This window comes from Zosterops lateralis, assembly GCF_965231275.1.
Source record: "Zosterops lateralis genome assembly, chromosome: 3".
Taxonomy (NCBI): domain Eukaryota; kingdom Metazoa; phylum Chordata; class Aves; order Passeriformes; family Zosteropidae; genus Zosterops; species Zosterops lateralis.
Window position 1 is genome coordinate 110614261 of NC_139764.1, and position 70255 is coordinate 110684515.

Here is a 70255-nt window from a genome sequence, read left to right on the forward strand (position 1 = left end):
AAAGCTACACCACCTGATGTGATTGTTTCCTTTCTTCCTACAGTATCTGGGGTTGAGACCCTGAAATTGGCAAGCAGCTCATGGCCCTCGCTTCTGGCTCCTGGACCCATGTCCTGATGTCCCCATGTCCTGATGTCCCCTCTCCTGGCTGCCTGTGCCGTGCCCAGCTGGGCTGACAGCAGCAGTGGCAGCTGCTCCTGCTGGGTGCTGCTGGGCTGGAGGCCTGTGGTGCCAGCCCTGGTGTCTTTGGGCCAGGGGCTGCTTTTCCCAGCTTAAATAAAGACAAAAACCCCTTTGGCATTTCAGGGCTGGGCTGTGTGTGTGTGTCCTGCTGCTGGAGGGGTGCTGTGGCTGCTGCCTCTGGGGCTGCCACTGCCTTGGTGGCAGCAGAAGGAAGGCCCTGGGGATGGTGCTGGGGCTGAGCAGGGGCTGTGTCCCTGGGGCTGCTCCTGCCTGGCCCTGCTTTGGGGACCCTGAGCCTGGCAGTGCCTGCTGGGCTGGGCTGTGTGGGGTGTCTGTGCTGGAGCTGCCCTACAAATGATCCCTCCTGTGAAGCAGAAAACAAGTCCTGCTTTTTATAGGCCCAGACTTCTTTCTTTTCTTGGGGCATTCCTTCCCTGTCACTCACTTTGAGGTGGGTGATGGTCCTTTCTTGTGGGGGGTGCTCAGCACAAGTGAGGATGAGCTCAAGGCAGGCAACATCCTGCTGCTGGGTGGGAAAGGAGCTCTCTGGGGTCTCTGCAGGGATGGGCTTTGGAGCAGGACATGGCTCTGACTGGGAACCTCAAGCTACACGTCTGTGTTTGTGTGTTCATTGTGCACACCCTGGGGGTCCCCTCTCAGTCCTGTTGTTGTCTGGGCACGCTGGGGGCCCAGGGCCTTGCCCTCTGTGCTGAGGCCACCTGGGCTCTGCAGGGCTCTGGGAGCTGTTGGAGTGTCCCTGTAGCTCCAGCAGCAGCTCTGGGCTGTGCAGGGCAGCAGACCCAGCCCAGGGTTGTTCCCATGTCCCTGAGCTACCAATTGTCCCATGTCCAACATCCATGGGAAGTTTTCTGCTGGAAGTTGGGTGATGTTTATGGCACTTGATTGGGACACACTCAGGACCTCTCCTTCAGCAGCCTTCAGCAGAGACTCTCCACCATGTCTGATGCCTCCATCTCTGCACAAGGCAGGGCTCTGAGGGTGAAGCAGGATTTCCCTTCCTCCCTTCTCCTCCTCCTCTCTACCAGGGCGGCTGTGCACAGTGCTGTGGACTCACAAAGACATGGGATAGGAACCATGGTGATAGTGGCAAAACCTCATCTCTAAAACAGCCAGAGCTTTGTTACAAGGTCCCAGCTCCAGTCCCAGCTGTGAAACCTGCAGCAGGAGCCATTCCTTAAAGGTAGAGAGCACTGAGGAACCTCTCAGCCACCAGGAGGACTCACATGTGACTCAGGATCTCAGTAGAGGCAAAAAAAATACCTGTACCGAAAGGTTTGGTTTCTGTCTTCTTTTGCCTTCATTCTGTTTATAGGAAAATTCAATATCCACAGAACAGTTTCACTGTAGCATCACTTAAACCCTCTATTTTTCTTTGTACATTTAATTAATTAATGTTGTACCTGCTGCTCCCTGGAACAAGAGGAGAGCACATAGGACAGCCTGCAGTCACTTGAGCACTCAAAATGTCCAGCACAAAAGTTCCTTGTGCTGTTTCTCCCCCTGCACCAGAGAAAAGGAGATTTCAGTTTCCTCTTCTGACACCTCTGAGAAGGATTCCCAACCCAGGGCCTTGTGTCATCCTGCCTTGTGTAATGACCTTGTGGGGCTGTGGTTTGTTGGACACATCCAGGGACACACAGAGACCCTGCTCACTGGAAACCAGCACCAACCTGCTGCTGTGGCACAGAGGGGAACCTTTTCCACTTCTCTTCAGAAAACCTTCCCAGTAAGCCATCAGTAATCTGGGGAGTTGAGCCCTCTGTTTCTGCTGAGGATGCAGAATGCTTTTCCCATATTTTACTTAATGGTCACCTTGTTGCTGTGACTTCAAATCTCAGGGTTGTGCAGGGAAAAATACTGAGATACCAGGTTACACTGCCAAATCCCCAGAAACTCAGGCTCTGCAGTTTTGAGGGCAACCAGATTGCTCTGCCAAACACCTGGAGAGGAAGCTGCCAAATTGGGGACATGGGACAGACCTCTCCTACCCAGCAAGGAATGTCACCAGAACTGGACTGGTGTTGGTGCCTGCACTCACCAGTTCCTGAGCCCATCCCAAAGATTTCCCAGCTGCCTTCAAAGCCCATTGCTGCTGTGCCATGGGTGTCACAAGAGGTGTTGCATGGGGACAACGGTGACATTGATTGCAACAGCCCCACCAGGCCCCTCAGCCTCTGCCTCTGCAGCAGGGAGGGACCAGGGCCAGCCCCAGCACATATGAATTGACTCTGCAGGGCTGGGTCTGCACTCACAGGAATGCTGAGAAGGCTGGTGGTTGGAAGTGAAGAATGTGGTAACACCAAATAGTCTGAGCTGGCAGAGAGGAGAACACACCTGGCTTTTGCCCTGCTGGGAGATATTCATGGACATTTTCAGGTTCTAGCCCAAGAAACTCTTTAGAGAAGTCACCTCCTAGAGGAGCTGTACAGACAGCCTTGGAGACCTGCTTCATTTGAAGGCATGCTAAGGCTTCCTGGGGGCTGTCTGCAGGACCAGGCTCCTCCAGAGGGGATTTAGGAAGGAAGGAGGCTTTGGGCTGATAGAGGATTTGGTGCTGTGGGCCTGGAAGAAGGAGGGAATTGAGTAGGGATTGCACTGCAGACCTCAGCCCCAGGGAAGATGAGGCAGATGGAGATCACAGTCCACAGTGTGGGTGGAACTCCATATCTGGGATATCTGGGATGGGTTGGGTGGGCACCATGGCCATGCCCAGCAGAGATAGCCCCGAGCACCACCATGCACATAAAGCCATGGCTGTTGGAGACAAAGGACACCCGCAACCAGCAGGATGAGCACAAGGATCCTAATTTGTCAGAGGCAGCATGTGGAGGGCAGCTCCAGCACAGACACCCCACACAGTCCGGCCCAGCAGGCACTGCCAGGCTCAGGGTCCCCAAAGCAGGGCCAGGCAGGAGCATCCCCAGGGACACAGCCCCTGCTCAGCCCCAGCACCATCCCCAGGGCCTTCCTTCTGCTGCCACCAAGGCAGTGGCAGCCCCAGAGGCAGCAGCCACAGCACCCCTCCAGCAGCAGGGCACGCACACACGGCCCAGCCCTGCAATGCCAAAGTGCTCTTGGTCTTTATTCAAGGCAGGAAAAGCAGCCCCTGGCCCAAAGACACTGGGGCTGGCAGCACAGGCCTCCAGCCCAGCAGCACCCAGCAGGAGCAGCTGCCACTGCTGCTGTCAGCCCAGCTGGGCATGGCACAGGCAGCCAGGGCAGGGGACATCAGGACATGGGGACATCAGGACATAGGTGCAGGAGCCAGAAGCGAGGGCCATGAGCTGCTTGACAATTTCAGGGTCTCAACCTCTGATTCTGCAGGAAAAAATGAGACAATCACATCAGGTGGTGTAAGTTTCCCTGCCACTGTGTCCCCGTGCCCTGCAATGCCCAGGCTGTGGTGCAGCAGAGTCAGGCTCAGGGGAGGTGAGGTGCAGTCCTTAGTGCAGACAGGCTGGACCTGGGCTATCTCAGTGCTGGCAGCCCTGGCTCCAGGGCTGTGCATGTGCACAAGACCTGGATCATGTCGTGGGTGCTGCCCAAGGCCAGGGAATGTTTCCCTCTTTGGTTGCTTTGATGAGTCCTCTGCAGAGCCTGAATGAGGCCCTGGGGACTGGAGGAGAGTGGGGAGGCCCTGGCTGACCTGGAGCTGCTGCAGCCCCACTGAGGAGAAATCAAACCCACAAAGACTATTCCCTCCCTTTCGAAATCTCTGCCACCAATCAAAAATACAGGAGAGTATTTAGCAGGTGTTTGCAAGAAAGAAACTTGTAAGAGTTCTTTCTGAAGAAAAAGGAGAAAAATCTTTCTTCAGCCAAGGATCTTGCCCTTACTTTTTGCAGCACACAAGGTTTGTTGAACATCTTCCAATAACTTTGCTACCACTGGGGCAAACAAGGCTAGAGCAGAATCCGTTGTGTATCCAGCAGTATGAATTTGAACTTCCTGTTTCCGTGGGGAAAGACACACACAGAACAATTAAAGCAATAATCTGAGAGAGCAGAGTGTGATTATAGACAGGCCGATGCTCCCCATGCATTTCAGGCCAAGAAAAGGGCTCAGCTCCAATCCCCCACAGCCACATCTCCAAGTGCAAGGTGTCTCCCCTGGAAGGTCTCTGTGCCCCTGAGTTGGGGACACACTGGAGCAGAGAGTAGAAAAGAGCGGTGTGAGGTTGAGGAAGAGCTGTGCTGGCTCCCAGCTGCATTTCCCACCTCTGCCTGGACCACCACATCTGGCAGACAGAGACTCCTCACATTCCAAGTCCCTGACCCACAGAACAAGCCAGGATTCTTATTCCATGGGCTATCTCCACCCCAAATCGGTGCCCATCAGGAACCCCCTTTGACCTCAATCCCTTGTTACCTTCTCATCACTGCCACAAACACAGTCACTTCCAGGGACACTGAATTGCCCCTGGTGCAGGTTCACATCTTCCCCCATTTCCCCTCTTCCCCTCTCACCTGCAGCACCCTGGACCAACAGAAGGAGCAGGGGGAAAAGCAGGAACAGGATCTTCATGGCTGGTGGCTCTCCTGGGTCTTCACAGGGCTGCAGAGGGGACACCAAGGCAATGGGGACATGCAGAACCCAGAGTGGGCAGGATTGCAGAGAGAGACCTCACACTCACCTCCCTGGAGAAGGTCTGCGTGTTCAGGCAGCAGCAAAGGCAGCAGGAATGGCTGTGTCCAGATGCCCTTGGGGCCAGGCAATGCTGCCTTGCCCCAGCCAGGCTGGATTTATAGCAGTGCTGGGGGGTGGGACAGGCCCCAATTGCTGCTGCTGCTGGCACAAGTGGCCTGGGCCAAGGCCAGAGTGGCCCATGAGTGTGGGGGTGCTGGGGCTGGCCCTGGTCCCTCCCTGCTGCAGGGGCAGAGGCTGAGGGGCCTGGTGGGGCTGTTGCAATCAATGTCACCGTTGTCCCCGTGCAACACCTCTTGTGACACCCATGGCACAACGGGCTGGGCGGGCGAGGGATGGAATGGACAAGGGAGGGTGGCTCAGGCTGGGAAAAGTAGAAATTAAATGAGGAAAATATTTCCTTCTTTGTGTCCTCTCATTTTATTGATGTTTTTAAGTACTCAGGGTGGGATGTGGAAGATCTGACTGAATATTGCAAATGTGCTCAGCTTTGTCTGGTGAGGGGAATGATTTATCTCTCATTTCACCTCAAAAGCCTTCTCTGGGGAGTTTGTCAGAAGATGGATAAGATAAAATAAAATTTCAGGGTTAGCAGAGAGGAAGCAAAGGCCATGGAATACCATACCACATTGCCCTTCAAACTGTCCAGATCTGGAAAGAAATGGTGGGGGAAGGTTTTTTTGGGGGGGTTAGTCTCTTCTCCCTGGTATCAATTGACATGACCAGAGGAAATGGTCTTGACTGTACCTAGGAAGGGTTAGACTGGAAATTGGAATCAATCTCATCATTGAAAAGACATTCAGGCACTGGCACAGGCTGCCCAGGACTATGATGGAGTCACTATCCCAGGAGGGATTTAAAATCCATGTAAATGTGGCACATGAGGACATGGGTAAATGTTGGACTTGGCAGTGCTGGGGGAATGGTTGGACTTAATGGTCTTAGAGGGCTTTGTCAACATTAATAATTCTGTGATGCTCTGATTCTTTGAAGAGAAAACCTTCAGTGAAACAGGCAGAGGCCCCTGCTGGTCCCACACATCCAAGTATATGGACACACACAGGTACTGAACCACTCAGGGAATCAAATCCCTGAGATGCGCTTTGCAGAAAAGCAGAGGCCCCTGCCTCTGATGGAGCAGAACATTGTCACCCCAGACTGCCAGAGATGGGCAGAGGGGAGAAGCCAAACTTTATATAACCAGTGGGTTATATAAATTCAGACATGTGCAGGCCATGGCCAACTGAAGTAATTTCACAGGTCACCCAGACCGAGAGCTGCACAGTCTACTCCTCCTGCTCTTGGCTCATGGGATGGAGTTTGGAGCAGCACAGTCACAGCAGGGAGGGCTGTGGTGCTGGAACAGGACAAGGAGGAGCAGCAGGGACAGCACCTGTGGGTCACCATGGCCATGCCCACTCAAGGGACATGTGCTGTCCCCAGCACAGCTCTGCACATGAGACTGTGGCTGTCAGGGACAAGGGACATCGGGGACATCTGGCAGGACAAAGAGAGGAATCTCAATTCCCCAAATGGAGCATGTGCAGGGCAGCTCCAGCACAGACACCCCACACAGCCCGGCCCAGCAGGCACTGCCAGGTTCAGGGTCCCCAAAGCAGGGCCAGGCAGGAGCATCCCCAGGGACACAGCCCCTGCTCAGCCCCAGCACCATCTCCAGGGCCTTCCTTCTGCTGCCACCAAGGCAGTGGCAGCCCCAGAGGCAGCAGCCACTGCACCCCTCCAGCAGCAGGATACACACACATGGCCCAGCCCTGCAATGCCAAAGGGGTTTTTATTTAAGCTGGGAAAAGCAGCCCCTGGCCCAAAGACACCGGGGCTGGCACCACAGGCCTCCAGCCCAGCAGCACCCAGCAGGAGCAGCTGCCACTGCTGCTGTCAGCCCAGCTGGGCACGGCACAGGCAGCCAGGGGAGGGGACATCAGGACATGGGGACATCAGGACATGGGTCCAGGAGGCAGAAGCGAGGGCCATGAGCTGCTTGCCAATTTCAGGGTCTCAACCCCTATACCTGCAGTAAAAAATAAAACGATCACATCATCTGGTGTAAGTTTCCCTGCCACTGTGTCCCCGTGCCCTGCAATGCCCAGGCTGTGGTGCAGCAGAGTCAGGCTCAGGGGAGGTGAGGTGCAGTCCTTAGTGCAGACAGGCTGGACCTGGGCTATCTCAGTGCTGGCAGCCCTGGCTCCAGGGCTGTGCAGATCATCAAGACCTGGATCATATCCTGGGTGCTGCCCAAGGCCAGGGAATGTTTCCCTCTCTGGTGGCTTTGGTGAGTGGGCAGACCCTGGCTGTCCTGGGGCTGCTGCAGTCTCATTAAGGAAATCTCCATGTGGGAACTGACAGTTATCACAACACGGATTCTTAGGTTCCAGGCAGTGCCCCGAAGCTTGTGGGACAGCCAAGGACAGAACTCTCTCAGTTCCAGTCTAGCTGGGAAATCATAATGAGGAACCCAAAACAATATTGTAGATATCCTCCACCTGTCCTCTGGTGTTTTTCCAACTTGTTTACTGCTATAGATGTTCACAAAAGGTGGTGCCCTAAATGACCAATCCTATTCATTTTACCGAAACACTGTATAAAAAGACTCTGTCTTTCTATAAACTTTGATATAATGCCCTCTGAAGAAATTTGAATTCTACGTGTCACTACATGAGCCGTCCTGAATCGTAGTTATCGTTCCAAAACCCACAAGGAATTTTCCTTTCTCTTTTGGACCTGTCATACTTGTTATAAAAGTATGAGAGATTATGTCAGCTGTTGGCTAGAAAGAAATTTTTCACTGATCCCTCTGAAGAAAAAAAGAGGAAACTTTTTTCAGTCGGGGATCTGGGCCTTACCTTTTGCAGCACCATTGGGATCTTGAACATTTTTCAATAGGTATAGTGGGGTAGCGGCAGTACCCAATCTGGCAGAATCCCCCCTTGCGTCTGCATGCAAATAAACCTCCTGTTTCCATGGACAAAAGGACACACAAAACAATGAGAGTAATAATCATAATACATTCAGCTGATGGAAAATAAAGGGACATCTTCTCATCACTTCTACAAACGGCCATTTCTAGGGACACTGAATTCCCCTTGGTGCAGGTTCACACTTTCCCCCATTTCCCCAGTTCCTTTCTCACCTGCAGCACCCTGGATCAAGAGCAGGAGCAGGGGGAAGAGCAGGACCAGGATCTTCATGGCTGGTGGCTCTCCTGGGTCTTCACAGGGCTGCAGAGGGAACACCAAGGCAATGGGGACATGCAGGAGCCAGAGTGGGCAGGATTGCAGAGGGAGACCCTGTAGCAGAGTTTCTTAGAGAACGAGGGCATGATCTATATTTGGAATGAGGTTTGAACTATCCCACCCTGGGCCTCACTCTGAGGCCTGTGAAGCTTGTGACATAGTTAGAAATTAGTCAGTGAAGCTTGTGGCGTGGTTAAAATTAGATGTTAACGAGGGACAGTGGGTTTCTAGAGGTTAATAAGTACAGTTATTAGTGTGAACACTTAGGCCCCCTTAAGGGAAAAGTAAAACAAAGTTTGTTTGCATTTTTCCTGTGCTGTATGCCAATGAAAATGTAATTACAATTGTAAACTATATAGAAGTGTATATAACCCGCCATTTTAGACGAAATAAATGGAGAACGTTGCATTAGTCATAGTGATTGGCTCTGCATTTGCTCTCGTCTAACTTCCCATTCTTTTAAGGGTTTTCCCTTGCTTTTAATAACCCACACTCACCTCCCTGGAGAAGGTCTGCGTGTTCAGGCAGCAGCAAAGGCAGCAGGAATGGCTGTGTCCAGATGCCCTTGGGGCCAGGCAATGCTGCCTTGCCCCAAGCAGGCTGGATTTATAGCAGTGCTGGGGGGTGGGACAGGCCCCAATTGCTGCTGCTGGCACAAGTGGCCTGGGCCAAGGCCAGAGTGGCCCATGTGTGTGGGGGTGCTGGGGCTGGCCCTGGTCCCTCCCTGCTGCAGGGGCAGAGGCTGAGGGGCCTGGTGGGGCTGTTGCAATCAATGTCACCGTTGTCCCCATGCAACACCTCTTGTGACACCCGTGGCACAACGGGCTGGGCAGGAGAGGGATGGGATGGACAAAGGAGGTGGGAAATGAGGAAATGGTTTCTGTCCTTGTGGTCTCTCATTTTACCAGTTCTATGTTCAGAGTGGGATGTGGAAGGTCTGACTGAATATTGCAAACGTGCTCAGCTTTGTATGGTGAGAGAAAAGGTTTGTCATTCATTTCACTCCAGCATCTCTATTGGGGAGTTTGGAAATACAACAGATGAAATAAAATTTCCTGCACTCTTGAGAAAAAGGGCTTCTTCTTTTCTCCCTCTTGCCCTTTACCTCCCCACTGTGTGCCCTTGGTAACCCCTGAGCTCATTTTCCACCCCTCCATCAGTTTGGTTCCAGAAGTTGTGGGCCAAGGAGCCCCTGGGGTGGGGGGACAGCAGGTCACTGCAGAGGTAAAGGGAGCTGGAGGAAATAAGACAAATTTACAGCCTGCCTTTTTATGGCAGAATGAGAGTTTTGTTTGTCTCCACTGGTCCTGCAAACAACATCAAGTCACAGGTACATAAAAGAAAGAGAATAGCAGAAAACACACAAGATAAAGACCATGCAAAAAACTCTAAGAGACAGCTAACCCATGTCTCCAAAAAAGACTTCTACACTTCGACACAACCTAGCAGTAAAAAATTAGAACGATTTCAAAGTAAAAACTGAGTTTTTGTAAAGTTTGAACTAGTTAAAGAATATTCTTTGTACTAAAAAAAATTATAAGTTATTACTATCATAATAATGTTAATGTTATTATCTTGTTCTTAAACTGTATGTTAAAAAGATGTTTACAAGTTTCATTAGCCTCAATCCAGTGCAGATAAAAGAATATTTTTCACTGGAAAAAATCTCCCAAACAATAAAATTAAATTCATAATAAATTAGAAAGTAAATATTAATCTTTAAAATTAATAATTGAAGTAATTGACTAAAATAAAGGGAAACTACCAAATTCAAAAGTATTTAATCCATAATACCACAATTGAGTTGTAAAACCAAAATATTAAACAATAAATTATTAGCATAATTATAATTATCAACAAGAGTGAGAATTTTTTCAAAGTAACTATTTTTCTTCCTTTTTTTATCTCTTTTTTTGTAATAAAGAAAGGTTGAGATGCACGAATGCATTTCCCACACCCAGCAAGTATTTTCCATATAGAGAAAAGTTTAAGACTCCCCCCCTTGCATTTCTTATAAGAAAATAATCCAGAAACAACTTCGCAGTCCCGGTAGTGATTGGCTCAGTGCTAAGAGAGAAGCATCTTTTGGACCTTGTCACTGTTCTTAAATCCTGTATCTCTCTCTATTGGCTGCAAACCAAATTGTCCCTTCTTAAACATTCAGTTTTTAGGAAAGAGCATAAAGGAAGTAAAGGGTTTTTGCAGTGTTTTTTAGTGTTATAAATACATATTATAATGTTGGCTTTTTGGGAATATTAAAATGAATACTATATGCATAATTGTACTGTATTATGTTTTATTAATAGAGTTTAGAAAAGTAATAAATGTATATTTTCTGATTGTACCATAGGGTTAACAGTAAAAAGACTAGGTAGGGTTAACAGTAAAAAGACTAGGTTTAGTTCTCTTTGTAACATCTAAACTGACCAAACCAGAAGGTATGTGGAGGTCACCTGGCATAAAGGCTGCTAACTTTCTGTTTCTTATCCAAATGAAAATAACAAGAAACCTCAGGAGAAAGATTTATGAGACCCATGTTACCAGACAGGGTGGAGCCACCTACAAATGAATCTACCAGATAAAATGATTGGGGATACTCGGAACAGATGAAACTCAAACAGAATGTTTGAATCATGCATTAGGATCTATTGAATTTGTAACACAAAGATCCTTAAAAGTAGAAACCTGAAAGGCTAAAGGCGTGCTGCTGGCTGGCTTGTGCCAAGCAACCTTGGCTGAGATACTTTTGCTTTTCTGTCTCCAAATTGTCTATTTTTATTTTTTAATAAACTTATACATCTTTCTAAGAGAGTGGAACTCGTTTTTCACATTTAGCAAGGTGTCAGAGGTTTCTCGGACACCGGTGTGTGGCTTACCATTTGTTTTCTGTAACACTTGTTATTTTTTTATTTTATTTTTATTAAACGTTTTGCTTTACAAAACATCTCTGAAAAGCAGTCTCGCTAATTGATTTTAGCCACTTCTCTGCAAAGGCTGGATCCTCAAAGATTGATATATTAGCATGTGGTTAATAAGACTCACACCACGTATTAATCTATATCATGAGGTAACAACCCCAGAGTCAGGACCAGGACAAGTGAACACAGATGAAGGAAAAGCCATGGTAGGAAGGGATGATCTGAACATCCCTCATCAAATTCTCCAGTTCAGGAAAGCAATAGCTGGGTAAACATTATTGGGCTCAGTCTCTCCTTGCTGGTAACAATTGACAGGAGCAGATGAAATGGTGTTCAATAGCAGCAGGGAAGGATTAGACTGGGGCCCAGGAATAATTTCTTTGCAGAAATGGTAGTGATGGTTTGGGACATGCTGCCCATGGCAGTGGTGGAGTCATCATTCCTGCATGGAATTTCAAAGCTGTGTGTGGATGTGGCACTTGTGCACATGGTTTAGTGTTGGGGTTTACAGTCCTGGGATGATGGTTGCACTCGATATTCTTAGAGGTCTTTTCCAACATCAATAATTTAATGTGTATGATTCTTGAGAGGGAAAGTCCTCAGTGAACCAGGCAGGGTCCCCAGTTGCTCCCATAAAACTGGATACAAGGAAACACACAGGTATTGGCGCACTCAGGAATCAAATGCCTGCGGTTTGCTTTGCACAGAGGGACAGGCCTCTGCCTTTGATGGAGCAGGGCAATGTGACTGCAGACCACCTGAGATGGGCAGAGAGGGCAGGACATTCTGCTTATTTCATGTGGATAAACAAAGTTGAATATTTCCACACCAAAATGGGACCTTTTTCACATGTCACGCAGACAGGGAATTGCATGGTTTCCTCCTCCTCCTGTCTGCTGGGTGTGGAGCAGCACAGCCACAGCAGGGAGGGCTGGAAGAGGACAAGGAGGAGCAGCAGGGACAGCACCTGTGGGTCACCATGGCCATGCCCACTCAAGGGACACACTGTCCCCAGCACAGCTCTGCACATGAGACTGTGGCTGTCAGGGACAAGGGACATCGGGGACATCTGGCAGGACCAGCACAGGGATCCCAATTCCTCAGATGGAGCATGTGGAGGGCAGCTCCAGCACAGACACCCCACACAGTCCGGCCCAGCAGGCACTGCCAGGCTCAGCGTCCCCAAAGCAGGGCCAGGCAGGAGCATCCCCAGGGACACAGCCCCTGCTCAGCCCCAGCACCATCCCCAGGGCCTTCCTTCTGCTGCCACCAAGGCAGTGGCAGCCCCAGAGGCAGCAGCCACAGCACCCCTCCAGCAGCAGGACACACACACATGGCCCAGCCCTGCAATGCCAAAGTGCTCTTGGTCTTTATTCAAGGCAGGAAAAGCAGCCCCTGGCCCAAAGACACCGGGGCTGGCACCACAGGCCTCTAGCCCAGCAGCACCCAGCAGGAGCAGCTGCCACTGCTGCTGTCAGCCCAGCTGGGCACGGCACAGGCAGCCAGGGGAGGGGACATCAGGACATGGGGACATCAGGACATGGGTCCAGGAGCCAGAAGTGAGGGCCATGAGCTGCTTGGCGATTTCAGGATCTCAACCCCTAAACCTGCAGTAAAAAATGAAACGATCACATCAGGTGGTGTAAGTTTCCCTGCCACTGTGTCCCCCCTGCCCTGCCATGCCCAGGCTGTGGTGCAGCAGAGTCAGGCTCAGGGGAGGTGAGGTGCAGTCCTTAGTGCAGACAGGCTGGACCTGGGCTATCTCAGTGCTGGCAGCCCTAGCTCCGAAACCCACATGGACTTTTCCTTTCTCTTCTAGGCCACTTAAAATAATTATAAAGACAGGAGAGATTTTGTCAGGTGGTGGCTAGAAACAAATTTTAAACTGATCCCTCAGGAGAAAAAGGACAAAACTCTATCTTCAGTCTGGGATCTGATCCTTACCATTTGCAGCACGGTCTGATTGTTGCACATCTTCCAATTTCTCTTGTGGGGGATTTGCAGCGCCAAAATTTGCAGAATCCCCCTTGGCGCTTGCATGTGAAATCATTTCCTGTCTCTATAGGCAAAAGCACACACAAAACAATCACAACAATAATAATAATGCATTCAGCTGATGGATAACAAAGGGACACCTCTGTGCTGCAGGACACACCCCCATTCAAACAGCCCCTGAGTCTCTCTGCCATCCCTGTGCAGGGCAGGAGGAGCTGGGTGCAGGCTTGGAAAGTGAAACCAAACACCTTCCTGACCTACAGAACGACCCAGGATTCTGTCTCCATGGGATTTCTCCACCACAAATCGTTTTCAAGTTAGAAACTCAGTTGAGAATCCCCTTTGACCTCAGTCCTTTGTTACCTATCATCACTTCCACAAAGACGGTCACATCCAGGGACACTGAATTCCCCCTGGTGCAGGTTCACACTTTCCCCCATTTCCCCAGTTTTCTTCTCACCTGCAGCACCCTGGACCAACAGCAGGAGCAGGGGGAAGAGCAGGAACAGGATCTTCATGGCTGGTGGATCTCCTGGATCTTCACAGGGCTGCAGAGGGGACACCAAGGCAATGGGGTCATGCGGGTCCCTGAGTGGGCAGGATTGCAGTGAGAGACCCCACACTCACCTCCCTGGAGAAGGTCTGGGTGTTCAGGCAGCAGCAAAGGCAGCAGGAATGGCTGTGTCCAGATGCCCTTGGGGCCAGGCAATGCTACCTTGCCCCAAGCAGGCTGGATTTATAGCAGTGCTGGGGGGTGGGACAGGCCCCAATTGCTGCTGCTGGCACAAGTGGCCTGGGCCAAGGCCAGAGTGGCCCATGTGTGTGGGGGTGCTGGGGCTGGCCCTGGTCCCTCCTTGCTGCAGGGGCAGAGGCTGAGGGGCCTGGTGGGGCTGTTGCAATCAATGTCACCATTGTCCCCATGCAACACCTCTTGTGACACCCGTGGCACAACGGGCTGTGGGGCCAGAGGGGAAATCTTTGAGATGGGCACACGAACCAGTGGCTGCAGGCACAGGCACCAGGCCAGTCCTGGGGAAGCAGAATCCTTCCTGCCTGGGCTCTCACAATCACCTCTGCAATTGTTTGGGTTGGAAGGGAGGTCAAATATCATCTCTTTCTACCCTCTGTAATATGCAGGGACATCTTCCACTATCCCAGGTTGCTCCAAGTCCCCTGCAACCTGGTCATGGGCACTTCCAGAGATGAAGCAGCCTCAGCTTGTCTGGGCAACCTGTGCCTGGGCCTCTCCACCCTCCCAGGGAAGAATTTCTTCCCAATATCCCAGTTCACCCTGCCCCAGCCTCTGTGAAACCTTTCCCTGTTCTTTCCCTGTGTCTCTTCTCCTCTGATTGAATACCTAGTCAGCACAGGATGAGCAATAACTCATAGAATATGGACAACAATTTTGGGCACTGCAAGAATGTCTTATTGGATAAGAAGTCTGTGCACCTGACATTTCAGAGGGATAAAAAGGGTTCACTCTTCTGGCTCTTTAGGTTAAATGAGAGCAGCACCAGGATAGATGACAAGTGCTGTAAACCAGGTGATCCAACCAAACTGCTCCTCCTTCTAATGCCAGCCAAGGTGAAGAATACAAGCTGGATGCAGCCATCACTTGTCAATCCAGTGTGTTTGATGCCAGCCATGCCACTGGGAAAAGGAGCAGTCCTTGCTGGGCAGGAGAGACTGTGCCATGTGCCCAATTTGGCAGCTGCCACTCCAGGTGTTTGGCAGAGCCATCTGGTCCCCCAAACGACAAAGGTTGAGGGTCTGGGGATTTGGCAGTGGAACATCTTGGCCTTTTCTCATGCACAACCCAGAGATGTGAAGTCACAGTGACAAGGTGACAATCATAAAAAAATGTGGGAGATGGGCTCTGCATGCTCAGCAGAAGCAGAGGCACCATCTGCACACATTACTGATGATGGGCTTGACTGGAAGGGTTTTTAGAGGGGACTCAGCAAAGGTTCCCCTCTGTGCCACAGCAGCAGGTTGCTGCTGGTTTCCAGTGAGCAGGGTCTGTGTGTGTCCCTGGATGTGTCCAACAAACCACAGCCCCACAAAGTCATTACACAAGGCAGGATGACACAAGGCCCTGGGTTGGGAATCCTTCTCAGAGGTGTCAGAAGAGGAAACTGAAGGCTCCTTTTCTCTGGTGCAGGGGGAGAAATAGCACAAGGAACTTTTGGGCTACTGGTGACTCTAGCCTGGCCTCTGAGCTCTCCCCCTGATGATAGTGCCAGGAACAGCAGGAAAGATAATAATCAATTGAATGTATGGAAAAATGGAGAATTTAAGTGATGCTAGAGTGAAGCTGTGGTGTGGACACTGAGTATTCCATTCAGACATAATGCAGATGAAAGAAAGCGCAGCACACTTTCTGGGCTTCAGGTATTTGAATAATCTCTATCAAGCTGACCAGGAGTCATTCTCCTGGTGGTTGTGCCATGCTTCCTGAGGTTTCTCACTGCCATCCATTTAAGGAATGGCTCCTGCTGCAGGACTTGCCTCTGGGACTGGAGCTGAGACATTGTAACAAAGCACTGCCTAATTTTAGGGATGAGGGTTTGCCACTATGTGCACAGTTCCTGGTGCATGTCGTTCTGGCATGAGAGTAGGCTGGTGGGAAAAGAATGATATCATTGCCTATAAACACCAGGACAATGTTCCTGTTCCCCAGAGGGATCATATGCAGAGCAGCTCCAGCACAGACACCCCACACAGTCCAGCCCAGCAGGCACTGCCAGGCTCAGGGTCCCCAAAGCAGGGCCAGGCAGGAGCAGCCCCAGGGACACACCCCCTGCTCAGCCCCAGCACCATCCCCAGGGCCTTCCTTCTGCTGCCACCAAGGCAGTGGCAGCCCCAGAGGCAGCAGCCACAGCACCCCTCCAGCAGCAGGACACACACACACACACACACACGGCCCAGCCCTGCAATGCCAAAGTGCTCTTGGTCTTTATTCAAGGCAGGAAAAGCAGCCCCTGGCCCAAAGACACCGGGGCTGGCACCACAGGCCTCCAGCCCAGCAGCACCCAGCAGGAGCAGCTGCCACTGCTGCTGTCAGCCCAGCTGGGCACGGCACAGGCAGCCAGAGGAGGGGACATCAGGACATGGGGACATCAGGACATGGGTCCAGGAGCCAGAAGTGAGGGCCATGTGCTGCTTGTCAATTTCAGGGTCTCAACCCCAGAGTCTGTAGGAGGAAAAGAGACAATCATATCGAGTGGTGTAAGTTTCCCTGCCACTGTGTCCCCCTGCCCTGCAATGCCCAGGCTGTGGTTCAGCAGAGTCAGGCTCAGGGGAGGTGAGGTGCAGTCCTTAGTGCAGACAGGCTGGACCTGGGCTATCTCAGTGCTGGCAGCCCTGGCTCCAGGGCTGTGCAGATGCAGCAAGACCTGCATCATGTCCTGGGTGCTGCCCAAGGCCAGGGAATGTTTCTCTCTTTGGTGGCTTTGGTGAGTGGGGAGACCCTGGCTGTCCTGGGGCTGATGCAGCCCCACTCAGGGCAACTCCAAGCCCCCTAAGTACTTTTCCTTTATTTTTGGGCATTTTTCTCCAAGCATAAATGCATGAGAGTATTTTCAGGTGTTGGCCAGAAAGAAATTTGTAACAGATCTTTGTGGGGAAAAAGAAGGACATTCTTTCCTTACTAAGGATTCCAGAGCTTACCCTTTGCAGCAGATGATTCGTCCTTTACATCTTCCAATAGGCCTTGCAGGGGGGATACATCTCCCCAAAGAACAGTATCCTCTTCGGTGCCTGCATTCAAGTTCACCTCCTGTTTCCATGGGGAAAGACACACATGGAACAATTAAAGCAATAATTGGGGAGAGCAGTGTTGTTACAGACAGGCTGATTCTCCCCATGCATTTCAGGCCAAGAGAAGAGCTCAGCACCAACCTCCCCAAAGGCACATCTCCAAATGCATCCTCTCTCTCTGGAAAGTCCCTGTGCCCCTAAATTTGGAGTGCACCAGAGCAGAGAGTGGAAAGGAGCAGTGTGAGATTGAGGAAGAGCTGTGCTGGCCCCCAGCTGCATTCCCACCTCTGCCTGGACCAGCACAGCTGGCAGGCAGGGACTCTTCACATTCCAATCCCTGTCCTGGCTGTGCCATGATTTGTGTGACCTCTGATGGAAGGTCCTTGTCCAGCCCTTGCACGGATCATCCTTTGGGGTAATGAGGATTTGGGACACTCAGTGAATGAACAACTGGATATGAAATGTCACCTCTGTGCCCCAGGACACACCCCCATCCAAACAGCCCCTGGGACTCTCTGCCATCCCTGTGCAGGGCAAAAGAACACCCAGAGAGGCCTGAACAGGAGCAGCTGGGTGCAGGATTGGAGCCTGAAACCAAACACCTTCCTGACCAACAGAACAAGCCAGGATTGTGTCCACATGGGCTCTTGGCACCCCAAAATGTTGTCTAGTGGGAAACTCACTTGAGAAACCCCTTTGACCTCAATCCCTTCTTTCCTTCTCATTACCCCCACAAACATGGTCATTTCCAGGGACACTGAATTTCCCTTGATGCAGGTTCACACTCTCCCCCATTTCCCCTCTTCCCCTCTCACCTGCAGCATCCTGGACCAACAGCAGGAGCAGGGGGAAGAGCAGGAACAGGATCTTCATGGCTGGTGGTTCTCCTGGGTCTTCACAGGGTTGCAGACGGGACACCAAGGCAATGGGGACATGCAGGAGCCCAGGTGGGGCAGGAGCTTGTTTTGCTGTCCCTGTCCTGGGCAGCACCAACTGAGGGAGCAGCCAGAGGGCAGGGAAGTTTCTTGGTGCCCAGAAATGGGAACAGAAATCAACCTTTGCAGTTATTGAAAGCCTAAAATGATGGGAAATCTTCATCCTGGTTTGGGAAAAGTGCTTTCCAATTTTGCTAAGGAAAGTCCCCATTCTCCCACGAACAATCTCATCTCCCTCTTGCAGCAAAGGCACCAATCAAGTCTCTCCTGCACTCAGGAAATCAAAATTTCACTTTCCACATGTTCTTGCCTCTTAGATCCACAGGAAAGCTTTTTTTCTCTTTACCTAATAATCACTAATGGCCAAAATTTACCCCTAGGTACTTCCAGTCATTTGTCCTTTTGGAGGCTCTGCTCAGCTGGGCTTTAAGCTGAGACCCTGAGTGAGCAGCATTGCTGCAGAGAGAGACCCCACACTCACCTCCCTGGAGAAGGTCTGGGTGTTCAGGCAGCAGCAAAGGCAGCAGGAATGGCTGTGTCCAGATGCCCTTGGGGCCAGGGAATGCTGCCTTGCCCCAAGCAGGCTGGATTTATAGCAGTGCTGGGGGGTGGGACAGGCCCCAATTGCTGCTGCTGCTGGCACAAGTGGCCTGGGCCAAGGCCAGAGTGGCCCATGTGTGTGGGGGTGCTGGGGCTGGCCCTGGTCCCTCCCTGCTGCAGGGGCAGAGGCTGAGGGGCCTGGTGGGGCTGTTGCAATCAATGTCACCGTTGTCCCCATGCAACACCTCTTGTGACACCCGTGGCACAACGGGCTGGGCAGGACAGGGATGGGATGGGGGAACAAATCTGCACTGCAGAGGTGAAGGGAGCTTCTGGTGACAGCTCCAGGTTCAGTGCCAGGAAAGGTGAGAACACACTGAGCAAAGGCCATGGCAGGCAGGGATGATCTGAACATCCCTTGACTTCTGCAAAGGCAAAGCAGTGGAAGCCTTTTGGGGGTCAGTCTCTTCTCTAAGGTCACAGCTGAGACCACCAGAGGAAATGGCCTCAAGGAGCACTAGGGAAGGTTTAGACTGGGGATTAGGAACAATTTCATGGACGAAAGACTGGCCAAACATTGGATCAGGCTGCCCAGAGCAGTGAAGGAGTGACCATTTCTGGAAGGATTTATCAGCCATGTAGATGTGGCACTCGGGGACATGTGTTAGTGCTGGGCTTGGCAGTGCTGGGGTAATGTTGGGACCAATGATCTCAGAGGGCTTTCCAAACATCATTAATTCTCTGAGTCTGTGACTCTTGGGAGGGAAAGTCTCCACAGCAACAGGCAGAGTCACAAGTTGCTCCCATGGCCATGTGGACATGGACACACTCAGATATTGAACCCCACAAATCCTAATGCCTGAGCTTTGCATTGCAGACATGGACAAGTCACTGCTTTGGATGGAGCAGTGTTGTCACCCCAGACTGCCTGAGATGGGCAGAGAAAAGACAACACATTCATTACCTGTGTGTAAAATTTTGGCCATTTCTTGGCCATGCTCAATTTGGAGCCATTTCATAGGTCACCCAAACCAGGAGCTGCATGGTGCCACCTCCTCCTGCCTGGTGGGATGGGGTGTGGAGCAGCACAGTCACAGCAGGGAGGGCTGTGGTGCTGGAACAGGACAAGGAGGAACAGCAGGGACAGCACCTGTGGGTCACCATGGCCATGCCCACTCAAGGGACACTGTCCCCAGCACAGCTCTGCACATGAGACTGTGGCTGTCAGGGACAAGGGACATCGGGGACATCTGGCAGGACCAGCACAGGGATCCCAATTCACCAAATGGAGCATGGGCAGGGCAGCTCCAGCACAGACACCCCACACAGCCCGGCCCAGCAGGCACTGCCAGGCTCAGGGTCCCCAAAGCAGGGTCAGGCAGGAGCAGCCCCAGGGACACAGCCCCTGCTCAGCCCCAGCATCATCCCCAGGGCCTTCCTTCTGCTGCCACCAAGGCAGTGGCAGCCCCAGAGGCAGCAGGCACAGCACCCCTCCAGCAGCAGGACACACACACACACACACAGCCCAGCCCTGCAATGCCAAAGTGCTCTTGGTCTTTATTCAAGGCAGGAAAAGCAGCCCCTGGCCCAAAGACACCGGGGCTGGCACCACAGGCCTCCAGCCCAGCAGCACCCAGCAGGAGCAGCTGCCACTGCTGCTGTCAGCCCAGCTGGGCACGGCACAGGCAGCCAGGGGAGGGGACACCAGGGCATGGGGACATCAGGACATGGGTGCAGGAGCCAGAAGCGAGGGCCATGAGCTGCTTGCTAATTTCAGGGTCTCAACCCCAGATTCTGCAGAAAAAAAAGGAAAGAATCACATCAGCTGGTGTAAGTTTCCCTGCCACTGTGTCCCTGTGCCCTGCAATGCCCAGGCTGTGGTGCAGCAGAGTCAGGCTCAGGGGAGGTGAGGTGCAGTCCTTAGTGCAGACAGGCTGGACCTGGGCTATCTCAGTGCTGGCAGCCCTGGCTCCAGGGCTGTGCAGATGCAGCAAGACCTGGATCATGTCGTGGGTGCTGCCCAAGGCCAGGGAATGTTTCCCTCTTTGGTGGCTTTGATGAGAACTCTCCAGAGCCTGAGTGAGGTCCTGAGGTCTGGAGGAGAGTGGGGAGGCCCTGGCTGACCTGGAGCTGCTGCAGCCCCACTTGGAGCAGCTCCAAGCTCCTTCCCTTCCCTCCCATCAGCTCTGTCTTGGAACCTGAAGGGTGCTGACCCCTTAGCTCAGGGAGCCTTTAAAGCCTTCTGGCATGACAGCAGCTTTTGAAATTCCAAAACTTACTTTTTGCAGCAAAAGAAAAACCTGGAACATTTTCCACTGATGACATAGGGGAAGGAGCAATTCAAGAATCCACAGAACCCCTTTTCTTTCTCACATTGTTTCTTATTTGTTGGACCCAAGGATGATCCTGCACAAAAAGGGAAAGAGGTCAAAGTGAATGTGGTATAACTGTATAAAATGGATCTGGTTCCAGAGGAACCAGTGCTGGCTCTGAGGTCCAGTCTTGATTGGGAAATGAGCACCAAACCCAACATTTTAAACTCTTCTGTCAGAGTTCGTTTCTTCTCCAGCAACGTGTGTATGTGGGGAAAGACAGGGCAAGACCAGCATGAGCTACAGGAGCTGCTGTGCTGGATCCTCAGCTGCCCTGACCTCCCTCACAGCAAGTCCCTCCCAAATGTTGTAAATACCTGAGGATTGTGGTTGCTTAGCAGGACCTGGAAAACCCCAGTGGTTGGGGTTCACATCTCAGCCGTGTCCCCTGTGTCCCTCTCACCTGCAGCACTGTGGACCAAGAGGAGGAACAAGGGGAAGAGCAGGTAGAGGATCTTCATGGCTGCTGCCTGTCCTGGGTCTTCACAGGGCTGCAGAGGGGACACACCAAGAACCAAAGCCCAGTCAAGGATTTAGGGGAATCTTTGTGCCTGGAGAGGCCAAGCTACATGAACTCTTATCCAGTGCAGTCCATCCCCCCAGCCAGCCCAAAACTTTCTACCTAAACACCCTGCAAAATCCCCTCTGCTTTCCTGAAGTCAGTAAAGTCTTCCCAGCTCACTTGGGAGTGTCTCTTCCTAATTCCAGATTATTCCCAGGATTCCTAACAAACCCACTCCCCACCCTTGTGCAGCGCTGACCCAAGAAGAAACAAGAGGGCAGGGAAGTGTCTTGGTGGGCTGGAAATGTCTCCCCAGTGACCTACCTGAGGAAGGTGTTGGTTCAGAGCACAGCAAAGCAGAAATGGTCTGTAACAAACCAGCCAGGAACCACTTGAGTGACGTGGCCAGATTGGGGTGTGTCCCTGTGCCCCAAACACGCTGGTTTTGTCCTGTTTCCAGGGGGTGGGACAGGCCCCAATTGCTGCTGCTGGCACAAGTGGCCTGGGCCAAGGCCAGAGTGGCCCATGTGTGTGGGGGTGCTGGGGCTGGCCCTGGTCCCTCCCTGCTGCAGGGGCAGAGGCTGAGGGGCCTGGTGGGGCTGTTGCAATCAATGTCACCGTTGTCCCTATGCAACACCTCTTGTGACACCCGTGGCACAACGGGCTGTGGGGCCAGAGGGGAAATCTTTGGGATGGGCACAGGAGCTGATGGGTGCGGGGACAGGCACCACGCTAGTCCTGGGGGAACTGAGTCCTTCTTTCACAGATTCATCCTGGACTGGTTTGGGTTGGAAGGGACCTCAAAATTCATCTCATTCCACCCCCTGCCATGGGCAGGGACACTTTCCACTATCCCAAGTTGCTCCAAGCCCTGACTAACCTGGCCTTGAACACTTCCAGTGATGGTGTAGCCACAGCTCCACACAGTAGCCAAAGCTGAGGGCCTTACCATGCTCAGAAACAAGAATTTCTTCCTAATTTCCAGTATAAGCCTGTCCTCTGTCAGTTTAAAGACATTCTCCCTTTTCCTGTCACTCCAGGCTCTGGCCCAAAGTCCTTCTCCAGCTCCTTTGGATCTCCTTGACGCACAGGATGGGGTCTCCAAGGTCTCTCCAACCTTCTCTCTTCTCCAGGCTGGACACACCCAGATAACTCGATTTCTGTGGTTTATGCTTTGGCAGGTATGAGTCTGCTTTTTGAGTAAGGCAGAAATGAAAAATCCTTCTGACCCTTCTACTCCTTAACTCCATCACTGGGCAGAGTTTTGCTGCCAAGCCATCAACCTGAGGCAAATCTGAAATATTTTGTTAATGATGTCTATGGGTTTTACCTACACTTCTGAGGGCTAGCCTGGCTGAAATGTGGCTCTATTAATTAGTGAGACGGCATGATCAAGTGTGCCTTGAAAAATCAAAAACGTTTTTAATAAAAAAGGAAAAATAATACAAAAAAACAAAACCAAAGCTGAGCACAGTTCATAGATAAGTCTCCTACTTGCTACACCACCTTGAAGAGCCTGGAGTTTCTTTGTTCTCTCTCTTTAGTACTTAACAGATTAGGTGGGCTTTTTGGCCCTTGGCCCAATGAGATGAATAACAGACTTTGAGTTACATTCTTGGAGTCCAATCCACACTTCTGTACTGGCTCCAAGCCAATTACAATGAGAAACTCACAGAACTTTCCACTTAACTCTTTAAAATGTCTGAAGGTAATCTGAGACTCTTTCCCTATTTGGAAGCACCTGCTGGAGATGTAAGGATTGCATCATCACAGATGTTTTGGAGAAAGACAGTTGCAGGATAGAGGCAACTTCAGAGAAAGTGAGAGGTGGATGAAGTTATACCATGAAATAGGATGGAAGCAAATGCCAATAAACAACAGCCTGGCATCTCTATCAAGAGCTTCATACTCAGCTGGAAATTTGAAATTGCCCAGGGTGGCATCCTTGGATAGTGAAATCTTTTTCAGTACAACCAGAGCCACTCAATATGAGCACATATTTTCATGGATCATGATCATGGAGGCATTTTCCAGTGAGGGTGAGGTCAGCCATGGCAGAGGACAACCATTCTAACCTCACGTTGTGTCCAGGTGGGTGGAGAGCAGAAGACCCCCAGTTCTCTCCCTGCAGGGCTACCCAGGTTACCCATTTGATCCATGGGTCCCCTTTGTGATGTCACCTTGAGGGGCACCTGGACAACTCCCCTGGGGGATCTGTTTTCCTCTAAGGCTCCCAAAGGTCTCCTGGAGGTGTCCCCAAGGGATCCTCCCAAGCACATGTGAGGTCAAGGGAGTCCCTCCCTGCCCTGTGGTGGGATGGGGTGTGGAGCAGCACAGCCCCCAGCAGGGCCTCTGGCAAGGAGGGTCACAGTGGGCCCAGTGGGGAATGAGGGGTTTTAACCATTCCTGTTTTCCCAAGACAAGATCTCTGCATAATAAGAAATAAGGGATTTTGGCATCTGAACTCATTCCCTCAAAGGGAAGCTGAGTTCTTTTAGCCAGCCTTTCTCTTGGCACTGTAGGTTGAGGTGTGTGTAGACCTGGAGAGATGTATGGCGTGGAAAAACTCAAATTAAGGAGCAGTTTGCAGCATAAATTGTTGCCCTCTGGGGTTTGTGTGTCAAACCCCAGGCAGGATCATGACCAAATTTCAGTGCATGTTTCAGTGACCAATGCTAAGCAACAACAATTTATTTAGAAGGAGGGAAAGCAATACAGAACACATTTGGATTTACTCTACATCATAAAGCCTTTTGCATTGGCAATGAGAGGAGTGTGAGGCTTTGCAGCAGGATCCAGTGGGTTTAGGAGTAAGGAGATCCCAAGCAAATTTGTAGCCTTAGAAGAAATTTTCATTGATCTTCAATGTATGGCTCATCAACATTTCCCACATTCCATGGACTGCAAAAAGGAAAAAAAAAATCAGATTTTCTTTCTGCTTGTATACCCTCCCTACTCACTTTCAGCCCATGTTTTTTTTTTTCCTCATGGACACAAATTCTTCCCAAAATAGTTCATGTCATTTGTAGTCATGTTGGGACAGCTCTATGTAATCATACCTGTGAGTAAGGAGAGTGTTTCGCTATTGTTTCAGGAAAAGCAGAGAATTAAAGTGATATCCCTAGATTCTGGGGTGGGTGCATTCATTTCTCAGCAAAAATATAAGGCTGTTTTTCATGTGTTTATTTAATTTTGCAAATTTTACAGCAGAAACCTCACCCTGTGCCTGATAGCATTGTCCAAATGCTTCTTGGACAACATGTAACACTTGAGTCAACACAGAACACTTGACTGTCCTCATGGCATAATTGCTTTTTTTCCCCCCTTATACCACATTTAAATATTCAGGAACACCTCGGGGTTTAGGAGACAGGCAAAATATTTAATATCTCTCTGCTCATCCTGCAGATGAGCCACGGAGGACTCCAAACTCACTGTTTGCAGCAGGAGCGGAACCCAAAGCATTTTCCAACTTTAATCAGGTGGAAGGGACATCCTCCAAAGTGACAGCTCCCTCCTTTACAGAAAAACATTTCCCTCCGGGGCGAAGACAAACCTGCAGGAAGAACAAAAAATTTCTTCCCCCTTGCTCTGCAGGGCAGGGAATTGCAGTAGAAGAGTTTCTCATTCCTGGAGCTGTCTTTGTTCACCAACATCCCACCTTGGATGTTTCTAAAGGTGAGGTTACAAAGCAGGTCTAGCACCAGCACTGGAGCTGATTGATTCATTCCTGACTGGCTTCTAGCAGTTTGAAACAGAATCAGTTAAAATGTGTTGGGAATTTTTCTCCAGGTGCACAAAACATCCCTTTCTAACATCTCTTTCCCATCTTACCTGGAGAAACCTGGAGCGCCACGAAGAGGAGAGAAAAAAGCAGGTAAAGGATCTTCATGGCTGAGGATTTGCTGTGGCACTGCTGGGAAAAGGACCAAGAAGGATGTAAGATAGACAGACCCTGGGATCTGCAGTCTCCTGAACTACACAAACTCTGTGTTTATAAAAATTACATTTATTTTAATTTTTTCTTCAAGCTTTCAAAAATAATCAGTAAAATCCATAGGGAATCCTGACTATTGTGTGGGACAAAATGTTTCCAGGACATTGTGATCCTTAAGTTACTTTAATAATTTGGTTGCTTAGATTTCTTTCTCATTTTGCAGATTTTCCTTAGCCAGAACAGAATCATGGAATCTCAGAATGGGATGGGTTTGGATTGGAAGGAACCTTGAAACTCATTTTGTTGCAGCCCCCAGGGCTGAGACACCTTCTACTAGAGCAGGTTATTCAAAGTCCCATCCAACCTGGCCTTGAATACTTCCATAACTTTTTAGCTAAAGGATTTTGTGTACAAAATAAACAACATAAAGCAATTTTAGGTGATAATACTGTAAAAATAACAAACTTCAGGACAAAAAACTAATTTTGTAATGTTTAAATTTATCAAGAGATCAATTTGCTCAACATCTCCAGTCTTGGTCTACCAGCAGCAGTTTTAGAATGGAAATGTACAATCAAAACAATTCCCATTTGAAAAGAAAATTTTAAAAGCAAACATATGATACCCTCATTGGAAGAGTTGAAACTAATATTAGGATTAGCTTTAAAAGGCAAGATAGCCTAGAAGGGTGCTTATGGATAAAGAAGGGGCAGTTAATGTTTCATATCCTGGCATTAGGACTGTTCTGACCTGTCACAAATGATGGTCTCTCAAGCAAGGAATGGAAATGAGATTGTGCAGAAATGTCTTGTTGCTGAGAACAGAATTGAGAGAGGGTGACCCAAAACTCTTTCAAAATTACTATTAGAAATTTCCACAATTTGCTATATATTTGAAACTATCAGGCAAAATAAGGAGACAAAGTAAATAATTCTGAAAATGAAATAAGGGGGTTAACCTAGAGACATAAAAAAAATACAATCTATAAAATATGTATTATATATTATATTAAAATATATAAATACATGTATATAATTTTATAGTTATTATGCATTATGCAAATATTGTATAGCTATTTATAATATGTTGATATTTAAAGGCTATCTATTTAATAGAAATATATAGATATGGACATGTAGATTTCCACTGAGAGGTCACCAATTTCTTTGGACCACAGACCTCTCTAAAGTAATCTGAACCAATCAAATATTTATTTTTCCTTGGACTTAGGAAACAGAGAATTTTTATTAAAGCATTCTAGGTATTAGCATATATTTGAACTACTTATTCAACATGTCCAATCTTCCCAAATCTTAGGTTAGTTACATAGAAATTAAAATTAATAATGCAGAGGTTTGGGTTTTTTGGGTTTTTTTGGAGTTGGATTTTTCAGGAAAAAACAAAAGCTGACATTGAAAGAAAAGAACTGAGACATTACCAGGTATCAGGTGAGCCCAGAAGCCAAACAAGTCTTACTCGTGGTCCCTTCCCTCCCGAGGACTTTGGCTCTGGGACTGGGATACTCTTTTGTAAGGTGAGTCCCAGGAGAGGCTGACAAGTCCTTTCTCTTCCCAACCATTCATTGAACCAATCCAAAATTTGCTCTTTTTTTCCCAGGTGCATCTAATCCAATCAGAAATCACCTTTTTAATTTCCCAATGATAGAACAGGGTTTCCTTCTGAGCCCATTTAAGCTTTTTTCCTGGAAAATTCCACGTTTTTCTTGCAATACCTCTTGTGACACTCCAGTTTGTGTAAGATACGTTAACCCACCATGGTATGTGTCAAACATCTTGGGACATAGGTTGAACTGTCCCTGCTTAGGAGCAACTTAAAACTTTGCAATACAACTCATCTGTGTGTTCCCTGCAATACCAGTTAGTTTTCTGTTCCATCAATACAGAATCTAAGAACACAGAAAGGATATATTAAACTAAAACAAATGTCCATTGGCTTCCTGTACCTTATTTTGGTGCATTTTGTTTTGTTCAGGTGTTGTAATATTGGACACACAATGGACGAGGTAAATAGCAGAAAGTTAGGCAGGAAAGTTTTATTTTAATATTTTTGACTTAATTTCTATACACTTTTTACAGAAGGCAAAAGATTGGCTACACAGGTTTCCACCTCTTTGACCTCGTAGGTGAACATCACTATTAATCATATTTCTCCTCCCAGAGGAGAAGTATGTAGACAAAGTAGATAATTCTAAATATATACATAGTTTACCTGAAGCTATGTGAGAATCTCCACTACAAAATTTCAAACACTCACAAGGCAAGAAAACTGAGGAGGACACTCAGGAACCTTGTTCACTGAAGATGCTTGACCAAAACAAAATGTACCAAAATAATGTGAATACATCTTGGTTTTGTCCCTGGACACCCTTCCAGCTGATGGAAAACATGTACATTTAGGCAAATCCAGTGCCAGAGGATGCCTTTGGACCCTCAGATCTCAAAACTCCTGCTTGAGCTTTTTTCCCAAGACTCTGGTTGATTTTTTGATACTACTTGTGATACTACTGTCTTCCACAGGGCCTTCAGCTGTTCATTCCAAATTCACGTTCTGCCTTAGATGAGAATTCCCTTTTGTTTATCTGCCCTCATTCTGCCAGCTGTTGACCTCTGCTTCTTCTGCCATGGGAAGCAACATCCAACTTCTGCATGGATGGAGCACCTCTCCTGTAAAGAGATGGAGAGAGCTGGGGGTGTTCAGCCTGGAAAAGAAAAGGCTCCAGGGAGACCTTGAATTCCATCTTAGTATCTAAAGGGGGATTGTGTAAAGGAGGGAGGGGGACTTTTTATATGGGCAGATGGTGACAAGGCAAGGGGAAATGGTTCTAAACTGACAAAAGGCAGGTTTGCATTAGATGTTAACAAGAAATTCTTCCCTGTGAGGGTGGAGAGGCCCTGGCATAGGGTGCCCAGAGAAGCTGTGGCTGCCCCTGGATCCCTGGAAGTGTCCAAGGCCAGGCTGGACGGAGCTTGGAGCAGCGTGGAATAGTGGAAAGTGTCTCTGTCTGCACTGGGGAGGTTGGAATTAAATGGTCTTTAAGGTCCCTTAGAATCCAAACCATGTTGTTTCTATGATTCTAAGATAAAAAATTCTTTTTCAGATCATATTTTACTTTAAACCTCCCTTCATTCAACAAACAAATGTTGTTCAAGCAGTATTTTAGCATAATATATGAAGTACGTGGTAATAGGTAATGATACATTTGCTAATTTGAGTGATTGGTGTCTCTAACTGACCAAGACCTCTGCAAATGACACCATGTCTTACGAAACCTTTAGTACCAAAATTCAACTGAAATATTTTCATTGCTGACTGGCAGTTTAGTTCCTACTCATTTAATTTTTTTCATTACTTTGATATTAAGGTCTTAAGTTTAATCATTGAATAGTCTGAATTGGAAGGGACTTTTGAAAACCCTCTGCAATGAGTAGGGACATCTTCAACTAGATTGGGTCAGCCCAGAGCTAGTTCAGAGCCCAATCCAAGTATACAGGTACACAGAGGTGTACAGAAATTATCTATATCCATGTAAAAACATGACTATAAACCATTTCCCTTACAAGCATACCCTGACACAGCTTTTTAGTCTCTAGATAATTTTTATATGTGATCTGTTTCTGCAATAGGGCAAAATGGAAATTGAATTTCTGGTGTGTCTGCCAACATCTGGCCATAAAACTGAAAAATGGAGGAATGAAATTGCAAAAGTAGCAGTTTCTTCACCCCTTGCCAAGTGTTTGTGGTTAACTTGCCATCTGTTAAACTTACCCAACCTAATTCCTCAAGGAAACAAAGGTGCCTTGTTAATTTTTATTGTGTGTAAGATCCGGTGTGCAAAAAATGTCAAGGTCTTGGCTTTAACACTGGGCACGCTTGGCTGTGTTTAATATAAATTTCATATGGTCACAGGCCTACCCAAGCCATCAAAAAACCTCTGCCTGGACCAGGGGAAGGGAGAACAGAGGAGGGGTGGAGTACCTTTGACCTCACCACCCTCACAGGGAAAAGGTTTCCCTCCGTCCCTACAAAGAATCAACTGAGGTTCAACCACATGAATGCCACAATAACTGATTTTATTTTAAAAGGAGAGGAAAGAAATAGTTTCCACATTGTTGCCTGGGTCGTGTTTGTGATGTTTGCATCACTGCAAGGGAGGATTGTGGCAGCTTTTCATTGCAGCAGGAGCTGGTGCCACCAGGAGCGATGGGATCAGGGTGATTCCCAGGAGCTGCTCAGGAGAAGCTGGAAGGATCTCCAAGGCAAAGCCAGGGACTCTTCATCTAGTCCACCCCCTGCATGAAGAAGAAAGAGTCTCAGCCTACACACCTGTAGGTTCTCCGCAGAGATGTTCTCTTTATCTCATGACATCAGAGCAGAGGCTGCCTGGGATGAGAACTCCCCCTCTATGCCAGCAGGTTTGGCATCAGAGAAGTGAGACAGGTGGCAGGAGCTGTGCCTCTAAAGAAGTTTCTCTGGAGGAAAGATAATGAGGATATGAGCCATTCCCACAGAGATCCCTGCATCTCTACTCACCTTCTGCAGCAGGAATATCCATTGCTGCAGTCTCCAATCCAGTAATAGGGGTGACGACAAATCCCCGGGACGCAGCGTCCGTTTTGGAGCGAACAAGAATGATCCAGCCTAGGAAACTCTTGTTGTCCTGCACAGCACAGAGAGAAGAGTAATTTACCAAGAAAGTGATCAAAAGTGAATACAGTCTTCTTCTTTACTCCCCTCACTCCTTACCTGCAGCCCCCTGGAGCACCAGGAAGAGGCCAAGCAGGAGCAGGTGAAGGATCCTCATGGCCACAGCTGGGATGTGAATTCTTTACCTGAACTGAGCAGAGAGTACAAGGTCGAACAACAGTGGACAGAGAATTCCCTTCTGGCCAGGAACTGCTTTAAAAATGTGCCCGGAGACACCAAAGCCAAAATCTTCGTCCAGTGGATTTGGACAAAGAAGAGAGTGAAAACATCATCCTTGGAGATATTAGCAATTTCAAGGAATGCATCTCTAAACAACCTGACCTAATTAGTACCAGATTCAGGCTAGAAACTCCTGGATTAGCTCAAACCCCAAGAATTTCTGGGATTCTCTGGTGTTTTGGTGGTGGTTTTCCTTTTCTTTATTCTTTTAATCTTGGTTTTACTGCAGTGAAAAAACGATATCCCAGATCTCTTCAGCACCGAGCAGGTTACTCTGGTACCAGCACAGCCCTATAAATTATCCCCCTTCCACATATTGAAGTACATAAAGAGTTCAGAGAAGGAGCCAATCTTAATCCTTAGGAAATTCTAAAAAAAGCCATCTCTATCTTTTCAATATTAATTAAGGTAGCAACTCATTCAAAATGTTATTGCATTCAGGCAAGACGTGGCTCAAAATGCAAAGCTCAGCTGCTGTGCTGGCTGGGTGTCTGTTTCTAGAGTAAAACAGACATTTCTGTCTCTGATGCCTCAAGGGAAGGTTCCCAGGTCTCTGCTCCCCTTGGAGATCAGCAAAGCCAGTGTCCTCCTGGGAGCCCTGCAAGCAGCCAGTCCATGGTTCTATAGAACATGTACACACAGGAGGCACTCGCTGGAGTAAAGGGAGGGAAGGGGTTGATAATCAAAGCAGAAACTTGAGACTGATGAAAGGAAAAGAGGTTTATAGAGATGGAGAGGTGAGGGTGGCTCTTCAGAACCAGACAGAGTTACCCGAGGAGAAGGGGGAGGATCACTGCTGCTCCTGCTGTCCCGTGGATGCACCACACCCAAACACGCCTATAAAGGGTTGGGGATGAGCAGATGCAGCCACTGGCCAATGAAAAGAAAAGCCTTTTCCAGCCTGTGTTTTGTTTCTTCCAATGAGAAAGGGAGGCCCACTTTGGGACTGCTTTCACCACAGAGCCCCAGCTCTTTGTGCAACCCATCTTAGACCCACCAAGTTGGTGTAAGGCACGTTAGACCACAGGGTGATGTAAAATACCTGGAGACCTGCAGTGAGGGCTCCTTCTGATCCTGAGGGCTCCTTGCTTGTGCAATCCCAGAGTGGGCTCGAAGGGACCTTAAAGATAATCCAATTCCACCCCCTGCTATGGGCAGGGACACCTTCCACTATCTCAGGATGCTCAGAGCTTTGTCCATCCCAGCCTTGAACACCTTCAGGGATCCAGGGGCAGCTACAGCTTCTCTGGGCAACCTGTGCCAGGGCCTCACCACCCTCACAGGGAAAAAATTTCCTCTCTTTCCCTGGAAAATAATCACTGATAATGACACCAGTTTCCTCTGGTGACTGCTGTGGTGCTTTACAGATCTTCTGGACCAAGGAGTCAGGACACCCAGAAACCTTGATGCCCAGGAGGGATCTCAAAATTGCCTCAGGAAGAGGACAGGAGTGGGCTGTGGAAATCTATGTGGATTTTAAGAAATCTCACTGCTGGGGTGTATCTCACTCCTCAAGGTGTATCAGCTTTGCAGCTGCTCGAGTGTCCTGAAGGAAAAGGCAGCTCAGATGTCCACCTTCAGGTCAGCACAATCTGGGGTTTGTTCCCAGATGGGCCAACTCCACATGGGATAAATCATGGCTTTACAACGCAGTCAGGGAAGCACAGACAAATATTTCTGATGCTTTAGAGATGTGAAGCTCAATTTCTGCTCTCTGGCTCTCCAAGCAGCACTTTTATCCTCGTATTTCCAGGGATTTAGAAGCAGCTGGCAAACCCTGTTTGCTTGTGCCTTCCCTGAGCTGGGGAATCTTTGCTGTGGGAGAGATACAATTCCCAAAGGGAGTAGGGGTGGCTCACTCCACATTACTGGCCAAAATACCCAGCAGCAGATGGGATTTCCAGACAGGGTTTGGCCAAGTCAGGTCTGGGCAGTTTTCCACAGGGCTGTCCAAGGTCACTGGATGGACAGCAGGGCTGTTCCCCCATGGATTTCATGCCACTTTTTTGCCAGGTGTGGAGGTGCTGTGAGGACAAAGGTTGGGCAATCATATCAAAGGTCTGTCTTCCTTCCTGTCATTTGCACAGGGGACGCTGGAGGAAGAGGATGGCAGAGAGAAGGTGAAGGATCCTCATTGCTTCAAGTGTCTGGGGACATCCCATTGTCATAGGTAAGCTGAGGTGACATATGGACACACAGGGTTTAACCCAGTGGCTTTCAGACCAGCTCCCAGAGGGATTTAGGGTGCTCTGGACTGGCTGAGATCTCCTCCTGGGACTGGTGGAAAAGGGTCAGGAGAGAGGAGAGCAAGCCATGGAGGAGGGATGGGACACAGGGACATCTCAGGCAGCACTTGTCTAAGTGGGGGCAAAGGAACTGGCACCTGGATGTTCACTGGGAACAAAGTCTGAGGTGTGCTGAGTGATAAAAAATCAACTGGGATTTAAAAGAGTCCTTCCAAGTGTTCATTTTAGCAATATCTTATATAGAAATATATCTACATTAGTGTGGATTTGCTAGGAGGGCTGTAGAGAAACAGGAGAGTAAGAAATATCATTATAGAATTTGTCTACGTTTAAATAAACAATTACTGAAATTAATACCCCGACTATTCCTGAGTAAATCACAGGTTAGAATATCGGGCTTATTCTCCTCTATTTGCATCTTCTTCAGTGAAGATAAAATATAAAGCACTTAAAGAAATTTGGCCTTTGTTTCTCCGGGAATATGTATAGATTATTTGCACAGGCATACAAATACATATTTCTGCTTGGAGAACATAATTTTGGGGGCTCCACACAATGTCCTCTGCAGTACCCCATGGAAAGGGAACTGAGTAAGACATTTAGCATCCAAATTCTTTCAGGATGCAATAGTAATTGAATTACAATATTCATTCTTTAATTGCTTGTGTGTAACCAGCAAGAAACAGGTGAAATGTATCACTTTTGTAATCATGACTGGCCAAAACAATGCTTAGAGTCAATAACAGTATGTTGGAATCAAAATAAGAGTTAAATTATAGTATTTAGGTTATTTAAAGGAAGTTTACCATCAATCATAAGAATAAATAAAATTAATTAGTTAAAGATCTTATGCACATCCTGAAATTTGAGCTTGGATTTGCTTTCTTCCACTTTGGGCAGGTGGCATATGCACCAAGTGGAAAAACAGGAAGAAAGAACAGTTTTATCCTATTTTAATCTCCTTTTTAGGGAGTTACCTCAAAATCTCAGTTCAGAGCTCTGTGCCTCTAAAAACTCATTTATACATTTAATATTCACACTGTCTATTTCTGCTTCTTTACATTTCATCACTTGAGTTATTGAAGGTTTTTTGGGTTTTTGTTAAAGAACAAAATCAAAATCCAAGTAATAGAAACAAATGCTCTTCCATATTATAAAGCAAATATACACATTCTTCCAATTAAATTGTACAGGAATGGGATTTTAAATAGCTGTCTTTTTCTGGGGAGCCTGTTCAGTGCCCAGCCACCCTCTGGGTGAAGGACTTTTCTGATTTCCAACCTAAACCTGCCCCAACTTTGCTTCATTCCATTCCCTCGAGTCCTGTCCATATGATTTTGAGGGCAGTGACTGGTTTCTTGTCCATCAGGATTCACAGCAGATGCAGAGCAGGGAGGGCTTTGAGTCTGGCCTGTCAGAAAACATCATTCACTCACATATCAGCACTGGGAATCAAAAGACATCAGAATAATTAAGGAATATCCATAAAACTCTGCTGTCAGAATAATTTACCTACTCTTCACTGAAGAAGTTTGCTGGAGGAGAATTTCAGCATTAGCTCTTGGTTGCCATCTTCTGGGAGAGACCCGGGTAGGTGGATGCTCTTTGGAGTACAGGAATGGTGGGCTTTTTTCCTGGTGCTATGAATGAAAACACAATATCTGAAAACACAATTTCTTTTGGTGCTATGAATGAAAACACAATATCTGGGCTCACAGGTGCCTTCAGGGTTCAGGTTAAACCGGTGCTGCCATCAGTTTCTGTAGTCCAGACCCTCTGAGGGCACATATTTGACCAAAATATTTTTGTGAAAGTTGTTTCCTTTGGCCACCTGGAACCAGATGGGCTGTGTGGAAGCAGGTGCTTCCCTGGAATTAATTATTCAAACAAAATTATTTTCTGTGGGACAAGTAGAACACAGTTGTGGCAAATCCCTGAGAATGAAAGAGTGACCAGCAAGTCAAGGGAGGGCAATTTGCTCTTGTGACATCCTACCTGGGGTCCCCAAAATAAGGACATGGAGAGAGTCCAGAGGAATCCACAGAGATGTTCCAAGAGCTGGAGTCCCTCTGCTCTGGAGCCAGGCTGGGAGAGCTGGAGGTGTTCACCTGGAGAAGAGAAGGATCCAGGGAGAGCTCAGAGCCCCTTCCAGACCCTAAAGGGGCTCCAGGAGAGCTGGAGAAGGGCTTGGGACAAGGGATGAAGGGACAGGATATGGGGAATGGCTTCCCACTGCCAGAGGGCAGGGCTAGATGGGATATTGGGAAGGAATTGCTCCCTGTGAGGGTGGGGAGGCTGGCACAGGGTGCCTACAGAAGCTGTGACTGCCCCTGGATCACTGGAAGTGTCTAAGGACAGGTTGGGACTTGGAGCAGCCTGGGACAGTGGAAGGTGTCCCTGCTCATGGCAGGGGGTGGAATGGGCTGAGTTTTAAGGTCCCTTCCAACCCAAACCAGTCTGGGATTCTATGAACACTGAGGAGTCTCACCTTTATTTCACACTGGAGAGTCATTGCAAAATTTGGCTTCCCTAATTCAGCTGTTATGGGGCTGTGGATGCACCCCCAGGCTCCAGACACAGCCCTGCAGGGTTAAATTCCCCCTGGATCCCAAACTGTGTGTCCCAGGCCATCGTTTCCCACCTCCCAGGAGGGATCAAAGTGTTGGGCACACACCGGGGCAGTGCGAGGCATTTTTGGGAAGATCCAGCTCCTGTTCCAGGGAAAGGGGAGGGAGCTCATGAGAAGTTACCATCCCCCATCAGCTGCTGGGAAGTGACGTTTCAGGTGATGGGAATTGCTGGGGCAAGTCCATGTCCTTGGCCAGCTGGTCTGTGGCAGCTCTGTCACCCACAGAATGTATAAAACCAGTTTTTCTGGGGTGAGACATCACTCTGTGGAGATCCCCTGGAGTGGAACCAGGTGGGACCCTCTCCTCAGGTCCTCTTGGCTGAGCTAAAGGTGCAGTTTCCACACTGATTTCAACCAAAGAGGAGAAAAACAAGTAATTTTTGGTCAAATTTGTTGCTCCTCCAAAAAGAAATTAATCATCAGAGATGTAGAATACTGCAGCTTAACTAAAGCCCTGTGAATATCTGAAATGGTCAGTGCTTGGGATTTCAGTAATGCTGATTATTACACTCAGTGATGGTGATTCTTAATTACTAAATTAGTTGGTATTATTTTCCAAAGGTAGCTGGAATCTGCAGTGAGAAATGATGGGGGAGAGACAGTTCAGGGCTTCCAGGATGGATAGGTGGCTCCTTAGATTTTCTGTGAAGATCTTTCAGGGAGTAATTACTGGCTTGTAAGCGAAAAAATTACCATTATTTGAGTAATTAAAGCTTTTAGGTGTTTATATTGAAAGAAATTGGAAAGGCTTGAGTTATTAATTAAATGAAATGGGTATTTTAGTCATTAAATAACTTGCTTTGAACATGAAGCACTGTACTGTATGAGCTGCCATGATTAAAGTTAACTCCATCCCAGCCAGACTCAGCAGAGTTGCTCAAATAAAAAAATTGATAAAAATATTTATAGCCATAAATACATTTCATCAATCTTATGCAGTATATATTCAAAATTGTCCTTGCTTAATTTATTTTCCTGTTATTTCTATAGATTCATTCTAGAACATTTACTTTATTACATAATGGCCAATATTTATTTAAAAATTGCAGTTAATTTGTCATTCATAGTGTTTGTGCTGTGTGATGACAAGTGCAGGTCACATGCATGACTTCTTTATGGTTTTTTTCTTAGCATCTGCTGTATTTGGTGGCACTGAATTCGGACATGAAGATCTTTTCCTTTTTCTTTGCTGTTCTCCTCTTAATGCTCCAGGGCACTTCAGGTAAGAGTGAAATAAACTCTAAGAAAATGCAGGGGGGAAACTATGAGTATGGAAAAAATAGAAATAGGAGTAGAAATAAAAACAGAAATAAAAGGAATAGGAATAGGAATAGGAACAGGAACAGGAACAGGAACAGGAACAGGAACAGGAACAGGAATAGGAATAGGAATAGGAATAGGAATAAAATAGGAAGAGGAAGAAATGGAAATGGAAATGGAAATAGAAGTAGAAATAGGAATAGAAATAGAAATAGAAATAGAAATAGAAATAGAAATAGAAATGAAATAAAAAAGGGGTTTAGTCCCTTTTGCTTATGGCCAAAGTGCTGCCAGAGTGTTGGGCACATTTTTACCAGTGACCAGACACCAAATGGATGCACTGAACCCTCCAAATTTGGAAAATAAGGGAATTTAATGGCGTGGAAGTGACCTAAACTTCAACATTGCTGCCGTGCTACAGCCTGGGAAGGCAAATCACCATTCTGCATTGGGTTTTTTTTGTAATTGTGCCCAGGTTTCCTGCGTGCCCCCAGCACAGAGGTGCAGTGCAGACAGGCTGGGGGGTCCTGCTCCAGCCACCGCTGCCCCCCGCCCCGCACCAGAGCCTTTGGACGCTGCCAGCAGGGAATTCCCTGCTGTAGGACCGTGGTGAGTCCAGGAGGTGATGGATCCCACACCCACAGAAGGCTTGGAAGGGGCCTTTCCAGGTCATCTATTCCACCCCCATTGTCATGGACACTTTCAACAAGATCAAGCTGCTCCAAGCCCTGTCCAACCTGGCCTTGAACATTCCCAGGGATTTCTTGGGGTTTATTACTCATTTATCATTCATTTTTGTGCATCCAGTCTGCCCTTTACTCCTCCAGCACAAGCTGTCAAAGAGCAGAGACTCTGCACACTCAGATATAGGATTTCCTGAGGATTTCCTCACTGCTTCCCTCTGTGGCATTAATGATGCAGCTCAAGTGCCTCGTGGGAAAGGTCACAGTGAAACCTCTTTGGCAGAGGGAATTAATTAGCCAGAAATGAGCTCTTTTTGCTGCTGTTCCCATTAGCTGGTTGAAGCTGCTCATGATGAGTAGTACTGGCTTCCAAGGGCGCATCTCTCCATGTGCACTGTCCTGAGGTCTGGGATTTTTGGGTCAGATTCATAGGAAACCTGCATGTTCCACCTTGCAAAGGCTGCCTGGTCCCGTAGTTGGAAGGACAGCCTGAAAGTCATGTTTTCCCAGATCTTTTTTTTTCTCAAGTTCCATCAACTTCCTCTTCTGGATAAAATCAAAATATTTGGTCTAGTGAAAGGTGTCCCTGCCCATGGTAGGGAGTTGGAGCCACATAGTCTTTGAAGTCCATTCAAATCAAAATAATTCTTTAATTCTGTGATTAATTTATTCTTTTTCCCCCTCAAATCCCTTAGTGGAATCCTAAAGTTCAGCCCATGTCTTTATTCCAATATCAAACTGCAGCAACAAATATCCCTGAATATTTACACTCTGCCCCCACTGATTCTAACATTTCATTTGCTGGTTCTTTTTTTCCCTGTTAAATGCTGCAAATAAATACTTTCATTTTTGGATAAACTTACTTAAACTTTCTTCAAGATTAGCAGCAAGAGATGCTAAAAACAAAGCATGAGCAGCAGAAACTCTTTTCCATACCAGAAATTTTAAGAAGAGTGGAAGCTTCAGGCACAGAGTGTGGTCAATTCCTGATTAATTCAATAGAAAAGCAATTTTTGATTAAAATTCAGCAGCAGGACTGTGAATATCCTGAAGAGTTGGATTCAGGAATATCAGCCCTTGGTGTTCATTCAACCCCTTCTGTGCGTTTTATTTAATTCTTTAATTCCTTTCCTGGTTGTATGTGCAAAATCTGAAAGTTTGAAAGTTTCTTCCTTTTTTTTTTTTTTTTTTTTTTTCAGTATGATTAGTGGTCACTGACATCTCAGATGGGCTAACCAGAGCTGCTGGCAGTTTAAGGGATGCATCATCCCATCAGAAAATCTGGATTTCTGAGCAGAAAATATGCATTTGACACATGCAGGCACGGGCCACAATGTGAACAGCAGAAAGAGAACAAACCCCTCCACAAACAACCTTAATGACTTGAAGAAACTCCAAACCAATTCTTGAACCACCCAGAAAAGACCAGTATTTTCCATTTTTAAAACTGTTTTGCTGTTGAAATTTGATTGTGTCAACCAACATCCGTCCCAGAGAGGTCACCAGCATGCAGGAGTTGGTGACTGTGAGAGGATGCAAATTTCTTCCTTTGGCCCCCAGAACAGCTATTCTTTTACCATTGTTATCATTATTTTATTTTCCTTTGGGAGTCAGCAATAATGTGAGTAATGCCAGAATGCTCAGCTAAGGTGTTTATATGTTGTAGTCTACACATCTCAATAAATTTTAATAAACTTGGTCTGGAAGATCTGTTTGATCCTTATCCCTGTGAGGAACAATCTCCTTATCCCTGTGAGGATTTCTCTTGAGTTTTTGTTGGAGGGTCTCACCTGGAATTAGTGTGAGATGTGCCTTTTGGTAAACATATCCAAGAAAAGGGGAGGAAAACAAACTCATGTGGTGACAGGAATATATCCTTGTCCTAATCATTATAAATTTGATCAAGAATAACTTCAAGGCCAGGTTGGACAAGACTTGGAACAACCTGGGACAGTGGAAGTTGTCCCTGCCCTTGGCTGGGGCGAAACTGGGTGATCTTTAAGGTCCTTTTTTACCCAAACCGTTCCATGATTCTGTGACTCTCCAAACCCACTGTGATTAGGCCAGTGGAGAGCTGGCACAAACTGATCAGATTGAGTATCCATGGAAGTCCTGGAACCATCCAGCAGTTCATGGCATGGACAGCATGGACACTTTGAGTCACCCCTTGCCTCAAATCCTCGTGGTCTTTGTACTGGGAATGTTAGGGATGGGGAAAGGAAGGAGGGGATGAGAATCCAGGCTGATGGACACACAGGCCACTGCCTCCAGGCACAGCAGTGCAGGGAAAAACAGTTTGACCAGTTTAGGATCCAGAGAAATTAAATTCCATGGACATGATGCTGGTGTACACTAAATAAAGACAGCAGGAGCAGAGTCTTGTGAATGTGGTCACGCAGTTTCAAGCCCTTCTGCCACCCTGGAGTTTCTCTGTATTCCAGATATTTCAGGTTGGGCTGGCAGGTGCAGCCTTGGAGAGGAGCACAGGACTGGCTCCTGAATCCCAGCTTTGGGCTGGAATAGCAGCTGGAACAGGCTCTAATGCTTTTCCAATTATTAATATAAATGTTACCACACAGATCACTTCAACACAGGGCAATTTAACAGGACTTGATGACACATGGACTTAATGTAGTTAAATAAAATTCATTTACAGACTGACTTCTATAGACAATAAAAGGAACAAAACCCACCCTGACATACATGAGCAAGTTTCAGCAACATGGTTTCACAAGAAGTTGCTTTTATTAGGATTGAAACTGCAAATGTCTTTACTGGACAAGAACTTCTCCTCAGATGTTCTTGTGCTCCTGAGGACCTCTACCCCCATGGGAAAGTCTCCCCAGGGCACTGAGGACAGGATCCATCGGTGTCAAAAGATGGGGGATGTCTCAGATGTCCAGAGCTCTTGTCTGAGTGGTCAGTGAGGTGTCAGATTTAGGAGCTGGGGGTCCTGCAGAGAAAAATCAGGTGCTTAGCTCATCCACCAAACAAACAAATTACACCTCAACACCTCAGACTGCTGGAGACATCAGGGAACTCATGAGGGTAAAGACAACTGGAGACTCTTTGGGCTGGACCTGTGTTTCTGGCCATAAGACAACCCAGATGAAATACAGGATGGGGCTGTCACCTCTCAGCACACACCACAGCTACTTACTTGTGCCTGCTGATGCCCCAGAGTACCAGGGACACCTTCCACTACCCCAGGTTGCTCCAAGCCCCATCCAGCCTGACCCTGGACATTTCCAAGGATCCAGGTGCAGCCACATCTTCTCTGGGCACCCTGTGCCAGGGCTTCCCCACCCTCACAAGGACAAATTTCTTCCTAACATCCAACCTAGATCTACTTTCTGTCAGATTGAAGCCACTGCCCCTTGTCCTGTCACTCTTGTAAACAATCTCTCTTTTTTTCTGGAATATTTCAACACCGCAAAGGCTCTGCAGCACTTCCTCAGGGGGAAATCCTCTTACCATTTGCAGCATTTTAGCTTCCCACCGCGGCAGGTCCCGATGTCAACCAGAGGAGCAGAGCAGGGCACGAAGGAGCAGGAGCCCCGGCTCTGCCTGCAGGCAACAGTGTCAGCGGCTTCCTGGCTGTAAGCTGCAAAAAAAAAGAAAAGGTAAAATTCATGTTTGTTTGTCCTGGCAGAGGACTGGAGTCGTGAGGTGTGAGATTTACCTGGCACTGTGCTAAGGTTTTGTCATCAGATTGGATTCCATCCCTAATTTGAAAGGCATCACAGGTTTAGTCCAAATCAGGTCTACCATGTTTCAACTACTTTGTCCCAGTGGTTCTTGAGTCCTTTCTCTCAATCACAAGTTATTCAAGGGTTACATGTTTTCAATGTCACTCAACTGATTTTAGACCTTGGTTTCCCTTACCTCTTAATCTAAAAAGCCCTATAGTGTTTTATACATATAATCTTTATGAAGAGATAGAAAATAATTGGTGGCTCTTTCCCCAGAGATTCTACTGGAATTGTACCAGTCCTGCAGCCATTTCAGGGTTTTTTGATATAAATAATGCATTTTGTGGTGCATGAAGTAGGAAAAGCTCAAGAAAGCAATCCCAAAACATGCAGTACAGATTTTGTCTCAATGGTTCTACATTTTTTCTTTGAGTAGACACACATTTGATGGTCTAAGGAAGCTGGTACAAATTTGAGACTACTGCAAATCCAATTGAGACAACTTCAGCTGCTTCAAAAACACCAAAACAGCCTGGAATGATACATGGGCTCCAAACCCACTTAATGCACATGGACAATAGAGTTCAGGCAAAACCCGACAGTCAGGATAATGTTTTTCCCAAAACCAGATTAGGTCTCCTAATCTGGAATACACAGTCAGGACACGTGGGTGAGAATGTGAGAACAGAAAGCTCTTGTTTCTGGGTTATATCTTTAGTATTATTATAAGAATTGCCTCAATAAAATCCTCAGGGAATTGTTCAGGTTGGAAAAGGGTCCTTGGATCTTCCAAGACCATCAAGTCCAACTGTTCCCCCAGCACTGTCAAGGCCACCACTGAGCCATGTCCCCAAGTGCCACATCCACACAGCTTTTAAATCCCTCCAGGGATGGAGACTCCACCACTGCCTTGGGCAGCTGTGCCAGAGCTGAAGAACACTTCTGGTGAAGAAATGTTTCCTAATATCCAATCTACCTCCCAAGGTACAAATCTATGTCATTTTATCTTGTCCTGTCCCTGTTCCCTGTGAGCAGAGCCCAATCTCACCTCTGTCTGTCCCCTCCTGTCAGGGAGTTGTGCAGAGCCACAAGGTCCCCCCTGAGCCTCCTTTTCTCCAGGCTGAGCTCCTTTCCCAGTTCCCTCAGCTGCTCCTGGTGCTCCAGACCCTTCTCCAGCTCCATTCCCTTCCCTGGACATGCTCCAGCCCCTCAATGTCCCTCTTATCATCAGGATCCCAGAAGTTTTCCCAGCACTGGAGATGTCCCAGCAGTGCCATCACAGGGAACAGGCTCTGCCCTGGTCCTGCTGCCACCCCAGAGCTGGGACAGCCCAGGTGCCTTTGGCCTCTTGCCCACCTGGGCACACCTGGCTCATGTCCAGCTGCTGTCACCAGCACCCCCAGGGCTTTTTTCCAGTTTTCCAGGCACTCTGCCCCAGCCTGGAGCCGCAGGGGTTGCTGTGAGCAGCACTTGGCCTTGTTGAGCCTCACACAATTTGCCTCATCCCATGGATCCAGCCTGTCCAGATCCCTCTGCAGAGCTTTCCTGCCCTCCAGCACATCAACACTCCTGCCTAACTTGGTATAATCGGCAAATTTGCTGAGATTACCCTCAATCCCCTCATCTGGATCATTGATGAAGATATCAAACAGGACCAGCCCCAATACTGAGCTCTGGGGAGCACCACTGGTGACAGCCTCAGCTGGACTTAACTCCATTCCCCACACCTCTCTGGGCCTGGCCATCCTGATAGTTTTTAACCCAGTGAACAGAGCACCCATGCAAGCCAGGAGCAGCCAGTTTCTCCAGGAAAACTCTGTGGAAACTGGTGTCAAAGATTTATCAAAATCCAGCTAGATACCTAACACCTGACACCTTGTCATACAGGAGATCAAGCTGGTCAAGCAGAATCAGCTTTTCATGAACCAGCACTGGCTGTGCTTGATCCCCTGGGTGTTCTGTACATGCTACATTAAGACACTCAACATAAGCTGCTCCAAAATCTTTTTTGGCACCAAGGTCAATACAGGACCATCCTTTTTTTCCCCATCTTGTCATTGTATGCTAGAAAGAAACCATCAGTATGACTATCAAGAACATTGAATGAATAGCTTGAAAATTAGGACTATGACCAGGGAAGGGGAATTCTAATAGGAAATTCATGGATTCCAGGAGCAGAGAGCTAATTTGACCCTCAGCACTGGCATCTAGTGAACTCCTCTACATCTTCAGCCTTTCAGCCTCCATCACATCATCTCTTTTCAGCCTTACCTGGAGCAGCCTGGAAGAGGAAGAAGAGAACAGCGACAAGGAAGAAGAGGATTCTCATGACTGGCAGCTGGCAGCAAGGCAGCTTTTGCAGGGATGGAGACAACACCAGTGTGAGCAGCAGCTGTCCGAGACCGAGCACAGGGAGTGCCTCTGCATATAAAGGCTGTGGGACAGAGCAGGGTGGGTGGAGGAGTGGCTGCCTGCAGGACAGAGAGTTCATTGCCCCGTTCCCATGGAGATTGGTGATGTAGGGAGGTGTTGCAACCCCTCACGTTAGAAGATGCCCGACCTGAGCCGTGACCACGTCTTGCCAGCTGACCCCAGCAGCCAAACCACCCCGAGCCAGCTGGTGGGATGGGCCCAGGGAGGACCTGGGATTGGAGCAGGAGGGAGGTGGGTTCCTGGGATCCACAGAGTTGTAAACCATGCAGAACTGATGGTGCCCTCTGGCTCTTGGTCATGGTCTGCTGACAGCGTGTCCTCCCCCTCAGCCACCAGGCAGGGTGGGCAAAAGAGAAAACTCCTCCTTGGAGACAAGAGCATGGAGTGACAGGGCAAGGGGTGATGGCTTCAGGCTGAAAGAGTGCAGGTTTGGATGAGGTATTTGGAGAAACTCCTTCACTGTGAGGGTGGTGAGACAATGGAACATTTTGTCCAGAAAAGCTGTGGCTGCCCCATCCCTGGAAGTGTTCAAGGACAGGTTAGAGAGGGCTTGGAACAACCTGGGATAGTGGGTCGTTCCCATATTCCTACCCAGGCAGGGGCTTGGAATGTGATGATCTTTCGGGTCCTTTCCAAGCCAAACCATTCTAAGATGATGAAGATGAATGCAAGAAAGGATCAGAACCCTTGCTTGGGTTGGAGTTGTAGGACTGCAAGAGAAGGAGACAGAGTAGAGCTGAAAGGGTCATGGATATTCCCCCTCCTGGCTATGAAACTGGTGAACATGGCAGTTGCTCCAGTCTCCCAGGAGTTTTTCCAGGATAATTCACAGTTCAGTCACTGTCTGTACCTTTTTTTTGTGACTCTAGCCATGGATTTGTACCAAATGTCACAGAAGTCATTAAACATAAAGGACTGAAGGGACACCCCTGTGTGTTGTGCCACACTGTCATAGGAGACTGATCCTAATTCCCTCCAGCAACTCCTGAGACCTGTGCTGAAAACAATGATATCCCAGTCTGAAACTTCTTCCAAATCTAGTCTGCATGGAGTGTCAAAAAATTACTCATTCTTGCCCAAATGATCTTGGTTTAATGGCATTTTCCCTTGCTGTCAATCACCTTGCTGAATGTGGTCATGAAGAGACTCATCTCTCTGATTTCACATATTCAATATACCAAATCCACTTCTGGTGTCTCCACCTCTCTTATCATCTTGTAACTTATTTCTGTAAATAAGAAATTTTTCTCTAAATCTGAAAATAAAATCTAATTTTTTTTTCATGCATGTGATGGTCCAGCCATATTTAAAATGGACCAGAGGAAGTGTCACCAGAACTCTGTAAAGGTCTCTTAACCTTTGTACTTGTCACCAAGAAATGCCACTCCTGAGACATGTGGGAACTTCAATGTACATTTTTTCAGGCAAACAAGACAGGACAAACCAAAAATTATCAGCGAAACAAAGTCACAAGGGTTATTAATTATTTACTGCTTCAGCTGGAGCAGCAAACTGAAATGATGGAGAGCAAGAGCAGGGTGAGCTCTGACTGCACAGAGGGCAGAGAGGTCTGTGCCTGGTGAACCAGCTGCTGCAAGTTGGGTGTAGGGCATGGAAGGGCTTAATTAAAAAAAAAACCCCAACATATTAGTTCAGTATATAAGGGCTAGAAACAAGCAAAAAGCTTCTTGTGGGTGGATGAGGAAGTTGAGAAGGGGCAGGAGGATACAGATGGCAAAGAAAATTAATTCCCACCCATCCTTCATTGAGTCCACATTGTTGAGGAGCATGGTGAGGAAATGGACCTTCAGACCTCTGCCAGGAGCTGTGAGAGCTGGGGTGGGCAGTGATGGTTTAGGGAAAGACCCTGTATTTTCACACACATTATTTAGCCAGAAGCACAGGGTCTAAAATGGCCTGTTGCTGTCATTTCTTCTCTGTTTCCCTCCTGGATACAGAATTTCCAAAGAGTCAGTCATTTATATTAAATCACTCTGTGTCCATGTGTGCCTGGAATTTTATTTAAGGGAGTCGTAAGGGATCTCCCAGACTCCTGATTTGTGATCAAGGACATGGACACAACCCCACAACCCAAACTGCTCTGAGCACCTGCCCAAGGTTTCAGACAGGCAGCCCATCCACCTGCACCCTCAGCTTCACTTCTGGAAAGACAAAAAGAAGGGGAAAAAAGTGCAGTCCATGATCTTAAAACACAGCCAGCTGTAAGGAAACCATCGAGGGTGAAGATTACTTGTAGAAATAACAGGATTTAATGGAAAAGGGAAAAGTGCTTTTCTACGCTTTGCATAACGTCCCTCCTGTCTGTCCCAGGCAGCACAAGGGGCAGAGATGTTTAATTTGGGGTGTGAGGCTGCTGAGCAAACCCTGCTGGAATTGGGTCATGATGTCACAGATTGTTCAATGCTCTTTGGAACCAAACAATGTCAGGGAGATGGAAGGAAAGGAGAAATGGCTCCAGCCTCCTCAATTCCCTCCCCTGCTCCAGCTGGAGAGTGGCAGCAATGCTTGTGCCAGGTCCAGGCTCCCTCCATGGAGACATAAATGTAGCTGGGGTGATAACAGCCCCCTTGAAGACTGCTTGGCACCAGGGAAAGGGAGCTTGGAGACAGTGCTCCACTTCTTCCTTCTTCTTGAGGCCCAGGAAAAGATGCTCCAAACAGTCTCCAGTGAACTGAGAAAAGATTGAGGCTGTGACTGACAGGAAGCTGTTGATCTTGAGGTGTCTGTCAGAGTTAACATTTGACCTGGCAGCAAAGCAGTGGGTGGTGGCTTTTGCATGGGACCTGTCCTTTTGAAGGAAAATAATTTTGTCACCCAGAAAGAGCAAATTCATCAGTTTGGCTTACTGATCCTTCAGGAAGCTTGGGAATATTTGCCTTTACACCTTGGGAAATCACCACCTGTGGTCTGTATTCTGGACTGTGGGGAAACCAGTACAGATCTCTCTGGATCTGAAGGAGTTTCCCTGCTTTTAATTACAATTGATGAGCAGCTAATCTGCCTGATCAGAAGGGGAGAATTAATTTAGTGACAATCTCCTTTGTTCTAGCAGTAAATAAAGAGGCAGAAGCAAGAGCAAGAAGTGGTGTTGAGTTCCTCTGTCCCAAAGTCAAGGGCATGGAATAAATGACAGAGAGAGGGACAATGTTTGCAGCCACAGTGAAGGTGACAGTGGGCAGAGGGTACAGGATGTTCGTTCTCCTTGACAGAGCACTCAATAAGGGCTGCTCATGCATAAAACTGATTTCCAGTGGGGAAACTCGCCTGCCCAAGGGCAGTCATGGGACCATCTCCAGTCTGTGTCGTGGCCATGGACCGGAGCAGCCAGGGGGATAAGTCACTGATTGCAGACTTTTGGAAAAACATGTTCCAGTCACAATTTTGAAAACTGATCTGTTCTTCAGGTCATCAAGGATGAGCTTTTCTGAGGTCCTGCATCAACTTTGGAAGGGGAATATCAACCAAAACAACTCTTTTCTCCCATAGCTTGAACACTATCAAAGAGTTTGGTTCCAGCTGCTGCCCTGCCATCCCTCTGAGGGAAAACACCAGTGGTGTCCTAGGAGACAAGTTCTCAATAGATATGGAATGACGAAATTCCTGGGAAGAGCTCTCAGTGGTCACTGCAGGAGAGAAACAGGGCAGGGAATTGGGAAGACACAAGCAGATCCCTGTAGGGTCATCAACAGAGGAGAGCTGTGGGAGTTGTCTCACACGGGGCCAAGCCCAGGTTCCACTCAGGCTCATGGGGAGTGCAGAGGTGAGATGGACACTCAAGGGGCTCCAAAAAAAATTGGGCACAAATGGAAGAATGAGCCTGCAGTGAGGGTGGCTGCTGGGCTGAAATGCCAGACCTTGATGGACATAAGGTCCAGCATCCAGAGACAGAAAGGGAGACAATCCCATTTGGAATAACGCCTCTGTGATTTATACACCTGAGATGTGTTTAGAGAGATTTATACACCAGAGATTGGGGTAGCAGGGAAATCCGAGGCTCAGTCTGTTCTGAATTTATCCAGATTTAATACCAGAGATTTTCTTCGGGATGTTGTGATTTAACCCAAGCCAGAAAATCAGCCCTTGCTCACTTCTGCCCCAGTGGAATGGGGAGAAAACCAGAAGAGTAAAAGTGAAAAAACTTGTGGTTTGAGGTAGAGACAGATTAATAGCTAAAACAAAAGCCGTGCAAGAAAAGCAGAACAAGGAATTTATTCACCACTTCCCATGGGCAGGGAGGTGTCCAGCCATCCCCAGGAGAGCAGGAATTCACCCCATGTAACAGTGACTTGGGAAGAAAAACTCCATCACTCCAAATGTTTCTTCTTTCCTTGTTCTTCCTGCAAATTTTATTGCTGAGCATGACCCCACAAGGTCTGGAATATCCCTCAGGTCATCTGGGGCCAGCTGTCCTGGTTCTGTCCCCTCCCAACTCTTTGTCACTCCCAGCCCTCTGGTTGGTGGGGTGGAGAGCAGAAAAATCCTTGACTGAGTCTTGCTTAGACCTAAAAAAACACCCCGAATTATCAGCACTGTTCCCAGCACAAATCCAAACACCCACTCTGTACTGGAAAAGGAATTAAATCCATCCCAGCCAAAACCAGGACACAGAAAGAACTTGAGGGATGTAGAACCAACCATCAATGTCTGTTTTGTAAGTTGGACGTGACCAAGTTAAGGGCAGTGAGATGTCCTTGTTACAGTGTGTTCTTTAAATATTGAATTTTGTGACTGTTGTTGAGAACAGGTCTGATGTTCTAAAACCCAATCTATACATCACCCAAAATCTTGTCTTTGCTCTGTGGAGGGAGAGTTCAGACCCCACCAGTGTGTTAATAAATTCAGGTTCGTGTGTGTATATTTTTAATGCATATATATATATACATACACACACATATATAGAATATATATACATTATATAATTAATATATTAATTAATATATACTTAAGTATAAGTAACATATTAATATATTTAAGATATAATATATTAATATATCATTAATATTTTAAATTTAATGCATGTATATTTACATACATACATATATATATACACACACATATGTATACATATATATAATATATATATATATATTTATATATATATATAATTTCCAATACTGCAGGTGTTTATTGGTCACTATATCATCATCACTGTGTTAATAAATTCAGGTGTGTCTGTATATTTTTAATACATATATATATATATATATACATATAATTTGCAATACTGCTGGTGTTTATTGGTTGCCATATTGTCATGCAATTATTCTCTCTCAAGAGTTGCCTGTACAGTTCTTCCCACTCAGCTTTCATTCCTGTCATCTTAAACGCTTTATTACCATCATCAAAACTGCTCTTTTAGTTCCTCTTTTAGTTGTTCCCTTTCCCAAATCCTTTGGGAATATGTGAGACTGCACAGACTCACTTCTTTCAAAAATGACTGCATCCCTCTGAGCCTTGAGTCAAGACCAGAGAAGAAATTACTGTGAGTGACGAAAAAGATCATGGGTTTCGGTTTAAGAAAACCTTTATTTTCACATGCAAATAAAATAATAATATATATATTGCTTCACATCCTCCAAGAGCTGCATGAGCCTGAAGTGATTGAACCTCCAAACACCCCTGTGAGGTAGGCTGGAATAGGTGGCCAAGGAGCCAAAGTGGCTTGAGGATTAAAAGCAAAAAGGGAGTGACTTCAGCGAGGAAAAACCCGGATCTCCAGAAGCGGTGTGCTAACAGGACATGCCCTCTGGAAGCTTCTTTTAATGCTCATGTGCAGGAGGCTTTAGATAGAGGAGGAATCCTGGAAAATCAGCTCCTCAAGGGTGGAAATGTTGCTGGTACAAGGGCTCTGATCCAGGAAAGCCTTTTCTTCTTATTCTGGCAAAATCCTGAAAAGATAAAAAGGATCTTGTTATTGTGCTGCAGTGCCACCTCAACTCATCCTCTAAAAGCCTCAACACCTTCTAATCACCTTTCAAAATGAACCTACAGGGAATGTTCAGCCTGCAGGTTTAAAAACCTACATCTCTGTGTTGGGTGTCCAGGTCTGCAGGTAACAGTGTATAGGAACTGTGGCCACTGGCAAATGAGTTATATGACCACTTGTAATGACATTTTTTATTCAATTTACACCAAAATAAAGATTGGGGATTTGATGTAGTTACTGAACCCACAAGTTTAGTGCCATCTGAAGTAGTCTGGGGTATCTGCTTGGCCTCCAGACATCTATCTTTTCTGAAAATCAGTGTTTTCCCTTAGAGCTAACTCAGCCAAATACATTGATATTATTTAAATACTACAAGACACCTCAAATGCCACTAAACATCTCAATGTATCCTGCTGAATCAAGCCCTTCATGTCCAAGTTCAAAGATTTGTTTTCAAGCAACTTGAGCTGGAAAAAGAAATTTATATTGTACTTCAGAATACCCTGTTGGTTTTAACTTCTACTTTTGTATTGGTCAGCTCAGTCAAAAATCAAACAGCCAATATAAGAACTTTAATCCTGAACACTAACATCCATCAGTATCAGGTACATTCTTCCAAGAAAGAGTATTTCTGTAGGAAAATTACACCTGAAACCAAACTCAAGAGGTCTTGTTCTTTTCCCAGGCTCAGTTTCCTTTTGGTCAAGTCTAGCAGATGTTCTGACAGAAATTAGACGCTGGAGATCTTCCACCTGCTCCTACCAGTCCATTTGCTATTGATGGAAATTGATTCCCAGTGGAATTACTCATCCAAGGAGGATGAGTGGTCACAGACACTTAGGGATCACATCACTCCTTTGTAAAAGCATCTAATATCAGGTTCCTTCTGTTCCATTTACTTTCCTGAATTCCCCAATGCATCCTTAGCATTTTATTCTTTAACATCTTATTCTCCTGCCAACAAACCTGTCCTGTTATTGGAATTACTTGGATTTCCTGAAACCACTGAGGATCCCCATTTGCTGAATAAATGTATAAAACATTTTTTCTAGAATCATCTCATCAGATTCCTTCAGTTTCTGGGAACCTTTAAACCCTGACAATTCCATAAATAACAGAATCACAGAATAAAGAGTTCTGGAAAATTCAGACATTCGCAGATCTGAGTTCTCTCTTTGTTTTGAGCCAAGGTCTGTCCAGTCACATCAATGGCTGGGGATCTGCCTGAACATCATGGCTGGGATGAATTATAGCATCACACCAGTCCTCTACTATCAAAAGTACAGGAAGATCTCCTAATCTGGCACTAAATTTGAGGGGTGTGAATGCCAGTGCAGCTGGCAGGGATCATCTCGTGGCCATTAATGGAACAAAGTTATTCTAAGAATTAAGTAACTGGAGAATATGTTTTATTTTAAGCTGAAGGGCATTCCCCAAAAGCATGTTCAAAACCTCAAGGAAAGAAAAAAAGAAAAAATCTGGCCATCAGAGAAACTTGAGACATTATTAGAAAGTTGTTTCCAAGGCCAAAAGTGAAATGCACACCCAAGTCTCCACTCACTGATGAATTTACTCCTCTTCACCTTTCTAAGAGCTGTGCAGTGGTGAGAGGAAGGTGAGGTGGGGAGAAGTTGAGAAACAGAGTTCTGTGAACCCTTTTCCCCCTTTAAATGTACATTTTCTAGGTGAATTTTAAAATAAAAGCAGAGGGACAATAAAATGTTTCCCCTGACAGGTATAAATACTGTGAAGTGTTCTCATAATAATTTCTTGAAAAATACTTTCTTTCTTTCCCCTTAAAAACTAAAAATAATGTGGAAAAGCACCAAATTCTTGGAAATTTTGACCTTTCTGAACCCTTTCTCCCACACATAACTTCCATCCAAATGGATTTTCTCTCTAAACACACATTAACATTACACACATGTTCATCCTCCCTCTGGACTTCCCCACTGGCGGTTGTCCTGCAAGACCTCTGGAGTTTTGCTGATTATTCACAGAAAGAGTGGATAAAAGAGGGGACCTTCCGAGGCCCCTGAGATGTTTTGTCCCCTTTGTCACTTACTTGGAGCAGCAGTTCAGCAGCCCGGAGTGGCAGGTCCCCTTGACAGCGAAGGTGGGTGGACATGCCCCGGCGCGGCAGAAATTTCCCTGGTTCCGGCACTCCACGGTGTCAGCAAAAAAAGGGTCTGCAGAACCTGTGGGGAGTGGCAGGAGTTAAAATCTCAGTTTTTCTGCCTGGAATGAGCAGAGGTGAGTGCTCAACAAATCATGTGTTGTCCTTTTTAGCCAAGAGGGGCATCCTGAGCACAGATGCTCCTGGTCCCACCTGCTGCACCATCTCCGTGGGTTCAGATTTTGCCTTTCAGCTGATGGTGGCTTTTTCCCCCCCTGTGAACCCTCTTCTGCTTGCAAACCTTTTTGCTATTTATAGGATTTTTGCTTCTCACCTGAAGTAGCCTGGAAGAGGAGGAGGAAGACAGAGAAGAGCAGGTAGAGGATCTTCATGGCTGTCAGTTGCTCGTGGCCTGTGAGGTCCTGCAAAGCAGCTGGAAGACCAATGGTGCCTGGAGCGAGGAAGGGCTGGACAGACCCCTGGTATTTATAGGGCCTGTGGGGTTGTGCAAGTGTGACAAGTCAATGAGTAACTGCCTTGACCTTTCTGGAGAGGAATTGGTTGTATCCCCTTTATCACAGGTGGCAGTGAACGTGTTGCAATCCCCCCAAGGGTGAATTTCCACTTCATGTGTCGGTTATATAATCTGACCATCAGCCAAGCCTGACTGAGCTGCACCAATTTTCATGGCTTTTGGAAACCTCTGTCCAACACAGCCACCAGGATGGGTTGAGGGGACTTGGAAGTCAGTGACCATTGGTGTGGGGACTCAACTTTCACCCTCACTCACTGTCAATTCAGGTAACATTTTGTCTCCATCTCCCCATCCCCGTCGCCAGGCGGATGATGTCAAAGGCAGAGGAAAGCATTGGGAAATGCTTTGAGGTGATGCAATTGTTCTTTGTCACTTTTTAAACAGGTCTCAGGACAGCCTCATCCACCGCAGGGGGCTGACACAAAACTCTCCGTCTCCTTCAATCCTCACTTGCATCATAGAATAGAATGGTTTGGGTTGGAAGGGACCCTAAAGATCATCTAATTCCAACGTCCCTGCCATGGGCAGGGACACTTCCACTAAAACAGGTTATTCCAAGTCCATTCAGCCTGGCATTTCATCCCACATTATTCCCACTGCTTTACCTTCAGCCTTAAGGCACAAATTCTGACCTCTTTGCACTCAGTTCCAGTCTGTCCGTATTGAAAACCTCAGGAGTTAGGAGTTCTAACACTCACTAATATATCTCTTTTTTTCTAAAGGAAATAATGCACAAGTTTGTGATACAATGCCAAATATTTTTCCCCTTATTGCTCCAGAAGGTTGGGAGAATGGGCTGATTCCACAAGAATCATGTCTGACATAATGAAGGGCAACATCTTCTGGGGCTTCACTTCAGAGCATGATTGCTGTGGCTGTAAATTTTCTTGAAAGGAGATCAATGCAGGGAAGGTTCTTCTTCATGAAATCCTGGGCTAATAAACAGGTTAAACACTGTCCCAGCCCAGGTGTTTCTGCAGTTCCTACCTCTGACATTCTGGTTCAGTGGTTTGCTTCCTTATTACCTTGTTTATTGTATTTAACTCAGAGTTAATGGCATTTTTGTTCCAGGAATTGTTGGAAGGATGAAAACATTACTGAGGTTTATGTTTAATTTGCACGGTAATGGGGCAGCTCGAGCAGCTGAGAGAGAGGCAACAAAGTGAGTTTATGCAGCAAGTAACAGCAAGATAAACACTGATTTGCCTCTTCCACTCATAAAATCCAATTAACCAAGAAATGCCAAGTGCTCCCTTTTTGTCCCTTTTTTTTTTTTTTTATCCTTCCCTTGAAAATGAACTTTTCCTTTGCCAACAACTCTCCAGCTTTCCCCATTTCTAATGGAGAAGAATTTTAATTTTTCACCCCTCTCTTTTCTCTTTAGTGGGATACAGAGAGGTAAACGCCTGACTTGCAACTTCAGCATGAATAAACCAAAAAATAAAACTCATTTGTTTTTCTCAAGACCCATTGAAACATGAATTCACCTCACCTGTCTTTCACACAGACTGAACAGTGTGGGAATGCTGTGCAAGTGGAAGCACTTGTCCATAAAACATCCATGTTAGGGAGGAGGGGTGTTTTTTCCCAAATAAAATCAGAGTGTGGCACTGGAGAAGGTTGTGATTACCTCTTGTTGTTTGAATAAGCTCCATTCACTTCCATGGCTTTACTCTTTCTCTCCTCTGGAACAGAGTCAATCTATTATTAGAGTTAAATGATTTAAATTTCATTGATATGGATTGCCATAGCACTCAGATTTTGCTGAACAAGCTCCTTTCTTGTAGAAGGAAAACAGCCTTCTAGGAAATAGGGAAGATTTTTACAATGAGAGTGGAAAAACAGTGGCACAGGTTGCCCAGAGAGGTGGTGGATGCCCCTAGAAACAATCAAGGATGGGGTTTGGAACAATCTGGTGTAGTGGAAGGTGTCCCTGCCCAAGGCAGGGGGTTGGAATGAGATGAGCTTTAAGGTCCTTTCCAGCCCAAACTCTTCAAGGATTCCATGGTTCCATGATCCTATGAAAGTGACCAACATTTTGAGCCCTGCTGGCACAGGCAACCCAAAAATGTCATTCAGAGCAAGAGGAAAATTCCATGACTTTGACTTCTAACAAAAACAAAGACAGGTGCAAACTGGTTGCTTAAAACCAGGCAAAACTTGTATAAAGCAGGAAAGGAGCAGAACAATTCATGCAGCACAGCAGTGACCTGGGGCTGGAACATGGAAGTGTGTGCACAGAACTGTATCCCACAGTACCCAGAGCCAGGATGAAGTCCTGGAGATCTCTGTTGAACATTAACTTCCACACATGAGCTGGAGATTCAAGGAGCTGGAAATATCCACCCCAGAGAAATCAAGTTCTCTAAGCAAAGAGGAGCTGGGGGGACTTTGCAATTCAATTTTCCTGAATTTTGCCCCAGCAGCCCCTTTCCAGAGGTGATACTGCAAGGAAAATCTGAAATGTTGAGTGGGGAAAACCTTTGTAAATAGCATTTCAAGCTGATTTTTCAGTCTTCTGCAAGATAAATTTGGGTGGTTTTTTTTCTCTTGTTCCCTCCTTGGGTAACAAACTACCCCCATAATAACTCACAGCAAGCACCGTACATGATGTTATATAGAAAAGGTTTTCCTCAGTATTTTCTCTTAAGTGTGACTTATCAGCTAATGACAAATGAAAAGAAGTCTAAGAACTACTTCATTTTTGAGAAAGGTTGTTTAAAATAGGGTACATGTATTTGGATGGTGGCAAAACTTCATTTTACTATTATAACTGTAAATCAGCCTTTAAAATCTCATAGGCACAGGGTTATTTAAGAAATCATTTGCTTATGTTCCATTAAAACCAAATGCATGTTAAAACAGAACCTGTTATTCTCCTGGCTTTCCTAATTATGGCAGAAATCATTATTATAGAATCACAGAATCATGGAATGATTTGGGTTGGAAGGGACCTTAAAGATCATCCAGTTCCACCTCTGCCATGGGCAGGGACACCTTCCACTAATCCAGATTTCTCCATCTGGAACAGCCTGGTCTAATGGAAGGTGGAATATTTGGGGTCCTAATATTTCTGAGGGTCCAGCCCTTGCAGAGAAATGGCTAAAATCAATTAATGAGACTGCATGATCAAGTGTGTCTTGAAAAAGCAAAAAGGTTTTAATAAGGAAAGAAAATAATACAAACACAAAAGCAAAGCCAAGCACAGTGTAGGGACAGGTCCCATGCCTGCTACAACACCCTGAAAATGGATTGAGCCTCTTTGTTCTCTCTCTTTAGAGCTCAATAGTTCAGGTGGACTGTTTGGCCCCTGGCCCAATGAAATCAGCAACAGGCTTTGAGTTACATTTTCCAAGCCTAGCCAATGCCTCTGTGCTGGCACTGAGCTAATTACTGACAGGACAGCAAAGATGTTTCTGGGTTCTTTACCTTACAAAAAAATGCAAGAGGTGAGTCTTAAACCTTTCACTATATGGAAACACCTGCTGGGGGTGTGAGGTGTATGCCAACAGTGGAACATCCTTGGAACTGTTCAAATCCAGGCTGGATGAGGCTTAGAGGAGCCTGCTGTAGTGGCAGGTGTTCCTGCCCATGGCAGGGGGTTGAAACTGGATGGGTTTTAAGTTCCCTTCCAACCCAAACCATTCTTTGATTCCATGTTTCTACCCTTTGGCATCATCCTGCCAAGGGCACAATGAGAATGGGAAAAAGAGGGCCAAGGTTGCTTCATCCATGTAAATTTATTAGTAGACATCCTCTAATAGATTCACTTGGGTCTTGCACACAATGTTCCCACATGTCACTTGTCATTAGAGTGGTCTGTGCTATTTCCTACGGGCTAAATGGATGCACAGGGCAGGTTTTACCTCTGTTTCTCCATCAGTCCTCACTGCGTTTGGCAACAGCTACAAAGGTCTCCTATTAAAGAAATATCCTAAATTTTTTAAGATGAGGAAAAGTACAGCAGATCAGTTAATAAATTCTGGTGTGTGAAACACCCACTGGTGTCACTGAAAGGGCACAAAGGGAGGCCCCTGCACGTTTAAGGTTCAGGGATGATGCCGTGCAGAGGTCTGGGAACCTGGTCAATTATTACCTGCCCTTGGCTGCTTTGGTCTCAACTGCTCGTGCCCTCGTGTTGCAATCCACTGAGTCAACATTAAATAGACATTTAAGTGATAGCACTGAACATCAGCCGGGAGAATGTACTGTCCTCTGAGCCTCTAAACTGAAGGGGAATTCCTCTGTGGAGGGGAGGGTGAGAAGGAATAATAATCAGGGTTTCAGAGGAAGGAGGAAGGCAGGATCTCCTGACTGGTACATCTCTGGTCCTGATGTGGAGTTCCCTGATCTGTCACACAGCCTTAGTGCTGCTGCTTTTCCTGAAAAATACTGAGATTTCTGTGTGGATGGTATCCTACTGAATAACACAGATGCCTTAATTTTTAAGAGTTTTGTACAGTTGATGACAAACTAAAACACTACAAGGGCAGGAATGCATTTCCCACACCCAGCAAGTATTTTCCATAGGGGAGAAAGTATAAGACTCACCCCTTGCATTTCTTACAAGGTAAAGAACCCAGAAATTTCTTTACCCTTCTGACATTGATTGTCTCAGTGCCAAGAGAGAAGCATCTATTGCACTTTTTCATTGTTCTTCAAATCCTGTACCTCTCCCTATTGGCAGCAAGCCAAATTGTCCCTCCTAGAATATTCAATATTTAGGAAGGAGCACAAAGGAAGCACGGGGCTTTTTGGAGTGTTTCTAGCAGGGTGTCAGAGGATTTCTCAGACACCTGTGAGTGGCTTTTCTTTTGTTTTCTGTAACATTTGTTATTTTTCACTTATGAAACCTTTTACTTTACAAAACACCTCTGAAGAGCAGTCTCACTAAAATTATTTTAAGCCAATCTTCAAGGGCTGGACTCTCAGAGATTGATACATTTGCAAGTGGTTCATCACACTCTGACCACGTATTAAACTGTATCACAGAAATGTCTTCATTGGACAGTGAGCAGGGTCTAAATGCTTCCCTCTGCATCATTTAAATGTCTACTCCTGTGGTGTATTGGGTAGGTTCTGCTGCCTTCAGAAACATCAAAAAGAGACTCTTGGAACTCCGCTGGTTCTTGTTAGGTAGGAAGCTGCTAATGCTGCAGCCACAAGAATTGGGTTCATATATATTTATATCTATAATCAGTCAGGTCAGCGTGGCACTGACCTTCTTGTTTTCATCTGTAGTAGACAACTCCCTTGTGCCTGCTACATCCAAGATCACATTACAATTTATTGAACTGCAGCTAATTCAGGTAGCAGAGTGTGAGCAGTGATTCAGGATGCCACTAGTGAAAACTCATCATCTGCAATATTCATTATTAGAACAGCCCTGGCAATTTTGTCCTCTGCCAAAAATTCCTGGGTTATTTCCATGATTAGTCCTGGCTAGGAACTATTCCAGCAGACAGCCTGGTGTGGTCACCTTGGACTGGAAGCCAAGAATTGCACAATATGGGTATGGTCAAATGCTGCAATGACAGAACCCAGAGAAAGGCTTTGTTACAAGTCCAAAAGCTTTCCATACTATATTTGCAAGTAATTGCAAGTAATCATATTGCAATTATTCATATTTGTCTGGTTTGGCACCAGCTGCAAATGAACCTTTAAGAAGATGTTTCACCAAGTGTCCTTCTCCCCCTCCTCATGGCTTAGTTGTCTTGAATTCCTCTGTCTTGCTGTAGCAATCTTTCTTCTGCTATAAATGATAACTAATAATAATTAAAATTTTGAGATCTAAACGTCTGTCTTCCACACAAGTCAGTGTCCTGATCAAAGTTTGGAATTGCACAGAGTTTCATTCCTGTCTCTGCTTGGATGCCACTGTCCCCAAGAGAAACCACAATGATTGTGGATGTCTAAATCCCACTCTGAGCCAAACACTGCAGATCTCCACTTGCACAGATGGCACACAGTGGGAGGTAGCACTAAAAGAAAAGGTATCACTGACCTAACAAAAAAGTGTGTCCATTCAGTTATAAAAGATGGCTTTAAATATCATATCACATCACAGGATGGTTTGGGTTGGAAGGACCTTAAAGAACATCCAGTCCCATTCCCTGCCATGGGCAGAGACACTTTCCATTATCCCAGGTTGCTCCAAGCCCTGTCCAGCCTGGCCTTGGACACTTCTAAAGAACAAAGAAAACCAGCTACCTGGAGGAGTCACCTGAAATAATTGGATACTTTGATTTACTCAGTTATCTCATTTCTAGCCCTCTGAAAAGACAGCCCACAACTTGGAAGGTCAATATCAGGGGCAAAACCCAGTTGTGCAAGCCATGACATCATCAAGCACGTCACCGATTTCCAGTGAGCCAATGAGTGCATTGTGTAATGGAGGGGCTGGACCTGGGGGTGGAATTTGCTTTCTCGCACTCAATGGGCCACATCTGCTGGGCAGTGGCTGGCTCTTCACTTGTTCCTACATCATCTAATTCTTTGCTTCCCAGGTTCTAGTTTAGATTTCAATTTATTTTTTTTTCCTTGAAACTTATTTTACTGAAATTATTTTTTTCCTGGAACTACACCCCTTGTGGATTGAAAGCACTTTTTAGATTACTGTGTTATGTCTTAGAAGTCACAGACACAGGACTCTGAGCATTTCCTTGATATCTGATGTTCTTTGAAAATCTCCTTGAGATGAGTGTGAGGGTGGTGAGTCCCTGGCACAGGTTTGCCCAGAGAAGCTGTGGCTGCTCCTGGATCACTGGAAGTGTCCAAGGCCAGGCAGGACAGGGCTTGGAGCAACCTGGGATAGTGGAAGGTATCTCTGCCCACCACAGGTGGGTGGAACTGGATGATCTTCAAGGTCCCTTCCAACCCAAATCATTCAGCCCAAAAAAGAAATTATTTGTACAGAACATGACCTTGAACACTCCCAGGGATGGGGCAGCCACAGCAATCTGTTCCAGGGCCTCACCACCTGCATTGCAAAAACTTTTTCTTATATCTAAAATTGACTCCCCTTTAGCTCAAACCCACCACCCCTTGTCCTGTCACAGCAGACCCTTGTCCCCATCTGGCTTTGCACCACCTTCATCCACAGACCTCATTTCTTGGTCTAAGGCTGACAAGAGAGTCACTGCTGCAGATCATCCATGAGAAACCCACTCATCCCTGTCCCATGCCCAAGTTACAGAAGGTCTCTGCACGTATTTTGGGATCCACTTTTGCCTCAGGATTGTCCTGGTGGCTGACAGGGGCTGCTGGGATGACTTCCCCTCTCTGAAGGCATTTTTGCAGGATTTCACCACGTGACTCTGGGGAGTGACAGGGCTGTTGTGGGGCTGATAACTGGATTAGCCGGAGCCAGAATTGCTCCTGCTACACTCAGCAGGACCTGGGATCATCCCCCACCCTGTCAGCTCACAAAATCCAAAAGCCCCTTTGGCAGCCTGTGCTTAACCTACCGCAGTCTGTCACCCCCCAGGGGACCCTGCTGAACCAACTGTGCTGGAAGAGCAGCATCTCCCAGCAGAGAGCAGCTCCCAGGGCAGCATCTCCCAGCAGAGAGCAGCTCCCAGGGCAGCATCTCCCAGCAGAGAGCAGCTCCTGAGGGAACAGGCAGCCTGGGAGCAGAGATGCTGATGGTGAAACCTCCCATTCATCACAGGAGCACAGCCACCACCTCCCCATCCCAGCTACCAGAACTAATCACAGCCCGGAGCAGACAAAATATCCACATTTTCCCCTCCCATGTGTTTTCCCTCCATGTGCTCTGTGTCAGGAGTTGTCTGGTGCTCAGATAGGGCTGCCCCTGGATCACATATTGAAGGATTGTGTTGTCATCCAGCCTCATCCTTGGGAACATCAGCCTGGGGAGTCCATAAGGCAAATCCTTAACTGTTCCTGGTGCACAGAATCCATCGTGCAGATCCCAACAGGCCAATCCATCACTGTCCTCCTTGGGGAGATAGAGCTGTTCCCATGCCAGCAAGGGGCACCTCAGCTTCACCTTTGCCTCCAGAGCTGGTTCCTTTGGGCAATCACCTCCCCATGGTCTCAAGACAGCACTGCCAGACTCCTCACCTTGAAGTAAAACCAGGGCGGCAGCAGCAGCCTGGAGGGAGGGATTCTTGAATTTCTGTGGTTTTTCATCCCAGCAACTGTGTTTCATTTGAAGTGGCTGCTGTGGGCCAAGCAGACAGGCAGAGCTTTGGGAGAAAAGGGGTTAATGACAAACTTGGGAAATGCATGAACTTGGAATAAACATAGTGATTTCCAGAGCAAATGTACAGAGCCTTTGAAATTAGGAAGAAAATCTTCACTATAGGGGTGGATGGGGCTTGGAGCAGCCTGGGATAGTGGAAGGTGTTCCTGCCCATGGCACAGGATGAAACTGGATGATCTTTAAGGTCCCATCCGACCCAAAATATTCCATTCCGTGATCTATCAGATGAATCTCTGGGAGAACCATAAATATACTTTCTGCCTCTCTCTCCTTTCCTTCCATCTCTTTCATTTTATCTCTCCATTCACAGATATTTTTTCCCCACCAGGCTGGTCTCTGTGCTGGGGAATGAGGTTTGCTCCAACTTCAGCACTGCAGCAGCTGTACAATCCAGCATGGGAGAATACCTCAAAAAACAAGAAAGTCACAGAGTTGGTAATTTTTGATCTCCCTTCCTCACAGACATGTTGACATGGCATAAACCATCCTGACTCTCATCTGCTGAAGATGAGAGTTCAAGATGAGTTCAAGATGATTTTCAATGACCCCAAGTTCCCTCTGCACAGAGGTCTCCCCAGAGCCACACAGGGCCAATAGCTCCTGCTCCCCTGTGCATGACTTTGCTGGGAAACCACGTCTTGGATGGCAGCACCTCACCTCCTCCTTCAAAGATAGGATTCCTCCTGGGTAATGAACCACACACTTCTAAGAAAACTGATCTTTGGAAAGGCCAAGACTTCCTAGCAACATTAAGGGCTGCGTTTCTCAAGAGTTATCTGTACATTTTCACTCCCACGACTTTGCTGGAGTGCAAAACAGAGTTTAACCCACCCTTTACCCCCATCTCCAGCCCTCCAGAGGGGCAGTGAGGTTGGGTTTGTGGGTGTGGGTGCAAAGGTCCTTTCCAGTTCAAAGCACTCTGTGATTCTGAGCCAATGAGGGTGGCTGGCCACATCCACACTGTTAAATTCCTTCACTGTCAGGAACAGGTGTCTGGATTAGAACTATCCACAGGGAGTGGTCCTCAGTCCAAACCAGCCCCCATGGATTTGTGACAGTTGGTTTGGGCCCAAACTGAGCCAGTTCTGCTGATGTAACAGGTCCTGTACCTCTGTCCCTGCACTGTTTTACTGCCAACATGGACAGGGTGCTGCTCCAGGACATTTTGTTATGGATGTTCTCACAGGAGAGGGTAGATAGAGCCTTTCCTTCCCTCCTTCCCCTCCACTCACTCCTCCTGCCCCAGGACACTCAGCAGTTCTGCTGGTACATTTTTTGGACCAAAGCTGTTGCAATCACACCACAAATAAGTGTAATCTCTGGCTTTTACCCTAAAAGCTAATTGGCCTTTCAGATTACAGCAGTTCTGTATTGAATCAGCCATTTCCCCCATGCAAAGGACAGAGGTCTTGTGCAGTGATTTAGTTGCAAGAACAGTTTTGGTTACAGGAATGTGATATAAAATCTCAGAAGTATAAAGGAGGGAAGGAAGGAAGGAAGGAAGCAGCCAGACTGTTGGATCAAATCCCATTTGCAGACAGCTCCTGTTCTTACATAAGGGACAAAATCCCAAGGAAACGTTCAGGCAAAGGAAAGAAATTTGGTTGATTTTCCATGCTCAAAAGTCCAAGAGCTGTATTATTTCTCTATCAGCTTTGAGAGATAGGGAATGATGTGCTGAGAAGGGCCATCTGTTCCAGCCTCATCTTGCCATTTTCTTTTTTAGGAAAAATTCCCATCATGACTTTTTCACTGCAAATGTAAGGCAGAAAAAGTGTCTAAAACATTACTGAGGGCTTGAAAAGCTAATGGACTGTGATAGAGCAGGGAATATAATTAGAAGGATGGGTACCTACAAACTGATGAGCTCTGGTTTGTATTAATTTAGACATTTATTCATTTTTAAAATCTACTCTGGATTGCATCTCATTGCCAGGGCTGGTGTCTGCTCACAAGGGTGGTCCCTGTGCTTTTTCCAGGTTTTCTTGGAATTTGTTCTGATATTCACCCACTTCCTAAGACAGCCACCTGAAGATCTCTCATGAGTACATCCTGGGTCTGCACCTGGCAAAACAGCCAAAAAAATAGAAAAAAAAAAAAAGTTTACAAGAAATTAATTATGAATTAAGGTCTGGAATCTGACGACAAAGAAATTTTGACGATTTTCAGGCTTGGTGATTGCAACAGAGATAGAGATAACAAATTGCTTTGAGCCTTTTTTATTGTTGTTTTGCCCTGAAATAAATCCGAGGAAATATTTCTCTCTTGAAGTTTCTTAGCTGATAATCCATCCCATACTGGTTTATGGGCTGATTTTAAAGATATCAGTGTACAAGCTGAAAACCCTTTTGCTCCTGATTGCAGAGAAAGATAAATATCAACCACATGCTGTCAACAAAATGTACATTGGGAAAGAAATTACCCAGTGTCACAACCTGGGTTATTTTCCCCTAAATCCATTACCCCCATGTACTTCTGTTATATATTTTCCCACTTGCTCCATTTTATGAAGTTCCCTGCTGTTGGTGTGGCTTTTAAATACTTGAAATAAAATTGCCAAAACCTCACTCTTTGGGGTTTTTTTTTCCATGCCATGCTGAATGTATTTATAAAAAATTCATCCCCACATGGAAGACTGGGGCACCCCATGGGCAATCACAGCCCTGGAATCCCCATCCTGCCCCACACTAAGGCAGGAGTGAGATGAAAGCAGGGAAGGGGTGAGAGCACCAGGGTCAGGCTTGGCCAGAGAAAATGAGAGACACAAAATCTGTTAGAATCACAGAATCACTGAATTGTTTAGGTTGGAAAAGAGCTCCCAGACCACTGAGTCCAACCTGTGACCCATCCCCACCTTGTCACCCAGCCCAGAGCCTGGAGTGCCATGTCCATAGACACCTCCAGGGATGGAAACTCCACCACCTCCCTGGGCAGCCCCTTCCAACTCCTGACCACCCTTTCCATAAAGAAATTCTTCCTGGTATCTAAATGTTAACAGATTCCTCCATCACTTCCTCAGCAGCCACTTCATTGTTTGATGTGGCTGAGGGAATAAAGAGGTTAAAGATATTTTTTTTTTTTTCCTGGAATGAGCCTCCCTCCACAAACAGGAGGACCTGCAAACTGCCCAGAGAGGGTGTGGAATCTCCCTCACTGGAGATATTCCAGAGCTGTCAGGACACAACCCTGTTCAATGTCTTCTAGGATGAGCCAGCTTGAGCAAGGAGGTTGGGCCAAATGATCTCCAGTGGTGCCTTCCTGTTGGAACCCTGGGCACTGAGAATTTTACACTTTCTGTACTGACAGGCACAGAAAACACTGCATTTGACCTGAGGCTGTGGAAAAGGCTTCCAAAATTGAGTGACAGCACTGGGATTATGGGTGTATAGTTTGAATAGAAGTGTGTGATATCACATAGTGGACAACTTAAAGTTTAAGGTTTTAGAATATAGTAATATATATAGAGCAAGATAGAGGATTTTGGGCATAGGTTAATCTTTCTTTTTCACCTACTTCTTCATGGGTTTGGGTGGTATCTTATAATTGGTAGAAAAATTCACATTGCGGATCACAAGTGTTTGGTTATTGGGATAAAAGTAAAAATAATTTAGGTGTCATTTCATAATTGGACAGTTTGTCCTTAGAAGACCTTGTAAAGAGATAGAGACAGAGCCATTTTTCACTTTGTTAGCTAGAACTCACAACTTGTGAGACTGCACTATAGATAAGAATTAATAAACGTCTGAGTCTGAACACAACACAGTCTCTTGAGCATTGAATCCTGGCTCTAACAGAAAAGAAGATAAAAACTCCACACTTTCCAACCTTGTCCATTCTGTGTGTCTGTGATCTTTATCCTTAAGAAGGTCTAGCAGACCAAAAAAACCCTTTCCTTGGTCACTCACAGGGAGATGTGACCTTTTCCTTGACTTGGACACTGAGACTTGAGCCAGCAGAATGGAGAGAAATGAAAATGAAACTTCAGCTTCCAAAACAGTCATGGGATCATTCTAGAAGGAAGCCTGGTGACACAAGAGTGACACTGTTGCTTATACAGACAGAAAAAAAACAACCCAACCCCCCCAAAAAACCCCCAAACAAGCAAAGAAACAAACAAACAAACACACACACACACACACACAAAAAAAAAAAAAAAAAAACAAAAAAAAAAAAAAAAAAACAAACAACCAATCAAACAAAAAATAACCAACCAAACAAAATAAACTTGCTGTCTGACAAAACATAGCTCAAGTTTCTACAGTAAAACATTTCCACTAGACACAAAAAGTCCAGAGTTGAACCCAAATCTGTCACTGTGTGAAGAAGTCCCAGCTTCAGGTTTCACATCCTCCTCTGGTCAAGCTACTTCTATGTCAATATTCAGAGTAAACTATTTTGTGTAACAGATCTGGATAGGGCTGATCACAATTCCCTGAGAACTGGATTTTCACTGGAAAATGAAGTTATATAGGGAAGAGCATTTGTTGCAGGAATTTACAGCAATATGGAATATTTTAAGCCTTTCTCCCTCTCATTTCCCCATTTGATACAGACTCAAAGATTTCCTTGTTTATGCAAGACAGAGCATTTTAACTGGAAACATTCAGAGACTCTCAAGATTATGAAATAATCTTGGTCATTAAGTAGCTTATGACAACTTTCCTTGATTGGGAGACATCAAGTTCTACTCTGTGTTGAAGTGTGTCTGATTAAACCTTATCACCAGGCTCTTCATAGAGTCATCAAATGGTTTGGGTTGAAAGGAGTTCTTAAAGATCCCCCTGTTCCAACCCCCCTGCCATGGGCAGGGACAGACACCTTCCCTAGATTGTGACTCAAATCTCTCCTGCTTTAAAAATAAAAAAGCCTTTCAAAAGTCTTAAGAGTTTGGCCCTTTGGAAAGTGAGACTAGTTGTAAACTCAGCACTTTTTTATGAAATATAAAACTGTTCCAGTTGCCTGTAGTGAAAATACTTCTGAGAGAAGTCTGCAAGAATAATGGTTCCTACCAGATTTCCTTTCAAGAGACTTCCAGTTGTCTCAACAACAGCATCTTGAAAATTGTACTATTTGGGGCTTTTTCACCTGTGGAAGATTTGCAAAAGGAAATACCTGAGTTTCTCTCCACTCTGAGAAATCAAAGGGACAGAAAATCACATTATGGAGACAGAGCCAAAGACAAGGACATTTGACTTAATGATCTTTGTGGTCTTTTCCAACCTCGATGATCCTGTGACATTGAAAGCAATGAGGCAGCGACATCTTGAGGCAATCCCTGCTCACTCAACCCTTTGGAGGCACTCCAGGAGTTCTGGGATGAGGGATCTTGGGTCCTTTCTTACTGATCCATTGTCTTATCTCAGTTTGTCTCCTGTTTATATATTTTAAAATTCACCTTGAAAGAGCCCTTAAAGGATTTAAATTACTTTTTATGAATTATAACTCATATAAGGTCATGCTTACAGATTCAAGCCTGTTTTCCAGCCCTCCATCCTTTCTGTCCATCTCACCATGGGGAATAAAAAAAGACTAAGCAGAGAGAAAGATCCTGATGACCAGTCCTGATGGCTCAGTTCAGGCTTCCCACAGCCAGATGTTTCAACAGAATCAACAGAAAAACCTCATTGACATAGTGAAGCAAGTTCAGTGAGAGCCATCAAGGTGGTGAGGGAGTTGGATACAGGGGATGAAAGGAGACATGGGGAGAAATTGGATTATTCAATCTGAGGAAGAAAATACAAGGGGTTCTTATCCCATTTAACAGGTCCTTGCCTTTCCTAAGGGGTTTTGGGACCAGAAGAATTGATATCCAGACATGAAACCACATTAGGGTGCCCACTATTCCTGTCAGCAAAGATAAGGGAAAGCTGAAGTTGTACTTTGAAGAAGTCTAACTCTGAAGATACTTTGAACACTCTTCCAGCAAGGAAAGACCACTCTGCCATGGCTCATCCACTGCCCTTCAGCAGGGATTTGGAGCACAGAGTTACAGAGTGGGAGGGCAAAAGGAATTGTCCAGGAGATGCACATCTCATGTCCCCAGAGAGGGGGCATCCTGACCCCGGTGTGATTTGAACACACAGCCTTCTGATCTGGAGTCAGATGCGCTACCATTGCGCCACGAGGTCAGGGATGGGGGCACTCTCTGCTCAAAAATCATCCTGGAATTTGGGGTATTTTTTTTTTTATGAGGGATTTTGTTTGACCTGACACAGGAGTGGCACCATCTTTGCCTGCCTTGCCTTGCTAAACAAAGACGGCTCTAAATGAGATACTTCAGTGGAAGAAGCCAAAAATGGCCACTGCCCACAGTAGCCCTGCAGAGATGTCTCTAGAGAGACAGGAGAAATGTGGCTCAGCTCCTCCCTGGAGAAAGAGGTCCCATTCATCCAGGAATGGGATATCAAACTCATGATTCACAGGCCACAGGTCATAACCAAAGTGCAGGACAAAGCAGGGAGGTGTGGTGGGTGGCTGCTGCACTTTGCCTTGTGAGGAAGCTGAAGAGAGTGAAGGCTTTCTCTGAAAAGTGAAAAAAAAGCTTCACAACTACAGGCTCAGTAACTTCTGTAGGACCTAGACTTATCTCCACATGATAATTCCCTTGAAGACCAGTGTGGAGTGGTACAGTCAGTCCAGGGGACTCCTGGAGTGTTTAAGGATAATGATTCAGTGTAAGATGATGGAAATCAAGAGAGGTTCCTGATGAACATCATGAGGAGTGTTTTCAAGAAAAGAGTCAAAAAAGAAGAGTCTGGTCAACCCCACCTCAGAGGTCAGGTGAAGATCATGAAAGGAATATTCCTGAAATGAAGGAAGAATGTGGTGGTGACTGGAAAAAGGGACCATGGACTTCCCAAGGGCAGAACACTCTGGGACAACACAATTTCTTCCTCGATGGCCAAATGGACCCTGAGGAGCATAATTTATCTTGACTTTGGCTTCACCTCTCACAGGGTCTCCTAGACGTGTCCCTGCAGCAGGACACACACAGAGCAGCTCAGCTCAATCCAGAGGCAAAGCAAAGGGCCACAACCAGGCACTGGGGGGGTTGGGGTCAGTGTTGGCAGCCCAGGGGACCCTTCGCTACTGGATGTTGAACAGGGAGTGCTTTGGGGCTCTCTGTGGTGGGAGCAGAGGCTGCTCCACAGGAGGAAGGACATGGGCAGCCGGGAAGGGACACGGGGGTGACAAGGGGACAGGGCCAGTGGCGCAATGGACAACGCGCCTGACTACGGATCAGGAGATTGCAGGTTCGACTCCTGCCTGGCTCAACACTTTTAGCCCAAACAAGTTCCTCCTGCTCCCTTTCTCAGCACCTTCCTTCTCCTGCCCATCATCCATCAGCCCTCAAGCTCCTCACGTCCTGTCCCGCACTCCTGTTGTGGTTTGAAAGCAAAACAAGTGAGAGGCTCCAAGTCAGAGATACAATTTAATAAGAAGAAAGGTAAAAAGGCAAAAATAAAATAAAATAAAATAAAATAAAATAAAATAAAATAAATGCAATAGCACAAAGGACCACTGACAGAGTCAGAATACAGCCTGAGCAGGATGGTGGAAACAGTCCAGGTGAGATGGTCTTCCTGAAGCAGTGATCCTGTAGAAAAAGGTCTGGTAGCTCTGGTCCTCTGGGAATCCAGTAGGTAAGGGCTGCTTGTACTGTTCCAAATCCCAGATTATATCCAGGTGAGAATGCTTGGCTCCTCCCCCTGGGTGGAACATCTCACAATGGGATGATGAGTTGTGAAGTGGGTCCTTGATGGCTCATTAAACAGAGACAACTCCTAGAGGGAGTTACCTGTGAGTCATGGGCAAGGTGTTGATGGGCCATTAGCAGAAGACAGCCCTACACTAGAGCACTGCCCCACTTGGTTTCAACAGTTCATGAAGATGGTGATAGAATAAATACTTTCTGTACATCCTACACTACAACCCAGGACAACTCCAAAAAGGGCAGGACTGGTGCCCACACCAAAGCCAGGGCCACCACAGCAAATCCCACAGCGGAATGCAGGTACCTCCTGAGCTGCTGTCCTGCAGCCAGGACAGAGCCAGCACTCCCTGGATGTCCTGGCACCTTGTGTGCCCTAGTCCCCAGCTCCCTGCAAGGCCCACAGTGATTCTGCTGCCCTTTGTCAGTGCCTTGCCAAGTTCTGCTCTGGAAGCAGTGCCCTGCTCACAGCGTTGATGTCACAAAACGATGTTTCTGTAATGGTGATATTGGAGAGATGGAAAAAAAAGCCTGGAAGGTTAAGGACCTCAGGAAAACAGCTGCCCCTTGTCACTTCCACCACCAGTGTCAGGGTGATCCAGGCAGAACTTAAACCTGCAGTCTCCTCATCCATAGTCAGGGGTGTCATAGTCCATTGAGCAACTGGCCCTAGCTTCTGATCCCACCTGCTGTCCTCACTTCAGGGCCACCCTGGATTTATTGGTGGTTAAAGGGAAGTGGCAGCATCTCACCTTGCTCCCACCTGCCCTTCCATGTCAGCCTTGCCCTCCTTACCTGTGGTCCCACTGGTTCCACCACCCAGGAGAGGAAATGCCTGTTCTGAGCTCCAGGCTCAGTTCAGCTGCTCTGGTGGGTTGGAGGGCACATCTTGCCTTCCTCATGGGATGTGTAGTTAAACTTCTCAGCCCATATTGAACTCTCTGGAGCTGTGGTGCCCAGTGGAAGGGAAAGCTCAGCCCAAGGCCACCTCCACTTGCTCCATCCTGGTGACAGAGGGATGGGCAGGTGAGCTACAGCAAGATCTTGCTTGATGTCCCATTGGTCTGGGCTACCTTGAACATGGACACCTTCAGCTTTCCTGGCCCAAACCACAGACACAGTGAAGGTACAAAGCAGCGATGACAGGACCATGAGCATGCAAATGTGGGATGAAGCAACAAAAGAATGTGGAAACAGGAATTTTAGATCAAGTAAGAGTGATTCATGTCGGAAATTAAATTTGGTGGTCTCTAGCCCAGACTTCTGCTTCATTTATGACATGCAGAACAGGACTGCACTCTCAGACTCTGAATATCTCCACAGATGTAGAGGCCACAGCCTCTCTGGCTCCTCTCTTAGTGATTTACCATCTCACAGAGAAATTTTTTGTGCCAGTGTATCAAGTCAGAGCCTCCCCTGATGCGAGGGAAGTTTTGCTGTGCAGGAAGCCCACCAAGAAGGGACAACACTGCAGAGAGGAGGGCACCATGGAGAATGAGGTCCCCTGTCACCACCAGTGTGACAGCCAGGCTGTGGGCAGGAAAATTGCAAGCCAGGCAGGAGTCGAACCTGCAATCTCCTTATCCGTAGTCAGGCGCGTTGTCCATTGCGCCACTGGCCCAGCCCTCTTGGGGCTCAGGGGGCTTCCCATCATTGGATGGGTGACTTAATTAAGAATTATTAAGTATAAAAAATTAATTAAGAATTAATTAAGTATTAAAAAAAATAAATTAGAAGATCTCTGGGTGATCTGATCTAAGCAGGTAATCTAATCCCTGCTCATAGCACAACAGTCTTCGACTGTCAGGTTGTAGTCAAACTGCAAATAATTCCAATGATGGAAGATCCAAAGCTCCTCTGGGACCTTGTCCTACTCTGAGACCATCACTGTCACATGCAGAACATGGCAAGGCACTGACAAAGGGCAGCAGAATCACTGTGGGCCTTGCAGGGAGCTGGGGACTAGGGCACACAAGGTGCCAGGACATCCAGGGAGTGCTGACTCTGTCCTGGCTGCAGGACAGCAGCTCAGGAGGTACCTGCATTCTGCTGTGGGATTTGCTGTGGTGGCCCTGGCTTTGGTGTGGGCGCCAGCCCTGCCCTTTTTGGAGTGTGGGACAGGACGTGAGGAGCTTGAGGGCTGATGGATGATGGGCAGGAGAAGGAAGGTGCTGAGAAAGGGAGCAGGAGGAACTTGTTTGGGCTAAAAGTGTTGAGCCAGGCAGGAGTCGAACCTGCAATCTCCTGATCCGTAGTCAGGCGCGTTGTCCATTGCGCCACTGGCCCTGTCCCCTTGTCACCCCCATGTCCCTTCCCGGCTGCCCATGTCCTTCCTCCTGTGGAGCAGCCTCTGCTCCCACCACAGAGACCCCAAAGCACTCCCTGTTCAGCATCCAGTAGTGAAGGGTCCCCTGGGCTGCCAACACTGACCCCAACCCCCCCAGTGCCTGGTTGTGGCCCTTTGCTTTGCCTCTGGATTGAGCTCAGCTGCTCTATGTGTGTGTGTCCTGCTGCAGGGGCATGTCTGGGAGACCTTGTGAGAGGTGAAACCAAAGTCAAGATAAATTATGTTCCTCAGGGTCCTCTTGACTACCAAAGAAATCATCTCTTCAAAGAAATCTATTCTTTTGGGCAAAAGTGGCCTGCCTTTGGTAAAACCTTGGCGTTCCAGTCTACTTCACATCTCTCCTCCTTTTGGGCATGGCTTTCTGAAGGATTGTTTCCAGAGTGTTCAGGCAGACTTGGAGCTGTGATTACCCAGACTAGGGCTTTCCA

The 70255-nt window shown here is 46.8% G+C and overlaps 2 protein-coding genes and 5 long non-coding RNA genes across 12 annotated transcripts in view; 3 read left to right on the forward strand and 4 right to left on the reverse strand.

Moving 5' to 3' along the window:
• LOC310907963 overlaps positions 1-216 on the forward strand; it is a 2101-nt gene extending 1885 nt beyond the window's left edge. Inside the window, exon 4 of the long non-coding RNA XR_014589751.1 lies at positions 44-216. This is a non-coding gene — a long non-coding RNA (uncharacterized lncRNA). The remainder of the gene's footprint in view (positions 1-43) is intronic.
• Positions 217-6669: 6453 nt separating this feature from the next.
• Positions 6670-13711, reverse strand: LOC310907713. Of its 3 annotated transcripts, none has more exons than XR_014589702.1 (4): positions 13640-13711; positions 13473-13560; positions 7710-7818; positions 6670-6877 (listed from the first exon to the last, which is right to left on the reverse strand). It is a non-coding gene; the product is annotated as an uncharacterized lncRNA (long non-coding RNA). The 3 variants fall into 3 exon arrangements; XR_014589703.1 differs by lacking the exon at positions 13473-13560 and adding an exon at positions 7997-8084 and having other exon boundaries at positions 13640-13708; XR_014589704.1 differs by lacking the exons at positions 13473-13560; positions 13640-13711 and adding exons at positions 7997-8084; positions 8597-8668.
• A 6173-nt stretch (positions 13712-19884) lies between these two features.
• LOC310907682 lies at positions 19885-21529 on the reverse strand. Its single transcript, XR_014589689.1, has 4 exons — positions 21445-21529; positions 21022-21109; positions 20526-20652; positions 19885-20040 (listed from the first exon to the last, which is right to left on the reverse strand). It is a non-coding gene; the product is annotated as an uncharacterized lncRNA (long non-coding RNA).
• Positions 21530-32078: 10549 nt separating this feature from the next.
• On the forward strand, positions 32079-39430 carry LOC310907506. Of its 2 annotated transcripts, none has more exons than XR_014589631.1 (3): positions 32079-32171; positions 36008-36098; positions 38019-39430. It is a non-coding gene; the product is annotated as an uncharacterized lncRNA (long non-coding RNA). The 2 variants fall into 2 exon arrangements; XR_014589632.1 differs by lacking the exon at positions 38019-39430 and adding an exon at positions 36612-36739.
• Positions 39431-39545: 115 nt separating this feature from the next.
• LOC310907505 (gallinacin-9) lies at positions 39546-42934 on the reverse strand (the record flags this gene model as incomplete). Of its 2 annotated transcripts, XR_014589630.1 has the most annotated exons (3): positions 42783-42931; positions 40294-40423; positions 39546-39772 (listed from the first exon to the last, which is right to left on the reverse strand). XR_014589630.1 is itself a non-coding variant. In XM_083857764.1 (2 exons), the coding sequence occupies exons 1-2, from the start codon at positions 42838-42840 to the stop codon at positions 40290-40292; spliced, it is 192 nt and encodes a 63-aa protein (XP_083713890.1). In that variant the 5' UTR covers positions 42841-42934. The 2 variants fall into 2 exon arrangements, 1 of the variants encoding a protein (XP_083713890.1); XM_083857764.1 differs by lacking the exon at positions 39546-39772 and having other exon boundaries at positions 40290-40423; positions 42783-42934.
• Positions 42935-48471: 5537 nt separating this feature from the next.
• LOC310907656 (gallinacin-10-like) lies at positions 48472-51483 on the reverse strand (the record flags this gene model as incomplete). Of its 2 annotated transcripts, XM_083858065.1 has the most annotated exons (3): positions 51342-51483; positions 50957-51089; positions 48472-48853 (listed from the first exon to the last, which is right to left on the reverse strand). In XM_083858065.1, the coding sequence occupies exons 1-3, from the start codon at positions 51397-51399 to the stop codon at positions 48838-48840; spliced, it is 207 nt and encodes a 68-aa protein (XP_083714191.1). In that variant the 5' UTR covers positions 51400-51483. The 2 variants fall into 2 exon arrangements, with proteins under 2 accessions (XP_083714191.1, XP_083714192.1); XM_083858066.1 differs by lacking the exon at positions 48472-48853 and having other exon boundaries at positions 50953-51089.
• A 115-nt stretch (positions 51484-51598) lies between these two features.
• Positions 51599-52984, forward strand: LOC310907657. The gene is made up of 3 exons (XR_014589683.1): positions 51599-51808; positions 52614-52704; positions 52927-52984. It is a non-coding gene; the product is annotated as an uncharacterized lncRNA (long non-coding RNA).
• Positions 52985-70255: the final 17271 nt, after the last annotated feature.